At 41.8% G+C, this 72,089-nt stretch overlaps 4 protein-coding genes across 8 annotated transcripts; 1 reads left to right on the top strand and 3 right to left on the bottom strand.

Annotated features, from left to right (window-relative positions):
* Positions 1-13,795: 13,795 nt before the first annotated feature.
* LOC125301450 (protein FAM83D-like) lies at positions 13,796-19,627 on the bottom strand. Its single transcript, XM_048253854.1, has 4 exons — positions 18,924-19,627; positions 16,970-17,137; positions 16,678-16,802; positions 13,796-16,427 (listed from the first exon to the last, which is right to left on the bottom strand). Exons 1-4 carry the CDS (start codon positions 19,401-19,403, stop codon positions 15,674-15,676), a joined length of 1,527 nt encoding a protein of 508 aa, XP_048109811.1. The 5' UTR covers positions 19,404-19,627; the 3' UTR covers positions 13,796-15,673.
* A 6,186-nt stretch (positions 19,628-25,813) lies between these two features.
* Positions 25,814-30,930, bottom strand: fam83d (family with sequence similarity 83 member D). Its single transcript, XM_048255297.1, has 4 exons — positions 30,373-30,930; positions 28,256-28,423; positions 27,572-27,696; positions 25,814-27,134 (listed from the first exon to the last, which is right to left on the bottom strand). Exons 1-4 carry the CDS (start codon positions 30,853-30,855, stop codon positions 26,162-26,164), a joined length of 1,749 nt encoding a protein of 582 aa, XP_048111254.1. The 5' UTR covers positions 30,856-30,930; the 3' UTR covers positions 25,814-26,161.
* A 1,020-nt stretch (positions 30,931-31,950) lies between these two features.
* Positions 31,951-47,307, top strand: zhx3a (zinc fingers and homeoboxes 3a). Of its 5 annotated transcripts, none has more exons than XM_048254086.1 (3): positions 31,951-31,969; positions 40,792-44,405; positions 47,225-47,307. In XM_048254086.1, exons 2-3 carry the CDS (start codon positions 40,993-40,995, stop codon positions 47,256-47,258), a joined length of 3,447 nt encoding a protein of 1,148 aa, XP_048110043.1. In that variant the 5' UTR covers positions 31,951-31,969; positions 40,792-40,992; the 3' UTR covers positions 47,259-47,307. The 5 variants fall into 5 exon arrangements, with proteins under 5 accessions (XP_048110043.1, XP_048110041.1, XP_048110040.1 ...); XM_048254084.1 differs by lacking the exon at positions 31,951-31,969 and adding an exon at positions 33,090-33,142; XM_048254083.1 differs by lacking the exon at positions 31,951-31,969 and adding an exon at positions 34,147-34,353.
* A 3,776-nt stretch (positions 47,308-51,083) lies between these two features.
* Positions 51,084-70,329, bottom strand: top1a (DNA topoisomerase Ia). The gene is made up of 21 exons (XM_048254082.1): positions 70,167-70,329; positions 69,662-69,686; positions 65,488-65,584; positions 63,553-63,679; positions 61,439-61,482; positions 60,927-61,010; positions 60,384-60,468; positions 60,146-60,240; positions 59,676-59,791; positions 58,855-58,976; positions 58,601-58,723; positions 58,151-58,338; positions 57,321-57,465; positions 56,794-56,937; positions 55,288-55,473; positions 54,086-54,154; positions 53,811-53,925; positions 53,003-53,130; positions 52,738-52,832; positions 52,157-52,306; positions 51,084-51,402 (listed from the first exon to the last, which is right to left on the bottom strand). The coding sequence occupies exons 1-21, from the start codon at positions 70,197-70,199 to the stop codon at positions 51,300-51,302; spliced, it is 2,274 nt and encodes a 757-aa protein (XP_048110039.1). The 5' UTR covers positions 70,200-70,329; the 3' UTR covers positions 51,084-51,299.
* Positions 70,330-72,089: the final 1,760 nt, after the last annotated feature.

Genomic DNA, 72,089 nt, shown 5'->3' with positions numbered 1-72,089 from the left:
GAGAGAGAGAGAGAGAGATGGGTGTGAAAACACACAAGCACACAGTTGCTGCACAACACAATTACACCACCTGATTTATCAGCATGTCAATCTACAGGATTCTCTATGTGTGTGTGTGATACAGAAGGTGATTTAAATTAAAAATTAAAATTAAATAGGCTAATGTCACTGCTATTGTTTGCATACCATGATTCTTGTGCTCCTATAGATATTCAGATGCCCATTTGAATCTAGAAGGATTGAGTTACATCTTAGTTAAATAGTAACACACCTCTGGCCTTTGTGGATGAGTCATTTCATTTCATTGTGACAGATTGTTACAGAGCAAAGATTTACAACATGCCATGTGTATTTTTTATACTTCAAAGGGAAAAGATTATTGCTGTCAAGACACCCGCAACTGCTCAGGGGACTACTTCAGTTTTTACATGGGCACAAGTCAGAAAAGTTTACGTCAATACGTTACAGCACTTTCATGGGAAAGCATTGGTTGACACCAGCAGTGTTGGAAGCGACAAACCATTGCCATTTACACTGTGGCCAGTCAGTATAACCAAAGAATTCCATAGAGTTATTTGCAGTGATGTAGTCATGTTAGCAAACAGCCTTTCTGTGGAAAGAGAGAAAGACCGAGATAGCCCACAGAGAGAAAGAGAGAGAGAGAGAGATAGAGAGAGAGAGAGAGGAGCCCAGGCGACACCCAGCACATCAGATCACTGTTGTCCTCCTTGATTTGACAGGCAAATCCACTTGGTCTTGACTCCATGGTAATGGATGTGGGTGTGATCTGGGTGTAAGGCAGGACTGCTCGAGTGGAATGCAAACTCCATCCCAGCACCCCACCAAACCAGATCCTTTGTGGGAGAATACGAGTTATCTCTGCATCTCCCCCTAGGTGGGAGAGCTATGCTCTGTTCAGTTGACCCCTAAACCTTTTTATCTTATACCCTGAACCCATTGTTGACAAGTTGTGTTCTATCCAATTTTAACAACATGTAGTTGTCTAGATGTAATACACAAGACATTATACAATGAAATGGGATGAAATCCCTGTTATATAGCAAAACACTGTATTTTTGTGGATTTTTCATATGTACATTTACATTTATTCATTCAAATTATACAAAGTTCATGATGAACGCAAAAGACAGAAAGGCAGAAGGGGGAGAGAAAGGGACCACTGAATTAAGTTCACTTATGTGTGTAAGTGAAAAACAGGTATAGAGGAATCACATTGTAGACATGGTGTGTGTATGTGTGTGTTTGTGTGTAAGAGAGAAAGGCATCTCGTAGTTTTCACACTCATTTGCTGTGTTACTCCACTCCTATTCCTTCCCCCGCCATCTCACAGTCTCCTTTGAATTTATAGTGGCTGCCGCCTTACTCATCTTTAATAAAGGCCTCCCCGATCATTTCTCTCTGAAGGATGGCGAGAGCATGAAAAATGTGAGTATCAGCAAAATGGGTAGTAAGCTGGATAAATCCTCCAGCTCCACTGCTCTCTCTCTCTCTCCCTCCCTCCCTCTCTCTCTCTCCCTCCTTCTCTCTCTCTCTCTCTCTCTCTCTTTCTCTCTTGCTGGGGCAATGTGTGTAGCCTCAAATGCATTCATCTCAGACTCTGACCAAGATGTATAAAAAGAAGCACAGATAAAGAGAGACAGAGTGGGGGAGAGAGAGTGTATATGAACGAGGGATAGTTGGGTGAGGGCATCCTTGGAGAAAACCGTCTCCGTGGTGTATCACTGCCACACCCAGTTTTAAAAGCCAATACAAAAGATGAGATGGAAGACTTGCTTCATCTAAGAACCACTTCACCGCACATCACTAATTTTCCCTGTGTGAGAGCACAACGTCTTCCTTTCTCACAGCAATAAATCGCGCATGTGAACAGAAATGACAGAAGGCCTACTATAGCATTTGCAGCATATAGACTTACAGTATGCCGTCTAAATGAACGGTTTGTCATCTTCGTCAAAGCAGTGGTACCTTCCCTTTAACCATGCACTTGTGTTCCATCTAGTAATTATTCGTGGATAAATCCTAATTCTTTGTGGCAAATGTGTTATGGAGAGAAGGATTTCCTATATAGGCTATGTGCAGAACAGAGATAGATTGGGAGAAGAACCAAGGGCAGGCGGAGGGAGCGCAACATTATCATTCTTGCCGAGCAAAACACTACGCCGCCGTTAGATCCCAGTCTGCAGTCCCTTCAATCAATGCGAGCCAAGTTGTGCTGATGTTGCAGGAACCCTGTGCGCTGCTCGCGTACCCCTCCTCCAACGTTTCTAAACCTCCGAGCTCCTCTCCGACAGCCGTCCAAGCGCATTAGAGGCCAGTGCACGGCTCGACCACAATTAAGACTAGTTCCTCCTTATTAGATGTCAGTCCCATTCGTTTTCCCTTACCGAAAACCTTATTAACACAGAAGATACAACAGATACCACCATACCCTTCAACAGAAGTCAAGTTCACATGACGGAGGAGAGCGCTAGTGACAATATTGACTGGGCTCCGGGGAGACGAGTAGAAGCTTCAGACTACATCTAATTGTCGTATATTGTATTAACTTAGCAATTATTCCTACATGGCACGTCAAGAACTGCTGACTTGGTCAGGATGGCTACGTGTGAGTCGAGCTAGTAGTAAATAAATGACCGCTAAATGAATTCGGGGTCGTAATTGTCTAGGAAAGCTTTCAAGACGCACCGCGTTGACTTGTGTTTATTGAATGTGAAAATGACTACAACAGGAACTCCATAGTAAATGAATAAACTTTATTTGCATATTGACTTTGACTTTGCATTATATAATAGCTATTGTGTTGTGTCTGGTGCAGGACTCCAGTGCATCGTGCCGAGACCGACAAAAAACATAGGCTGCTGCTCCCCTGTGGTGCAAGAGTGTACTAGCAGCTAATGGAACAAGATGTTCGTTTTCAGAATTAGAGAATGACTGCAGTTCAAATGTGCACAGGCAAAACGTTTAGGCCTATGTTCATCTTTATACTAATTTTCAGCGAACAAATATTAAGTCAAGACTTGGTTTCAGCGTCACCACGCAGGGAACGCACAGGATCACACCATCAGCTGTTCCCAGCACGATTTATGTCCGTTTGTAATTCAAAGACAAATGTTTTGGCGACTCAGGTCATTGGCACAATTATCAGAGGTCTTCCTAGTTTAATTAAACCAGTAATTGACCCTCCTCGAACTGATGATGGTGATGCAATTACCCATGAATCCACTCAAACGGCTCAACCCTCCCCATAACCTAGAATAGATTGGATGACCCTTCAGGCAACCAGGGCCTTATCATACCTGCTCAGACCTGTGGGTATAGACTTTAATATCAAACTGTTGACAGAGAATATTCTTTTGTGGTTTAATGAGATTGAATAGTTACATTATTTTTATTCATTTAACATTTTGTCAATTTTCTGTCTTTCTTTAATTAAAAAAAAATAAAGGAGATTGCGATCAGGACTATTTTCTCTTCTTATTAAATGTCAGTGAGTGTCAGTCGTTTTTTGATATCATATTCATTTTGCCACTATTATGATTATATGCTCCGACTTGGACTAACCATCAAAAACAATTTGATTTTCTATCATAGCTCTGACTATGACACCCAACTTTATTAGCTCTATCGCCTAATGACTATGGTCCCCCTGAATCTCTTTGTCAGTGTATTGACAAGATCAACAACTGGATGTCTCAATTTTATTCAGTTGAACAATTCTCCTTGATATTAAAGTGCTTAAAGCAAAGGATACTGTTAAAAATCTTAATTGACAGTGATCTAAATCTAAACAGCCACATGAAAGCAATAACTTAATCAGCTTTTTACCACCTCAAAAACATTGCCAAACTTAGAGAGTCAATGTCAAAACATGATCTAGAAAAACTTATTAATGCATTCATCTCCAGTAAGATTGACTAATGCAATGGGCTTTTCACAGGCCTTCCTTAAAAAAACAGCTTCAGATGATACAAAATGCAGCAGCTAGGGTTCTCACGAAAACTTTATCCAATACTTAAGTTCCTGCATTGGCTTCCGGTAAGTTACAGAATTAACTTTAAAGTGCTTCTGCTTGTTTATAAATCACTAAATGGAAAGGGACCAAATTATCTAGCAGACATGCTTCAGTAGTACACACCTTCCAGACCTATCAGGTCTCAGGAGAAATACTTGTTAGTAAAACCTACTATTAACTAAACATGGTGAAGTAGCTTTTAGTTGCTATGCAGTTCAGCTGTGGAACCAACTTTCATATGAGATCAAAATTGCCCCAACTGTAGTCAGCTTCAAATCTAGACTTAAGACCAAACTTTTCTCGAATGCTTTTTGCTAACTGATCAAATGTTCATTGCCCAGTTCACAGAGCACTCTTTGGGTGAGTAGGCTAATTGTTCCTTGTAGTACTATTGTTGTCCTTAGTTGGGCAAAGGGGGATTCTGTGAAGTATGTTGTCCTGTCATTCTAACCGAACACATGTGTGCACGCACAGTTTGGGACTAGGCCTACTTCAAAAATCTCCATAGAGTGCTGATGTTCACTGGGTTTTGGGTCATTATCACTGAGTTAGACATTTCTGAAACTGGGAAAGTCTTTCAGCAAAAATTTTAATAGTTTCTGACTATTATCTGATTATTATTCATGGGTTATGTGTATTACGTCATCCTGTATGTGATGTACTGCTTTGTGATGTCTGGACCACCACTCTAATTCATCCAAAACAAACCAGAAAAGGGACTCAAAGTGCTATATACCGAAATTATCCTTTAAAGGCAATCTTTGTAACATGTCTGAATGCAGTTTGTGGTAAGGTCCTCATTATTCAGTTCACAGAGCACTCTTCGGGATTAGTGTGTGCTTCACCTCACTGTGTGTTCACTGTGTGCTGAGTGTGTTTCACTAATTCACAGATTGGGATAAATGCAGAGACCAAATTTCCCTCACGGGATCAAAAGAGTATACAGTATATACTTATACTTAGTCAGAGTGTAACAGCTTGTTCTTTACAGCTCGAGAGTTACAGCTCTGCCGGGTTTCTCTGAAACTCTTGAGTGTTAACTATTTGGGTACTCCACGAGAGGGACTATCGGACCCTGTGGTCAGGCATTTTGGCCTTGAAAGGAAATATGTGTGCGCGTACAGTTTGGGAGTACTTCAAGAATCTCCTTGGAGTGCTGCTGTTCACTGGGTGCTTGACTAGTATCATCATTCTATGTTGTTTTTTTATGTTTTAATTATTACTTCTTAAAAACTGTTAAACTATTGTCCTTTTATGCTTTCATGTACTGTTACCTTGTGTGTTTTATGTTTTCTTATTTTCTTCTTTTTTCTTTTTTTATTCTTTACTTTTTAAACTATTCTTTGACTATATTGCCCTTCTATGCTTTTATTAGCTATTCCTGTTTGTTTTGTTTAGTAAATTACATTGAATGACCTCTGTGTATGAAATGCGCTATATAAATAAAGTTGACTTGACTTGACTTGGCTCTCACACACACACACACACACACACACACACACACACACACACACACACACACACACACACACACACACACACACACACACACTTTTGCTCCTTACATTTCATCACAGCATAATCTAGCATAATCTAAGTGATCATTTGAAAGCCTTTCAGAAGACATGTGAGTAGCTAATGGATCACCCAGCAAATCAATAGCCAATCAATGAGAGGATAGAGCTGCCCTGAAACAGAAGCCAGTATGGCACTCATCAATGACCAGGAACACAGGGAATGAGTTGCCTGCTTGCTTGTGTAATGGTAACAACTGTTGGCTAAGAATTTGCCAGTAAGAAGCAAGGGTCATAAATCTGTCATAGAATTCTGGGGAGGAGTCTGTCACATACAGACACACACACACACACACACACACACACACACACACACACACACACACACAAAGATATCCATAAAGGCACACGCAGACAAACACCCACTTACGCAGCCTGACAAACTCACACATGCATAGAGACAAACTCACACACTTACACACCACAAACACACACGCATAGAGGCACACACACACACACACAAACTCACACAAACACACACACACACATACACACACACACACACACACACACACACACACACACACACACACACATTACACACGTAGAGGCACACACACACATGCATACACGCATGAACATGTACACACACACATGCACACACACACACACACACACACACACACACACACACACACACACACACACACACACACGTGCTTAAGTCTTTAAACTGATGAAGTGGTTGGAAAGGAGTGCAGGTAAACTCTCAGGGGCTCCTACTTGGGCTGCGCACCCAGCCTGGGCGTAACAGATTTGAGGTGCAACAGTGAGGGCTGTGCAGGGTTTCATGGTGGAGGTGTGAGATAAGGAGAAGATAGCAGAGAGGGGAAACGGGAAATGAGGTCGTGAAGAGGAGCTGAAAGACGCCTTATCTAAGCCCACAATGCACCCCCCCACACACACACACATACACACACATACACTCACACACATGCTTGTGCACCACACACGTTTTCGCCATGCGCTGTTTAAAAAAGCTTTATTTAACCTTACCAGGCTGGTGGGCACAGAGGGGGGCCCTCGACTCGGCTAAAATTCGGAGAAGTATCTGTCACCATGAATCACAGCCAAAAATGGGGAAGCAAAGAACAGGATAAGAAATGACAGTAAGTGCACCATGCTGCTTGCCACATCCCAAATTCCATTGTAATGCCCAGCGCTTCTTGTAACTGTCCTGCCTAACGAGTGTTTGAAGACAGATACAGAGATAGAAGCAGTTTATGACAGCTGGCAAGTCACAACATAAAAACTTAACTTATTTCACACTATGTTTTTGCACTGATTTGTTAGTAGCATAACTGGAAAATGCTAGTCTAGCCATGTATTCTCCACATGGCTGGATTTATAGAAAGATATTTAATTAGCATTACAGTAATTCATTCATTAATCATCAGTCAATCATAAAACTCAATATAATTGAACTGAATATAAAACTCGCTAAAAACTTTTGTTTTGGAAATTTTGATAACACTTCTTTCTACACTGCAATTGTGATTGTGTTATTGTGTTTTCATGTTTCACAAGTAACTAGCACCTAAAGTACAGTACAAGCGTCACCTTAAGTCATGATGCCATGACCATAGTAAACCATATTGGTAATATAATACATTTCATATTATTATATTGCCCCATTATAAAATGGAAATCACTGACCATCGTATAATTAACAATTTACAATCCCTGAATATTCTTCAAACTTCTTTCCTGCAAATAAGCTGATCTGAGGTTTTTTGTTATTTCTTTTTTCTTGTCTCTCAGATGTGAAGTGCACCAGCAGACCACACACACCAAGTCTGACCTACCTAACTCACCTCCCCACACACACACACACATCAACACCTGCTGCTGTGTCTTCCTTTCACACACCTGTTTTCAAACACACCTGTGGTTGCTTGCTGTCCCATCCACAGACCAGAACAGCCAGAGCGTGCACACACACACAAAGACACACACACACACACACACACACACACACACACACACACACACACTGTATGTTGAAGTTATATGTCGTATTTTATACTTTATTATAGCGCCTGTTCAAATGTGCAGCCTATAGAAAAATTTAGATAATGCAGACATAAAAACACACATACACTTATGCACACACAGACACACAGACACACACACAAAGAGGCTTCAAAAAACATACGACAAAAAATGCAGACGTATAAGCATGCCTTTGCACACACACACACACACACACACACACACACACACACACACACACACACATACATGCACGCACACACACACACAAACCATCAGGCCTCCCTATTAACCACTGTCTGCTAAGAATGAGGCCCTAACCACAGTGTTTTGTTTTGGAGTCACGTCAGACATGTCATCACATTATTTTCTCCTGACTGGCCTTTTTGATATCAGTGTTTTGTGTCCCGAGGCTACTACTCCCCTCTCCAAACTGAGCTCACCGCCTCTTCTCTCTGCTGTTTGGAAAAACTCAGCACATCTACGGGCAGTCATAGGACTGAAGCTGGCACACTGGTAACACAATAGGCATGCTTTATGCAAGCTCAACTTAAAAATAAACGTTTAAAAAAACGTTTAACAGGTAACTTACAGTAAGGTAACGACATATTTGAGCATGATTTTGCAGCATGTGTTACAGCAGCATTTTATGAGACAGTGAAGCAGTGCAGAATCCATGCCTGTCTGGAAAGCAAGGGGGATAAAATTTGCTAGAACACTGAATATGGCAGCTAATGAAATTATCATGACCATGCAGATCACTCAAATTTCCTCAAAGTGAAAGATATCTAGTGAAATGATGTCGGTTTGACATGAGCTTTATTACTGTGTGTGTTTCTGTGTGTCTGTGTGCGTGTACAGTAATGTGTGTGTGTGTGTGTGTGTGTGTCTGTGTGCATTCACTAGGCCTTCCCTGTGAGGTCCACCTCCCCGTCCACCTCTCGAACCGCCCCGTTAGCCTGTCACATCCTTCTCCTATTGACCCCTCCGCCAGAGACCGGTCAATACCAAGAGGCCAGGCAGCCTGCTGAGTGCCCGAGAGTTATTTATAATGCACAGCAAAAGTTACAGTCATTGACTGGCGTTAAGATCTATTGGCTGTGTGAGGACAATAAACAGCGGGTGCGCGTGTTCGGGTGACTTGCCTGCGAGACCAAAGAGGGGGAGGAGGTGAGCCTCTGGTGAAAGGGCCGAATTAAAGACTTGCGTGAGTTGGTTTCGACGGGTTTGTGTGCGTCTGTAATATGTTCACATCTGCTGTCTCTGGCCTCACCCACGCGTGGGGCCACTGGCTATGTAATTAAGCTGCGGTGATCACTTAGGACAGTGAATGGCGCCTGTGGGGATGGTCAGGGCTGTACAACTCTATTGCCTCCCAGAGTAATTAAGAACTCTGCGTGCCTCGCAAGCGCTGTGTTTGTCTAATCAAGTCGTTTGGGTTAAGCATCAGGGTGGAGGTTGTGTGGGGGGTCAGCGTCGGAGAGGGACGTAATTTACTGTGTAGGAGAGGGAAGGGGGAGAGAGTGGGAGAGTGGCCGCAGGAGCACAAGGATGATGTTATCACACCAGCTAGTGAGCGAGCATGAGGTTGAGGTTATCTGTGAGCGCCTTACAATGAATGTGGCATGTGGCAGAATGAACAGGAAAACCGACCTCCCGCAGACCCCAGGATATTTGCTTGTTAGCTTCCCAGGAAACGAATGTGATTGTCGGTGGAACGTGTCAGACGAGGCAACTGGTCAATATCTTGGCACACCGGCCCTGGGGGAGACTATATAAATCTCTAATGTGATGGATACATTTCCAATAATCAATGGAGCAGGACGAAAGGGTTATTGTCTGTCTCTCTGCCCTGTCTGCCGCTCACTCAAACGTGGATGCTGAAGAGCAGAGGAAGAGGAGGGAGGTCACCTCCAGGCCCTCCAGATCAACTTTATGCCTAATCTACTGAATATTTGCAAGAGTCATCCATTATCATAACTGCCATATCTTGCCATCGTCTTTACCATCAACCTCCAGTTGACAAAAAAAACTATGTGTATGACAATGGATTTACAGATTATGCAGCCAATATATTATTATTATTATTATTATTATTATTATTATTATTATTATTTTAAACCTGTCTCTAAACTGATAGCTTTAGAGCCCCCTGGCCTATCACAGGCTCTGCAATCAACAACATTTTCCATTTGTATCTGTAGTCACAGGTCAGCAGAACATCCAAAGAGACAGATGTCTGACCATTCTTTTTGCTTGCACACAGCACATTGAAAGGTGTGGGTGTGCTCTTACAGTTACTAAGTCAGACAGTACAATGCAAGAACTCATGACATTGAGCTTACTTCAGCTGTAGACATTCAAATCTTACTCGCTTCACACAGTTTTAGGTCATGATGAAGAAGTCATCGGAAGCTGAGGGTAGTAATGATAATGGATGGATGCATTTTCAGAAAAATGTTGATATGTTTACTGCTTGAACAAACAAACTTTCTGATGTGCCCTTGTGTGACCCAGCATTATGCAGGACACAAGAAACATGGACAGAAACTGTTTTTCAAAGGCCAAGGCCAGCGGACAAGTTAACATTAAAATATAGATCACATATTATGGGGGTGGTAAGGGGGGCGCATTAGAGTTATAGTATGATTATTTTGATTTAGAGTGGTAATTTTGTTTGTTTGCCTGCTTCTTGGTTGGTGGGTACAGCTAGAGATGAATGTGATCCACATGTCCAGGGGGACATGCTTAGCCTAGAAATCTAGACTCACCCTAGAGGCAGCCAGGGTAGTCTAGCAACTCTCCGTTGGTTTGCGAGCTGGAAAAATTAAACTTCTATCAGGCCAATCGCATCGTGTATAGAGTCGGCGACGATTTGGCGTGAATTTCCTGCAACAAAAGAAGATGGATGCTAGTGCTGGCGAACAGCGGTCTTTGAATCGCGACTCGAGTTAAGCTTTTTTTTAAATTGGCAAAAGTTCAACTAGCCAACTAGTTCCGCTGGTGGGAAAATGCATGGGACTCATGAGTTGTAGCGCTGCGCTATCCTATTGCATGCAGAGGAAATTTGAAAGACAACCATTTATCCTGCCCCTCGGATTGAGCAGTGCCTATGGTAAGTTCCCAGACCCTACTACATCTTGATGTGGGTCTGGCTCGTCAGGCTAGGACATGCTATCTTTTTAGCTGGGAAAGTTGACTTTTTCCACCTACATTTGTTCAAACAGCGCAAAGATGGGGAACACTACACCACACATTCTGAAGATACATAGGGTTACCACACGTTCTGGTTTTCCCGGGATTGTTCTCTTTTTTTAATGTCTGTCCCGGAAAATTGATAATCTTTCCCAGGACACCAAATGTCCTAGCCTGACGAGCCAGACCCACATTAAAATGTAGGGTCTGGGCACTCACCATTCGCAGTGCTCAGTCTGAGGGGCGAGATAATCGGTTGTCTTTCAAATTCCCTCTGCACGCAATAGGACAGTGCTGAGTCATGCGTTTTCCCACCAGCGGAGCTAGTTGGCAAGTTCAAACTTTTGCCAACTTAAAACAAGCTTAACTCGTGTCACACTGTTGGCCAACATCAGCAACATCCATCTTCTTTGTTTTCAAGTAGCAGGGAATTCAAGCCAAACCGTTGCAACTCTGCCATCAATCATTATGTTAAGCCCGCCTAACGACTCTATACACGATTTGATTGGCCTGATAGAAGTTTAATTTTTCGAGCTCACAAGCCAACGGAGAGTTGCTAGGCTAGCCCTGGAAGCAAATGTTATTTGCTGCCGCTAGGGTGCGTCTAGATTTCTAGGCTACAAATGTCCCGTTTTTTGGTGCAAAGGCACTTCTATTTTTTTTAAGTATTCCCTAGTTTCACTTTCAATAAAACCTATGTTTCGCTCCTGCAATCCTACTATTTTTCTTAACTTATCTTGATTGTATCCTGCTGTCGGAGGCAGGCATGCGCTTATTTGATGGGTTGTAATGCAGACCTGCGAAACGAAAGTTTACCTTAACCATCAGCATCACCTAACAACTACTGGCCGCGCGCAGCAATCATGTCCAAGAGAATGAGTGTGTGCGGGTAGGCAACAGATTGGAGAGGATAGCCTAGTAAAAAAAAACGAAATTTCGGTTCGATTTGGTTTGATAAAATGGGGCGCGAGACGGAGGAGGATATAGGCCTACAATCAAAGTCAGGGCCAGTGGCGAAGAAAAAGAGATACACAGTAGGCCTACACAACACCGACAGGGTGAAAATGGGTAACTTTTCGGAGTGGGTAGGCTAACAACTTAATATTATGCATAGCCTAGTAGTTGTTGTTAATGTTTTATGGATTAGCCTTATATCTTAAAAGAGCTGGTGAAAGGGCATTATAAGAACCGTTTATTATTTAAAACCAGTAATAGGCCTAGTATAATTAATTTATTATACTAGGCATTTAACATTAATCAAAATCATAACTTTTTTTTTTTTTTTTTGGGGGTATGAGGGGGTCGGAAATGAATGTCCCGGATTTTCACAAATCAAATGTGGCAACCCTAAACATACAGTATGGGATCATCCTTAAAATCACTATGAATTTATGGACTAGCACTGAAATGGAAGCAAATAAAAATTGATGGCTGACTGTTTAAACATTGAGGAAGTCTGAACTTAGCTCCTCCACTGGAAGGTATTTCTTAGGCCAAACTTTAATTTTTGTCATTTCATGCTTTATTGTTGTTTTTATACAGTAATTGGTGGGCTGCAAATAATTTAAACTGATTTTAACATTGCAGTAATAGCATGTTTTTGGTCATAGCAGTGCATCTGCTATGATAAGACATGTCTTTTTGTGTGTACATTACCAAGATACAGTTATTATGTTATGCACCTGAAACAAATTAACCCAAATTAGCCTCAACAAAAACAAATGTGGAAGTCTGATGAAGCAAAACATGACTGCTTATAGTATTCACAGATCCCTCAGTGTTATTTTACTGGTTTGCTGGTATTTTTTTGCAAATACTGGACCTCTGTTTAAACCATACCCACAAAGAGCAACCTGAGGAAAATATTAGGAGGTGGCGTCCTCTGCAGGTGATATACTGCCACTGCTCTATTATGGCTGAACATTTTGTTCTACTATTCTTCTATCTACTGAAATGAATTAAAGTAATGTCACTTCATGTTCTCACACATCAGGATAAGGAGAAAAGAATTGTATGAAGACAGACTGGGATAAAGCAAGTCAGTCAAAAAAAAAATCATTAAAATTCTTTGCAGGTCAACCCTTGTTCAATCACTTAACAGTAATGCAGAGTGAAATGTTTACTTTTAAACAGAAGCCAGATAAACCGTCACCACCAGATGGTATCTTTCCTGCCTTTCTTATCTGCTACCGATCTTGTATTGAAACAGAGCAATTAATCGGCTACCATTTTCTTCCCTATTTGGTAGTAGACTACAATTCCCATCAGCCATTTTGAGATGTTGATGGGAGCCCTGTCACAGATCAAATAGATTTATACTATAGGCCTATATCTGCTGGATAGTAAGATGCAGAGAGACAACGGACTTTTATATTTCCAGACATCTCCATGTAGGCTATTACCCACCAAATATCTCACAGTCATTTCAAAGCAAGACATATCATTTCAGTGTAGTGCTCTAGTTTAGGCTACTCATTTCTAATAAGTTGTCACTATTATTGTTGAGTGTTGAGTGTTGTTGCAATAGTGACTAAGAATGAATTAAAATCATACAATCTGTAATGATTACCTGATGGATTAGCCTAACATTTTTATTAAAACACGAGCAAGTAAACAGTCTGTCCAGGACTTTGCTATGCTTAAAAATGCATATCGATAAAACGTCTACAACTCTACATCACCCCTTTCCACCACACACACATTATCAAGGCCGATGCTGTCTTTCGTTGCATAATTTGAACTACACTTATTTATGAGAGCTTTATTCATCCATTTGCTTCCCAACAAGCAGTAAGACAGCACAAGTTCACAGGAATATTCCCTAAAGACTCTTGTTTTACATAATAGCAAGCAGCAGGTCCTGATGCAAAGTCCCATTAGAGCACAGAGAGGGGAGGAAAAGTGCTGATTATGTTTAGAGAAAATAGTTTCATTTTTAATCATGTACATGAAACACTTTTGTTAATGTGGCTGACACAAGAAATCCACTGGGTCTCTTTTATAAATTCAAAGATTTTTATTTGATCTCATTCTTTTATTATTATCATTGTCACATCATTCTTAAGACACATACAAACAATATATAAGACAAGATCATTATCATGATCTTAAACAGGCAACACATACTTTAAACATCATCACACCATCGGTGTGTCAATACAGTACAATACATTATACACAATACTCACAATTTGTATGTGATTATGCACATGTTAACTCTGTCCCAAACACTGTCATATTATTCGTACAGTGCAAAGTAAAAAAAATATTGAAAATATACACCAACATCCACAGTGATCCCCTGAATAACAGATACCATTTTACAAACAATAGGACCTACTCGGGGTAAAACACCTCTGTATCTTTCTCATAGAATACTTTGCCATTGGCTGACTGAACACAAAAGATTAGCCTATTAATCATTATGGAATTGGGTCATGACTTGCTACATGCCAGATGAAAACACTGTGCATTGCATCATATAAGCCAGTGTTCTGTACTTCCAGAATGCATTCATGAAGATATACTGTGTGTCTAAAATAATTAATTAATGTTTGTTTTCCCTCTGAAATCACACACAAACAAATATTATGGTCCAGCCACAAAACCTATTACCTATATAGAGGGATGTATTTAAAATATTAAAATAGAATAAAATAAAATAGGTAAACAACATAGCCCTTTTGACTAGTGCTGTTTGTACAATGTTTATATCCAAATACTTTCATTTCCTCATTGCTGTTAGTTTCGCTCGTGTAACAGAAATAACCCACACCCTGTAAACAAGGCAAATCATGTGAAAGAAAGTATTTTAAAACATATCTTTTTTTTTAATTTTAAAAAAATATTTTTTGGGCTTTTTTTTATGCCTTTAATGATAGGACAGTGGAGAGTGACAGGAAGCGAATGGGAGAGAGACCAGGGGTGGGATCCGGAAAGGACCGGGAATCGAACCCGGGTCGCCAGCGCACAGCGCAGGTGCCCCAGCCAGCCGCGCCACAGCTGGGGCCAAACCATATCTTTTTTAAACCTAAAACACATTTGTACACATGAGTATTTATCATATTTTGTGATGGCTTAGTTTAGGCGTGAGTGTTTGAATCAAGTACTTATTTGCATACACAATCTGACAAAACAGAAGAGGCAGGAAGTTGGGACATGCTTCAGACTCTTGGCACTATACGACTGCGACAGTACACAAATTATAGTGTACAACAGATTTCTTTGTTTGCCACCATCTCACCAGAAGTCTTCACCTCAATAGCTTGGAGCCTCTGGCATAGCCTCTTCTGATACAACACTGGCAGTAGTTTTATGCATCATAAAAACTTCCAAGGAAACCTCTCCTTTAAGTCACCAGAAGTCTTCACCACAGTAGCTTAGAGCCTCTGGCATAGCCTTTTCTGATACCTCGCTGGCAGTAGTTTTCTGCATGATAAAACGTTCCCAGCAAACCTCCTATAAGTAAGCTCTGAAGAAAAAGAATAAAAACCAGTCTGAAACCCTATTACCGTCCATATGTCTTTTCACATCAAGGAACCATTTCTATAGCCTGACGTTGTCATACTCAAATTCTATTCAGAATATGGGGCGGGACTAAGTTCGGAATGGCACCCAGGCTACCATTTCTAACTAACCTGTTCAAATTCACGACTGTTTTACATAGGAAAACACTACATTATGTGTATGGACTGGTCTTCTCTATCCACTCCATCTTTTAAGGGAAATTGTTCAGAGAAATCTTCAGTAAGATTAGCTGACCTAGGCTTTCCTCAGTGCAGTCAGCATTAAGTTGTACCCTTGTACTTTTTTTCCCTAAGCGTTGCAGCTACATTTCCATGTAGTTCCGTATCATTTCATATCTATGTTTATTATATCTTTACTGCAGAAACCTAGACCTCATTGTTGTATCCATTAACATGCTCCCCATTGTTAACCCACGGCCTGGCCTCATGTATTGCTGAATCTTACAGCCCCTGTCCACCCCAGACCTTAGAGAAGGACTAGAGCAGTCCAAGTGGTTTATCCTGTTATACTGGCTCATCTGGCTGAAGTTTGAGGGGGGGTGAGCATTGTGCTGACTATGCAGTGGATCTTTAGACAGGTCAGGACCTGATAACTTGAGGATGGAAGGTGTCGGAGTGGGGCACGGCTGAACTAACAGCGAGGTTTTCGCTAGCAGCAGTTGGCTGACTTCTGTGTGTGTGGAGCACGCAGACTCGGAGCCAGATGAGTCCTCCAATGAGGAGGAAGAGAGGAGGACGCATGGCCGATGGGACGAGATGTGGTCAGTCTGCGTGCCTTGGGTCACACTCTGGCTTAAGGTCTGGGTGGAAGTGCTGCAGGAGGTGGGCCGGGACACTGGGGGATTAGTGCCTGGTGGGGTAACATTCGCTGCTGGGGTGAGAGAGCTCAGGACGACCCCCAGGGCCTGGGCCCGGCTTGGTGCGACCTTTACACAGACTGGGCTGGGAGTGGATGCCTGGAGGACTGGGGGAGAGAGCACTGCCTTGGGGTTCACGACGAGGGATTTCTTGTAGAGTCGTTGGAACTCTACTTCATATTGCTCAACCACGTCACCTGTCAGCTCAATCAGGTTGCAGGTGTTGATTCTGCCATCTGTCCATCTAAACCTGTGGAAATAACAATAAGGGATTTTATGAATAAATTCCTTTACTCCTTATTATGTTTGTTCATATTTGCTCAACTTCTCTGTTTAAATCATGATCAAGCAGCTGTACACCAGATATCCAAACACATATCTAACACACAGCTGTTTAAATAATATTTTTTAAAAATATTTTTTCAAAGGACACAAAACAAACATCCTTTCAGAAATTCATGTGAGAGCACAATGGAGTTACAGTGCCACGGGATGTATACCTATAAGTTCCCATGGCAGCCTTGGTCCCATCTATCAACATGAACTGCTCATGAATCCTTCCAGTGATGCGTGCTCCAGAGCGTGTGAAATACCTGAAGCCTGCGACAGCCCGCACACGCATTTTCTGCAAACAACGAATCAATTGTGTCAGTGCCAAGACCTCCATCAAAACTGTCCAATGGTGTCAACATCTATGACACCAACCAAACATCTCCCTGGAGACAAATCAACAACCACAACAATGGCATCAACAAATACATCACTGTTTGAGTTCCAGTAGCCAAGATCTACCTGGAGTTCCGACAAGCGCACATTGAGATTGCTACACATCTGCAGGAAGGAAGGTACAGCTTCAATGTCCAGTAGGATGTACACAGGAACCCTGCGTCGCATACAAGCCTCCTGCAGGTCCCGGAAGATGTCCACATCTGTCAAGGCGTCTGTCACTATGGCGATTACCTACAATAGATAAATAGAAGAAAACACAGTCAGTGTCTCCTCAACATGGGATACTGTAGATTGTCAATACAGTTGTTTAGAACAAACTTGTTTCAAAGAATAGTAGGCTAACATTAAGTCTCATTCCAAGGCCGCAATAGATTTAATCTCTTTTCTGTTTTAAGACTCATATATCTATAAATGTATTAAAGGGGCTGACAACACCCTGTTATTGCGTAACTCCTCTAAGATTCCCCTACATTCCCATGCAAACACGTAACACAAGTTGGCAAGTTTTTGATGTTTTTGAACGCTATGGGGCTCTCCATATTGATTGATTTAATGAGAACTGACTTTCCGTGTTGTGTGAACTATCCTTGAGCTAGGGTGGGGCTTTTAAAGTGCTTCGACAAATTGATTGTGATTTGTGGTGAACATGAATTAAGCCTAGCTTAAATTACTGTTGTTTAATGAACCTCTTTCAAAAACATGGCTGAGAAATCTGTGCCTGTTTTCATGTTTTCCATTACATTACACTCATTATTGACTTGTTCTCTTCTTCTTTTATCTCACGTTTTTAATTTATGTTTTAATCTATAAACCAGGAAGAACATTATTTATGGTTTTTTTACCAAAAGAATAAACAAGAACCAAAATAGAATATGGGCTGTTAATAATATTGCCCAGGAGGATCCTGAGGACAACACTTAACTTCTTGACATCAGAACTTCTTTAGGAGTTCAAGAACACCTTAACATTAATGTGTTGGTTATGTATTTTCACTTTTTGCAAAATCAGCACAATTCTTGGTTCCTCATTGGTCCCTGTTGCACTCAGTATTATAGCTGATCTGTCAGTTAATTAATTAATTAATATGGATTGATATGCATGATTACGATTATTGATTATGAGGATTCCCAGTCGACTTAAGTCCTGCGGTCAGTATTTACAACTTTGGTGTGTAACTCCTCAATTTTGGTGATGACCAAAATGACTGAGTGTTCAGAGAACATCTTGTTCCAACCAATGCACTTTTCACTCACATTCACAACTCATGTTATGTCATCATCATATAAATCATGGCAATGTCAGTGTTCCTGCCGCATATAGGCTAGGCTACTTAGGCTAATTTATTTGATTGGACTTATCCGGGCAAACAATAAAATGCAACATGTTCTATACGTTCTATGTGAGCATTGTATTGTTTCCCTCGAGACAAAAGTTGTGGACCATAGGCTATGTCCGGTTGCTGTGATCCCTTACATTGCACACTGTTAGAATAATATGGTTTTAGATACGAACATTGATTATGGTAAATATGTCTAAGCCTTACTGAGTGGGCGGTCATGGTTTATGGCAAAAACAAGTCACATAGTGTCTTAAGCTGTATACTATTCTCTGAAGCAACATAATAAGCTGCCTATTTTTCATTTTTTTCCATTGCTGCTGTTAGGTTACAATTTTGCATCTTTAAGAATAAAATATCATACTGTAGGCTATTAGCTATAGAAAACTAACACCTGCGCGATTCCTCGCAAAACTGTCACATCCACAACTTAATACCATGGCATTGTGTTGGCGTTATGGATGTGACCGTTTTTTCAGAATTGCCCACCTGCAAAACACATACAGAAAAAGAAAAAGTCGTTGATAACAGCAAACACAGCTCCAATCAGGCTACACCTTTAGTTTCGCAGCAGGTCGCCTATCCCAGTTCTGCCATCAGTCCACACTTTATAGGCTACCATAAAAGCCAACATCAAAATATTAGGCTACTAACACATATAATTGTATAATTTAGGCCTACCTCTTTTGCGCCTTTTATCATCTTTCTCGCCGCCTCTTTGCAGCTGTAAATGCACTCAACAGGTATATTGGGTACAAAATAGTTCGGTTGAAAGTGTGCAGTGGCTGTGGTAACACCTCGGGACGAGCCAGGTGCGATAGCGGACCATCCGATATCTAGAGACGGGGCTACAATATCCGACACGTCAGGGAAATAGACAAGAGAGGTGGCATCGGGCACCACACAATTTCTGGCATCCCCTGGCTGTGGTGTACTTTCGGGAACAACGGCGGACTTCAAGATAAATTTGATCTCGTCATCTGAAAGAAAGTTTTGTACTCGCTCTTTCTTCAAGAATCCCATGTATGCGTCAACTCCGCCTGCTACCAAGTGCTCTACAGCAAGTCGGTGACTTTCACGGTACACCTCTTCAACGTTCAAATCACGGTGACGTCCCACCCTGGAAGACGAAGACCACCATGTCAATGGCTCATCATCCATGCTTAAGGATATCGACGGAATTGTGCTTATGTGCGTTCACGTCGTTCACTTGCATGGATTCAATTGTCAGGTTGCATGACTTCGTGCAAGTTTTGTAGCCTATTTCTCCCTTGAAACTTGGCCCATCCTACCTCTTCACACCATTGGTGGAGGCACAGCTGCCTGGTGACTTGCGTCATGGTTCCTTCTTGATTGTGCTTGGGATGTGGTTTAGCAACATGAAGTCATTGAAGACATAATTTTACATCGGATTGAATGCTTTGTTTGTGGTCTGATAGACAGTCTGTTTAAACTTTAACAGAATAAGAATAGTCTTCCGCTTCTGATGTTTGAATTAAAAATAAAGAATATAGTCTATGGCAGTGGTTCTCAACCTTTTTTCAGTGATGTACCCCCTGTGAAATATTTTTTTCAGCCAAGTACCCCCTAACCAGCGCAAAGCATTTTTAGTTGAGAAAAAAAGACTTAAAACAGAGCACTGTGCGCTGTGGTGGATTACTTTCTGATGTGGAGCATGAACAACCACCTCCTCTTTTAAATATGGACATGATAAAGTAGATGCTGCATGGTAGTGGACATAATGGAACTATAAGTTGATCACTGTTTCAAACCTGGGAGAAGATGTGGAGGTTGTGGAGAGATACAGACAGATTTGATTGGACCTGTACAGTGTTGGGAGTAACGAGGTACAAAAGTAATGTAATTACTGTAATATATTGCTTTTTTGCTGTAAGGCATTACAAAAAAATGGGTAATATTTTACTCGGTACAAACTTCAGTAACGCGCATTACAATGCATTTTAACCTGAAATTAAGTAGTGTTATGTTTTGATCACTTAATATTTCCAACCTCAAGTATGCAGCTAATAAGGAAATAGATTTGTTATTTAATTAAACAAGGTGAACTTGTCCCCACTGTAGAATGCCGAAAGGGATGCTACAAGGTAGGGAATTCAAACACACTCAACACCTTACCATCTATTGATGTCATTGTGATTCATTGAGATATCTGACATTTTTTCTGTTAAAGATTGGCATGGAGACAATAGGACATGGTTGCCTTTGTCGGTGTCCTTATGTACTTGCACAGGTAAACTTGCTCATCTTTACTTGCGTACGACTTCACACCAGTGCTTCAGACCAGAGCTGATGCTTCAACAATAGCCGTCACTGAAAAGCTGTGAGTGTCTTTGAACACAGCTGTTCTCACATTAGCTGATTGCGATAAAAATAAACCATTCCTAATTACAGCTCATGAAAATGCACTGTTCTGTTATCCGAAGTCTTCTTCTTCTTCTTCTTCTTCTTCCCACCAAAAAACAAGCTTATTTTCCCCCATAGACTTTATATTAGCAATATGACATCACAATGGACTAACTAGAAAATGTAATTTCGAGGAAATTACCAGTGCATGAAAATATGAACATACTGTATATTAACATAAAATGGCAAACAAACTTTTATTTGTGCATAGTGCTAATGCAAAGTCTATGGAGAAAAATAAGCTTGTTTTTTATTAATATCTCAAAAAGTATAAAGTTTACAAAAGTGAAAAATACATTCCCCACATGTCCTTTTCAAGACCTATGTTACAAAGTTTGAACGAAGTTTCTACGTTAAACGGTTAAAGCTGAATTAGACGCAGAAATTTGGTGGGAAGAAGAAGAAGAAGAAGAAGACATCGGATAACAGAACAGTGCATTTTCATGAGCTGTAATTAACTTGATTTGCACCTGTATCAACTTCCAGCTGCTCAACTAGGACCCATCAAAGGGCCAGTTAAACTGATTGCACCTGTATCAACTGCTTTCTGCTTCACTAGGCCAACTCTCTGTGTCTCTCCATTCTACAAGTATATATCAGGCACATTCCATCCAACTTTCTATCCATTCATCCTCTTCAAACCATTCACTCATCCACCCATTAAACTATCCATCAACATCCATTAAACAATCTGCCTAGCAACATCCATTCAACTTTCTGTCTATCAACATCCATTACACTATCTACATTCAACTTTTAAACTATATACTCTGTCTCAGGCTTTAAGCATACAATCTGGCTCTCTTAAGACTACTATTTCCTCTGCCCAACTGTTTCAAAATAAATGTCCTCACTACAATAATTCACTATTAAATAATTTAACTATTTAAACTACTCAACTATTTAACTGTTCAGCCATTTCAACTGTCAGTTGTTATCAACTATGACTCCTGCCAACTGTTTCCAAATAAAAGTTTGTTTGGCATTTTATGTTAATATACAGTATGTTTATATTTTCATGCACTGGTAATTTCCTCGAAATGATTGATACTATTTTGTATTTGAAATACAAATACATATTACATGTTTCAGAAATACCCATCCCTAGGAACAGGCAGATTACATCTTTATAGTTGGCCATATGATGACATACTTAGGTTAATTCTGTATTTCACCAGATAGGGCACCAAAATGGCCAACAGCGGCACTGTGTAGCCTATCTTGACAAGTTTTGGGTTACAATATACAGGTAGTGGGCTCTCTGTTGATTTTAATGAATAGGCCTAAGCCTAAAGTTACAGCATTTCTATCACAATTGACCAGACTTCGACCTTTTGTCTGCTTTTAAAGGGACACCAGGCAAGCCTGATGCTTTTTCTCTACGAAACTCCCCCTCGCTCGATCTGAAGCTCTTTTCCTTTTCTTTGTGTCTTCCGTCAAGGGTTTTCGCTGCTTCTTCGCCGGCTCTGCCAATATACACACGTTTGCAACAATCTCTAGCGTTTCGTTAGCCTGCCTCTGTGCTGTAAACTGATCCTGCTTTGGTCGGCGGGTAGGATACACCTAACTTGCAAGTGGGATATTCCTCCTACAGGCAGTAGGGGCGGGCGAGAGAGCCTTCATTCGCCCCGTAGTGAGTCATTTAACCATATACCGACTTACGAAGATGATTAATTAACACGAAAACGTTGCCTGGTGTCCCTTTAACAAAATTCTGGCTATGATTGTTCCTTGTATTGCATCATGAGCCATCACTGTGCCTATTGCATTCTACTGTTGTTAGCCTTAAGCCTAGCTCAGTCATTATGTTATACCACATCGCCCTCCATTAGAAGTGCAATGAGCTGCATTGAGCATGATAAACTGCATTTAGAATTCCAAATCCATATTTCTAGATATTTTGGTAAAAGTAACTTAAAAATAATACAATAGTAGTGTAATGCCTTATAATTCAGAGACAGTAATATAATAATGTGACAAATTACTTTGAAATGACAGTAATAAGTAATACATAATACAATACGATACGAGTAACTTGCCCAACACTGGACCTGTAACACTGAGTCTAAGGGACAGGTCAGGCTTTACTTCTTCAGGAAGCAGATCTTTTAATGTGAGCAGCAAGATGTTTTATTTATTGTTTTATTATTTTGATTAATTTACCAGTTTGTAGTTGTCAGTGAAATTGATTTTGCAGGGATCTTTTTGCAGCAGCCTTAGAGCCAGTGATACCAAGAGGCTGAATAAGCTGTTAAAGAAGGCTTGCTTTGTGCTGGGGATTGCTCTGGAACCCCTGTAGATTGTTAAAGAGAGAAGGATGTGGCACAAACTACTGAGCATCATTTATAGTACTACACATCCATTACGCAACCCGGACAGATTTTTTTTTCAGATAGAGACTTCATCAACAATGCTGTTAAAAGAACCACTACGTAAAGTTATTTCTGCTCATTGCAATTGAAATGTATTGTGACAATCCCCAGGGAAATCTATTTCTGAAAATAATCAATGGTAAATGTATTAAAAGTCAAGTCAAGCGTCTTGCCTCAAGTTTCTTTTAATTATAACACCTGAAACCCGATCACATTGTTTATTGGTCTTTATGGGAAAGTACTGACCCACTTATAACTCCCATGTTTATTATGTTATGTAACAAATGTATAGAACGTTTAGAACATGTACTCTGCCTAGGGCACTTTCTTTGTTATTAAGCACAATGTCTTCACTTGTCTTCCTCGTGAAACAGGAAAAAAATGACCTGACAGCCTGAACAGAATGTACAGGTTTGGTATGCCAAAGTACTTTCTGGAGGGAGGTGTCTAGTACAGGCCAACATCAGGTTCACTACAATTACTCAAGCAACAGTGAAACTCAGCCATAGGACCCATTCCCCTATCATTCCATCTCTAGGATTTTTGCCTAAGGTGCCTATATAGCTACTTATTTAAGTGAGGTTAAACCTAAATAAAGTGCATGCCTAAAATACTTTGCTCCAAAGACACCCTCTCAAATAAAGCAAAATAAATAATTGTAAAAAAAAGGTTATTTGGATATTCAAATAACAGAACTGCTAAATAATTGCTCTTATATCCATGACAGGCAGTACATAAGCCATAGAAAGGAACATACTTTTTGTCACTGTTAAACCACCATGTACAGTACAGGTCAAAAGTTTGGACACACCTTATCATTTCAATGCGTTTTCTTTATTTTCATGACTATTTACATTGTAGATTCTCACTGAAGGCATCAAAACTATGAATGAATGCAAAGTTATTTGGCCCACAGATGAATATTTGTCAAGTTCTGGCTTGCTGAATATGGTATTCAATATTTTTTTAAAAAATTGAAGAAACTAGAATATAAGAAATATTTTCAGTTATTTCACACCTTTTTGTTAAGTACATAATTCCACATGTGTTCATTAATAGTTTTGATGAATCTACAATGTAAATAGCCATGAAAATAAAGGAAACGCATTGAATAAGAAGGTGTGTCCAAATTTTTGGCCTGTATTGTACTCTATAATCACATTTAGTATTTTGTTGATCATACAGGCCTACATAGGTCTCAGCATAGAGGGTGTCGTTTTGAAAGTTTTGAAAGGACAGCACATCATACAAGGCTGGTAAGTGTCAAGTCTCAGTTGTCACTGTTTTTAAACTGTAAGGGTTGGGCACGTGGTGGCACTAGAGAGTGAGACAAAAAATCAGTGGCTCACAGCGCGCTTCAAAACTGAGGTTTCTAGTCTTTTATTCGCTGTCAAGGGAATATGCTGACTGAAGAAAACAGCAACAAATGAGTCTCTATCCTAGGCAGGCTACTCACTAAAAAGTTCTGTCCACTGGCCGCAATTCCTATAAATGGTGCGATGGGTGGGAGGGGAAGGAATTCCTTATGCACAGGTAAATATAATGTCATAATGTCAATAGATCTGTGCAAAGCTGGACAAATGCGCCCATTCATTACAGAACTGTTTTCTTGTGTAGGTCACTTGTCTTCTCAAAAGGCAATGAGTCAGACTGCCCCCTAGTGTAAAAGGCATTTAACACCAACAGCTACACACACACACCTGTCAATGTGCTACAGCAGTAGCTGCCTCTCGATATGACAGCAGATCAGCTTAAATTGGCTGATTACCAATGCCTGTAGTGCTGCATCAGCGTTGCTCTTCCCGCTTTGTTTCATGCGTGAACATGTGCGTTGAACTCACACCCGTAATGTGTGGTGAGGTGCATGAACAAATGGAACACATTGTTCTTAATTTAGTTTAGGTAAATATTTCAGATATTTAACTATTGTAGTTTATAAAAACACTGACACAACAAAGATCGTGGAACATATTTCCATGCAGTTCAAAGACGAGTACAATGATGTCTAACTATGCTAAAAGTGTTGCAAATTCAGAATATATTAACCAAATGTACACAAACAGTCATTGTTCCTGTCCTGCTCAGCTCAACAGTATGTTGCTCTGGCAGTGAATAAAATGTGAAGTAGAACTCTCACAGGGCAACTGTAGTTAACCATTACAAATCCCATGCCTGTGCCATACATTTATAACAGCCTGTGGTGTGTTTACAAAGAACCAAACCTCCATGCCAGGTTTCCACTTCCGTGAACCTTGTACCTTGATAAAATGTACATCACCAGCAAAACTCAAACTCCAAAGTGGCCAGCTGTGGTTAACTTCTTGACTACATTATTCAGCAAAAGATACATGGTTTAGAACAAGTTGGTGAATTTATTGGAACAAAATTATAGATATTGTATTTAACACATACACACACAGAATGATACAATACCCTAGAGACAGAATCTACAGGTTCTGTACCATGTAAAGTACCTTGCATAAGGTAGAAATGTTGCACATTACAGTAGTGTCTTGTCCTTAGATTGCACATATACAGCAGTTGGTTGTTATAGTGTTTTTGAATGTTCTATAATAAAAGTCCATGTATACATTCACATGTATACATTTAAGACATTTATCATGTGCTTTTTAAATTCTTTTCAGAGGTGCATTTAATTTTAACATTTGGAACTTTTGTATCAAATAACCTACTGTACTATCTATATATATATATATATATATATATATATATATATATATATATATATATATATATATATATATATATATGGGTGATTTATGTAGATTTAGTTTTATATCAGTAACACATGGCATATTTTACATAACATTTTCCCACTCAAGAACAGTTCCCTTTTACCCACAATATATTATACAGAACAAGCTGTAGATAAACAAGGAAGATGACAGAGAGCAGCTCTCTTTTTCAGCACAACCTTTCAATTTAGACCGTATAGGTTTTTGATCTCTGTGCCCTATAACTTTTCAGAAACGTCCTATAACTGGGTTATTATGCATATGCATAGTAGTATTGTCGAGTGTATCTTTATTTACTAACATTCATTGGTTTGATTGCAAATCAGCACACCTCTTCATGTTCGCCAATTTCCCCTGGCCTTGTTTTTCACTGTAAACCCCTTGACCGAGGCCAGGTCCCCATGAAGGTGGTCTCCATCATAACCCCCGCTGCCCGTCTGGACTGCTGGTGGGCATTGCGTCTCCGTAGGGCAGGACTCAGGGCCAGGTTGGTGAGGTCCACCAGCTCCCGCCGATGGGACAGCATGGCCACCATGTTGTCCAGCTTGGAGCGGATGGATGCGTAGTGGCCTTGTCGCTCTTTGGACAGCTTCCAAAAGCTCTCCTTCAGGTTGCAATTCTGAGGGGCAGGGCCACGTCTGATTGGAGGACGGAGACCCAATTTGACGTCCGGGTGGGTGGAGCTACAATCAGAGGAAGCGGAGAAGGAGGTCTCACAGTTGGTCAGGGTAGAGGAGGTGGAGGCCTGCTGGGGGAAGCCAGGCAATGGACGCCTAGTGCCTTGGTCAGTCTGCACGCCCTTGTCCACATTCTGGCTGCCCGTCTGTGTGGAGGTGTGGCAGGCGGAGGTGGGGGCAGCTACAAATGCTGGAACTGGGCAGCCATCCGCCCCAGGCAAAGGTTGAGCAGGTGCAGGAGGAGCAAGGGCAGGGGCGGAAGCAGGACCCCCAAACAGTGGTTCCTCCTGCAACAGGTCTTGCTCCATCCAGTCCCCCCCGAGGGTGGAGGCGTTGGAGGTGTGGCTGCTCCTGCGGCTCTTCTCTCCAACCCTTGGAGCTGACTGGAGGGCCTCCATCATCTGGGCCCGATTGGGCGTGCTGGTCATGCACACCTGGTCGGGCATGACCGCCTTGGGGACCTGGGACGGTGGGGTGGAGGGCAGCTTAAAGAGCAGGTGGTCGTATATGCCGCTGCCACGGGCACTCGGAGGACACTCCCTGGCATTTAGGGGCAGAGACTGGGCATACAGTATGCGAAACTCCTCGTCAAATTTCTCTGTTATTTGTCCGGTCAGTTCGATCAGATTGCTGCTGTTGAGCTTCCCATCTGTCCAGTTGAACCTGTTGGTGGAAGGAAATAGATTGTTCAATGTGACAATGACTACATGTGATTCAAAGTTTAAATATACAGTGTGAACAATGAACAAAGTTATAACTAGTTCAAGTTTAAAAGTATTGTTCACTGAACAACCTTTCCTCAGCAGTCTTAACATGACTTGAGAAAAAAGTCTCTGATAGTGTATATAAAACCACAAGTCCTTCATTTCACTGCAATTATAAAAATCAAAATTAGGAAAAATGAAACTGTCACATTCTAGACATCATGCCCTGCACCTGGATCACTGATAAAATATAGAAGTGTTCATACTAGTATAACAATAGCACACATTATAACTCACAAGATAATCTAAAATATATTATGTCATGGTTACTTTGACATTATTTTCTTCTTGTATGGTATGTAATGTTATGATAAGTAGTGAAAAGATGCTTTGTACCGATAAGAGCCTGTAGCTACTTTGTGCCCATCGATTAGCATGAAGCGCTCATGAACCTTCCCTGTGATCCTTGCTCCCGACCTCATGTAATATGTACATCCAGTAATGGTCCGAATCCGCATCAGCTGCAAGAGACAAGACAAATAGTCTCAAAATATAAAAAAGCCTCTGTGTCCCACAGACAGCTCAGTAATTGTCATGTTTGAAATCTAGAATTAAATATGCATTACACACGATAGCACACTTACCAGGGGGCCGACCCTTTCAGCAACATCAATTTACATGACCTATTCATGTTTATCTTCACAAATTATTTTGTTTTGTGTTATAATATAACAAATTTGCCAAATGTCACACACTGCCACAATGGTAAATTCAGATTTTTTTTTAATATATTGTTCAAAGACTCTGGGCAGATATTGGCGAAGACAGGCTGGTTTAGAGACAGTTTCTCTACAGAGCCACTGACAGACGACACTAACATTTTATGCAGCAGATGACTGATAATTCATGATGTATCCAGGACCTCTATTAAATTTCCATGACTTCAAAGTCCTTTCATTTTGTCTGTGTGAAATTAACAGACTCGCTCTCAATCAGTCCTATGCTAGATACGTTGATAAAACATACTCCTTGGTCTCCACAGGGTTATTTGGGCACTGCAAGTCGACAAAATGGCCTTACCCGTAGCTCCTCAAGACGCACATTCAGGTTGCTGCACATCTGCAGGAAGGAGGGAACAGACACTTGGTCCAGCAGGATGTACACAGGAACCCTGCGTCGGGTACAGGCCTCCTGCAGGTCCCGGAAGATGTCCAGGTCTGTCAAGGAGTCTGTCACTATGGCGATCAACTACAATACAGATTGGGGTTTGGGGTAATTGTCAATCATTAGTCATTTTAGTTGTTAAACAGTACAGACTTCTCAAGCATGGAAACACAATCCTCAGTGAGCACATATTCCATTGTAAACTATAGCGCAACTATTTTCTTTGTTTAGGTCACATGCTGAAACAAGAACACAAACACTAAAGGAAAAACAGTACACATACAGTACACGTCCCATTACTGCCACTTCCCTTATTACTCATACATTACACATACATCAAAACTGGGGACAAATTATTCAATAAAATTATAAACACTAACATATTTCTAAGATAGAGTTCTTGTGTGATAACTGTTTACACATATATCGGAGTGGTTAAAATACAGAGAATGTGAACCAGGTAGATTCTTTTCCCCAGGTCTTCATGAGTTAATAAACTCAGCCATTCATATCCAGATATGAAAAACCACAAAATACCTGGGGGGTGTACTGTTCTTTATCAGCACAGACTTGTTAGGGAACATGCTGAGACATAATCTAAACATTCCTTAAGGTGAGTTGTTTCATTTAACCACCTGCCCACGTTCTTCTCATTCTACCACCTAATTCACTCAGTCAGCGCGTGGCCCTCAATATGGCCGACACAAGACTCTATTTGACAACATCCCCACAATAAAAGAAAGTGAAACACTGAAAATGTGCTGAAAAGCTACAATATACACATGTGGGTATTTTGAAAAGAGCATAACTTTGCACTAAAAAGCCTGCTGCACTAGTGGACTGCTGGACAGGGTGCACTTATCACTAGGGACCCACAATAGTGGATTACATTTCCAGGAGGGATTACAGAGTTTAAGGGAGCATAGCAATACAAGATTGGTACTGATTTTAAAAGAAAGACCTTCAATGTTTATCTCCAAAACAACACAACCATAAGTTGGTAGAATGGTAGAGATAGATTTCAAAGCATAGCTAAATGATTCTGAGAGCATGACGTGCCAGCCCATTTCTATTACATACTGAATGTTTGCACTCAAATCCAATTCTCTCTGCTCGGATGTGATTATGATGTTTAGGTTGTGCATTGTTGGCCTGCCTAAGAAACATGTCCTCTGTGAAATGTCTAATCTTGCAACAACTCATGACATATAAAGATCTGCCAATAATGATCAATTGCAATTGTTATCTCTAAACATGATCCATGCCATCAAATATTCTAAAACACTGATTTATGTCACTGGCATTATCACTACATCAACTAAGTCAGTGTTTCTCAAAGTGTGGATCATAATATAGATGAGTTGTTTGCAATATTGACCCAACTTGTATGTAAATCCAAACAGTTCTGCAACACTGTCTATGTAAAATATGCCAGTTTAAATCTTATGAATCCTCTGACACAATAAGCAAAGTGCAAAGACATAAGGTGGTTCAGTGAGTAGACCTATTGTGTAGGCTAATATACTGTTGACGCAGGTCTAATCTTTTTTTTTACTTAGGTGGTCCGTGCGTTTCTGTTTTATTGGTTAAGTGGTCCTTCGTCTGAAAAAGTTTGATTAAACACTGAACTAAGTAGATGTGGTGTGTGCTGGAAGGAGGACATGTCCACCTAAACATGTCAACAAGCATACAGTGTGAGGACACATGCTCAAGCCTCAGTGTAGCAGTTTTAATGGGAATTGGAATAGTAGACTTTGCCTAACTGCATTTAGGTTTTGATTGATGTTTACAGTACAGGTGGAGGCTCCTCTTTTGGAAAACAAACTTGTTTTCTTTCAGACATGACTCATTCACCCACTGGTCAATGAACAGCATTTCTACTAACACTGTGTGTGTCTTCTTCTTTCTTTCTCTCTCTCTCTCTCTCTCACACACACACACACACACACACGCAAAACACATTTTTGCAGCTTCATAATCTTCAGGTGAACTTCAGAGGCAGTGTGAAAGTTGCATTTGCAAATGGAACTCACCTCTTTTGCTCCCTTGATCATTTTTCTCGCTGCTTCCTTGCAGCTGTAGATGCACTCCCCGTAGCTCGGCTGAAAGTGGGCCACTGCCCGGGTTACTCCACGAAATGACCCTGTCGTGAAAGCAGGCCAACCAAGCTCCAGAACAGGGGGCTCCACGTCGGAAACATCTGGGAAATATGTGACAGATGAACAGTCCATTGAAGTACTGACGGACTGTTCAAAAGGTGCATCGTCTCCAGCAAGCGAAAAGGCTTTGGGAACTACAGTAGAACGTGATATACGTCTGATTTCTTCATCGGACAGAAAGTTGGGTATTTTTTCTTTCTTCAGAAATCCCAAGTAAGAGTTAACTCCACCCGATAGCAGTTCCTCTAGAGCAAGTCGATGTCTCTCATTATAAAGTTCTTCTAAATGTCCATCTCGTTCTCCTTTTGAAAGTGGTTTCCAGCCAGGAGAATCCTCTAAGCATTGCGATAACGCCATTTAATAATCAAGTTGGTATTACTTCAAATTTACTATGGAAACAGTGACTTCCCCACGGCTCTTCTCTGCAAGGCAACTCAATGCAAATTCGTATTTCGTATTTCAAACTAGGCCCGACCCACCACCCATCGTCATTGGCTCACTAACGTTTGGTTGTCGATACGCATTACGCATCTGCCTCCGAAGACTGCCCGCTCCAGCTGTCAGTTGGTTCACAGTTACGTCTTGATTGGTTGACTATTTGAATTCAGAGGCAAATAAGTAGTCTCTACCTGGAAGCACGTTCACACAAGGCATACATAAGTACGTTATTTAAAGTAGGAGACACAAACCAGATTTAAAAAATGACGTGTTTCAGTAGTGGTGTCCAACGGCCACGCCAGTGCTGGGGAATTTATGTACATGTCGCATAGCCAAGCATTTACAAGTTCCCTAGGATAGGTCTTGTAAAGCTGATATAGATTTATATTCACTTGTGTAGGTCAAAGTTGGATCAATATTTGGTTATGAGTGATGCATGTGCTGCCAACAGTGAATAAAATTGATCATATAATTTCACATTCCAACTCAGTCTTCTTCACCATTAATGAAATGCTCAGAGCTTCAGTAAAGTCACAAGTTTACATGTATGATATGACTCGAAACAGAGCTATCTAATATGTCAGTACACTTTGTGGAACCAAATTGTGCCAAACCAAACCTCAACTTCAAGAATTTTAAGAGTGGGTGGCACTAAACCAGTATCATTATGCCTTTGTATTTTTTGGAAACACAGCATCCAGTCATCACAGCATGACTTTGGTTACATTTGTCTGACAAATGAGTATTTACATAATACATCAGGTAATTTAAATTTTATCAGCAAACATTTTGATACACTCACTGAATAGCTGTTGTGGGAGCACTATTATGTGCAAGTGTATAGTTTGCCAGGAGATAAAGGGTTAAAAATCAACTTAAGGACATGCCCTGCCCCTTCCCTTTCACACACAACAGTTGTTGGCTTCCTTTCCTGTGATGACAGTATATTATCTACATTTTTGTTTGGCTACTCATGATTACAAGGCAGGCCAGGGAGACTCCAGAGTTGCAGTCTGTACTCTTCTGAGCCAAGGTAGGTATCACTAAATATTGTTTTTAGAAAGGCCCAGAAGAACACAGAACAATTGCTAATAAATGTGTTGTATGTTTTATTTAATTTAATCCCTTTCTTTGTTGATATTTTTTGCTGTTAAAATCCATTATATTATATAATATGCACAAAAGTATTATATGATCATGTTCATCACCCTCCCAAAAATTCACTCAAGGAGATATTATAACAGTGTTGTACATTGATATACAATGGTAATGCCAGTCATGGTAGTTTCTATAGAGCTCAAATAGTTTTAAATGACCAGTTTTAAATCATCAACAGTGACATAGAACACAGACCCAGACAATGAAACAATATTACATTTGGGTTAATTAGGTTATATGCAGGAAAATCATGAATCATTATGTTGACCTCATGAGCATCATAGAATGTGTTGCTCTTTCACTATGTCAGCTTTTATCCTAAATTGGATTGAATTAAATCCCTGTGAAAATATTTAGAAAGACACATTCAATATGTGAAATCAAAAAAAGTATCAGAATATTTAGTTGTTGCTGCTGTGTATATGGTAGCTAATTGTTTATAAAGCACTACTTTCCTCAATATTCTTGTTAAGCTAAATGATTAACTCCCCTCACTGACAAAGAGAAAGCAGACAAAGCAGAAATGAAAATCCTTCACATGTCTAAATGACACAAGACAATATTTTGAGGACTGTTAGACACAAACACATCTGTGAGGATTGTTTTTGCATTTCCTCCACCATTCACCTGTCTTGATTTCAAAAGCATCACCACCAATAGGTCAACTCTGTCAACTGTCTAAGTCAGGTGTGTGATTGAAGCGGGAGGCTTTTCACTAACTGCCGTAGGCATCAGAAAAAGAAAGACTGAACAAAATGTTATTTTCCTTCATGATGCATATGGGGTTTAAAAATAAATCATCTGCTCAATAATATGAAAGAGTTGAGTATATAATTATGCAGAATATATATCTGAACTGTATTGTGAAAATTATGACAATGTTTTAACATGAATACAAATTCATGATTGGAATGATCTCTTTCTGATTAAATATAAGCTTTGCTATTCAGTGGTAACACCAGATTGCAAATGCCATTTCATTATTTAATCCTCAGGTAATCCTTAGGTTTTACCTGTACATATAATGGCTCCCAATGGATTATAACAGGTCAGTATACAGATGTGCTTGAGATATGACAATGATATTTGGGAGATATTTGTGACTAACCCACATTTTAGCATATTCCTGGTAGACGCCATATGTGGCCTAGTTTGTAGAATAGGCCTTGTCCCTGTATAGGGCTACATTATACATTCTGTGTATGATGGCAATTTTATAGATGATATGATGATATCACAGGATAATTCTGTATCATTTGTTTTGAAGTGATCATTCAGAGACATATGTAAATATAACGTGTATAGTGTTCAATTCATGTCAAAGAAAACTAAAATACCATATAAAAATCCATCCTTGTTACAATGTAGTTACATGGTTGCTATTGACATTTTGTTACACCTTTTACGCACGCCTTTTACGCATAAGATCGGCTATGATATGGAGATTTATGAAGGCCTGTGTGTTGGCATTATAGACTCTGGCAGTCGTTTTTTCTTCGGGGGAGATGTTTTGCTCTGAAAGCCCAGCCTACAGCTGGAGCCTATATTTCCATGTCTGAACATTCTGATTTCAGTGCCAACCTACAACTTAACCCTCCCTATTAGGACAACAGGCCTTGGTCTAACCAGTTAATGAAATATACTCTGGGCTAAGTTGTATAAATAAGACAAGTTCACACACGCCACGCAATATCAACATTTGAATAGATTTGAAATATATGAAACTTGTTGGTTCAGAAAGAAATGAGAGGGAACAATCAACCAATCTACTTATAGCAATAGTCGTCATTCAAACTATATTTCTCGATAAGTTCACTATCTGAACCGACACCTGACAGAATTGAGCTCCTCTGTTTGGACGACATGGGTATTTTTGGTAGCCTGAAACCTCAAACCTCCTCAAAATGCCGGCAAAAGTATGTCTAATGTGTCCATTGCGTTTAGGCTACGCTTAGGCAAGGGGAAAGGGTTTTTGGGTTTGGGTGACGCTCTGAATCACGTGCTCGTTTGGACCACACACTGTATATTTTTTCCGTTCCCATTTCACCGTCCGTGTCTCTCCGACATAAACAGTGTGCCATAGGGAGTTGATGTACCTTGCTGTGGTCACTGACGGGTTCACGTCAGTTCACCGGGTTCAGCTGAGGAGAGGTCTCGGCCCCTCCTCCTAGTCGGAGACACCGACCAGAGCTAATCTAATGTTATTCATTTCTGTATTAATAACGGATTTCCATTTCTTCTTACCGGACGAGCTATAAGGTAGGAAACTTTAACTTGTTACTTCAAGACGTTGCCTATGTATTCGGTTTAGCTTTGCCTTCCCAAAGTTGCTTTACTTAAAGCTGTCATTGCTAGCTATTCTACTCCTATGCGGAGCAGCAGTCAGGGCAGTTTACATGAAGTCGCCAATGTATAAAATGGCGACAGTAGATGGGGAGTGCTGACTTAAATTTTTGGGAATCGACAGTACCCATCTCGATAAGACTAACTATCCGGCATGCTCCGCTGCAAGCGTTTTCCGGATAGGTATTCTGGAGTGAAAGGGTTAACTCACCAGTTTGTTAGATTCTCGAGAATTTACTCAACATTCTATCTGGTTCTAATTTGCCTACTCGCACGCTACAACGTGTCTTTTCAGAGGTTAGAATATATCATAAATGCTGAGGGTTCATATGGCGAGTCGTTATTTCAAAGCACCATTGGTCGTTCTCCTTGGAAGGTAAGTGTTGAGTAACAACGTATCATTCAAGGAAGAGTACAGTAATGAAAGTGCAAAATGGCTTGTAGGTCCTTAATTATTTTAGGTGGTGCCAAATCGTATAGTCTATCGGTAGTCTAACTCACTATCTGTAGCGGGGTGTTATCATGAATCAGGTATTTGAGTGATACCTACAACTTTGGGACGTATTGTTATGATTTTTATTCGCAAGTACTCTTACAAACCTGCCTTGAACCCATAGGGTAAACACCGGTTTTTCGTAGCTTTCGCCTTTTAGAGTAATCTGTAGGTTTCTGAAACCAGGTCTGCATTGTCACGAGTTCCACCTCTGTTTCCGAGAAGAGGCACATTATTCCAAATATTCAGTCAGCCAATGAGATTTTCGGCAGGATAACTGTTCAGTTCACTTGCGTTTGGTAAGCAAGGGCATTTAGTCGTGAAAGGGGTCGCTTGGTTGATCCGCATTAATATACAGAATGTGGGCTAATTACAAAAAACTAGGCTCCCATAAAATTATAATATGCCTACATATCTCAAGACGCAGCAGCCTATATGGGGAGCATGTGGTAAACGTTACATGTGTTAAATGCCATGAACAATACTTGGCTAAATTACATAATGTATATCTGGCTGTTGGCATGACTATTGATGCTCTTCAATCCTCCAAAATAAACCCCATACTTTTAAGAGGCTGAGGTTGACAAATAGCCTGTGAATTTGTTCAGTGTTGTATCTGTTCGTGAATGTCAATTCCTATGATGGAAACATCAGAGAATGGACATCCTCCTGGCTCCTCTGAACTGTTTTAATCAGGCCAGCCATATTGCCTTTCATCGCAAATCTTTGCAATTAGGGACAGTGAACAGCTCTGGTCAGAGCTGAGGCCAATGAGTATCTGTATTCTTGCAAAACAAGACTGGACAGGAGGGTCTCTGTGCCAACAGTTGCCATTGGTAACATTTAGGGTAGTGGACATTTTTTCTGTTACAAAATACTGTAACAGTCCAATTTTGTGTTCAAGATCTTCTGTACTAGAATGCAATACTCTCTTTTTTTGCCAGTGGTCTGTTCATATGGTCATGATTTGGAGTTTGAGTATGTTACATTCCTTGCATTCAGAGAAGAGAAACAGGCTAATGCCAACCAGATCTATTTCAAAGCACTGCTCAACATTGCTATATAATTTTCCTCAGTCCTTTACAAAAATACAAATCATATTGTTGGGAGGTGGGTGGTGGTTCTGGTCTATTCTTCATCTTGGCCTCCCCCACCTCCCCATCGTCAGTGGTCACAACTGTGTTACTGAGTGCTATAAACATCCTGTTGTATCTGATTGCTTTGATTTACAGTTTTTGCCTCAGAGTTTGAGTTGAGTCTGTTGTCAAATCCTCAATGAAACCCTATGGCTGTCCTTTGCCAGGCATTTATAGTTAGCGGAGTTGAAATAGACATGTGATCTCAATTGGCAGGAGTGTCCCGTCGCAATGAAGGGTCTGGTCAAGTGAGAGGATGCTGGTATTCGCACCAAGCTGGCTGTTAGCATGAGGCATTGACATCAACCATTTTGACTTCGACTGGACAATGCATAGGACACTTGGATTTTTCAGCATTTTTCCCCCTTTAACAGGCTGTCAACAGCTTGCTGCTACTGCTTGTTAAACCAAATTTTTGTCCCTGTGTATGTGTTTTATACATACCACAAGAATATCTAATTTTACCCCAGATTTTTTTTATGGGTGGAGTAACGTGATTCCTACCACATAAGGAAATTGTCAATACATAAGTGGCCAGGCGGTCAAAAATGTCAGCGCTACATCGCCATCAGGCCCTTTTTATGCCTAATTCAATGTGCTCGTAGTCTTTCGGAAGACCCCATATGCCATTAAAAATTGCATGCATTTCTCGAACACTCCAATCAAAACGAAATAATGAAGGGAGTGAAATGGAGCGATGAAAAAGGGCATTTGGTACCGACTAGTCAGAATGAGGGTTTACACAAAGACTGCTCCACAAAACCCTGTGAAACTGTGTCTGCGGTAGGGCACAAGAGGTGTTCCCTTGGAGTATGTGTGTGTGTGTGTGTGTGTGTGTGTGTGTGTGTGTGTGTGTGTGTGTGTGTGTGAGAGAGTCAGTGAGAGAGCGCAAGTGAGTGTGAGTAAGAGAGGTGGGGGGCTGAGTGTGTGTGTATGTGTGTGTTATTGGGAGGGGTAGGGCATCTTGTCTTGAGTGTGTGTGTGTGTGTGTGTAGGCAAGGAGTAGGGGTTGCTATGGCAATCTTAACACATGAGTGGCATTGCTGACTGGTCTCCCTGCAGACCATGCGGTAGTCACAGAGGTAAGGGGGGGCAAAGAGGGGACAACCTACAGCTCATACACACACACACACACACACACACACACCCTCACCAACTGACACACTCACTCACTCACAAATATCCACATACAGGTTGACCAAGGACAGACAGCTGAAGGCGTTTCAAAGACCTGCTTTGTTAGCATTCTGCTAATGAGACATGTCCTTTAATGACGGTAAATGGTAGAAGGATGTCTCAATGTGGCTCACATCTTTTCATAATTAATGTGGACACACAAATATTTCTTGGATTACCCATGAGCACGCATATGCGCAGACAGACACATGATAGCAACGCATGTGTACGAATATTGCTCAAGTGTTTTCACAGAGAAAATTAAAACAAAACAAAGAACAAATGGGGAGCAAGGTAACAGCTAGCCCCTCAGTTGGCATTTTTGACACAGCGCTGCTATGCTGACAGAGGTGGTCACGGCAGGGAAGTTTTTGTCTGGGCCCTCTGTGACACTGTAGGCTCATTAAGGTGCTTGGTGCATCCAACTAAATATAAAGAATTCTCTTGAAAGCCTTTTTCCTAGACAATAATGGGGGAAATGATTATATGATTATATACCCCCCCTCTCTCTAAAACACACGCACACACATGCACACAAGGTAAGGCAAAAATAAAAACAGACAATGTGTGTGCGTGTATGTGTTGAGAAATATGGAATAGAGACAGTTATCAGCTGTGCTGTTTTTTGAAATATCCAGGGCCCTCAAATAACATTGAAACACTGGAATGCAATGCATAAATGTTAGACGTTTATTATTACCGTTTCCTGGAATGTTTTTCTCTTCCTAGTTTTCTGTTTAAACTGGCTGATAAATAAAATTATTTTAGTCACAGGGCCATTTTGTACAGAATTCAAAAAGGGCCAAGTTTATATTTGTGTGTACCTGTGGATATGTATTCCCATCTTTGGTTTGCAACATCCCAGTTTGTGAGAAGGTTAAAAGGGTTTCAGTTCTGCAATGAGGTGTGAGCTGTATCAGGACACATGGTGACTGGGGAAGGTTTTTTGTCGCGGATGACCCGGTCCACCCCACAGCTGAAACACGAGGCCATGCTTTTGAAAGCACCCTTTTCAGTGTCTCCCTGTCTGGAGAGCTTGTCTTGTGTCCTGTCCAATGGGCTGATAAAGCTTCCCATTCTTTGATGACTGACCTGCTTTTTATGTAACATTTTTAACTATCCTCCACTTGTCGAGTGGTGGATTCTATAACTGTGCAAAGAGTTGGATTCTTGGCAAGGACAGTCGCCAGGACAGCATATGTCTTTGTGGGTATTTCGGTGTTCATCTTCTTCTCTTGACTGCCAAAGCAGAGAGAGTCTTGCTTTTCGCTTGGTTCATAAATGCCAATGCCATTTCAATCATATCATGATATTGTTGATGTAATAGTATTGTATGGACAGTTTTGTAGTGAAATTCTACCTCTGGTCGCTCATCTCACTAGTTAGATTTTGAAATAACGACGGTCGAGCATTTGTTATCGCATGTGACATTTTTAAAGGTCGTGCTGCATAGAGACACTGTTGTTATGCCAGCCAGGGGTATTAATGGATGAAAAATTAACATCATACATCATTTTAGCGGCAAATGGCTAATCCCGGTTTGGTGGCAGTGAAGAGGCTTTTAAGGTCCCCATAAGGGGTTAACTGAGCTCTGATGAAATGCATCATGACCCCTCCACTGGCTGTACATTCAGCAAATGCCTGTGTCTGGATGCAGAGGGCCGGGATTACAGCCTAAGATGCTGGTGACCTAGATTTTTTTTTTGGTCTGTGTTTTTTTTTTTTTTTTTTTTTTTTGGCAGGAAGGCAGCCGTCATGAGAAAAAAAGAGACGTCACAGTCCGTCTGGGAGCACAGTGTACTCCAGGCCGTCACTTGGGGTTTTTAATTCTGGAATGGTTTCATCTTTTATTTACAATGCAGCAGACCACAGTGAGGGAAATACGTGGAGGCCACACTGTATATCTGATGAATTCTCTCCCGCACCTGAACTTCATGTATTGAAGCCTTTATTGAACAGCAGTACGTTTAACCAAGACTAACCTACGTCAATCAAGCTTGGGCGGTCAGTTGATCAGATAAGCTCAGACGTACAGTTAGCGCCATTGCCTTGCAGAACACATTCTTGCAGTCTAATATGATAACAGAGTGAAATTGTACTAGAGGGAGAGATGTTCAATCCAATAGGAATAGAAGGCAAGCCTTGCATTTAACACATAACCCCTCACTGTGACCACCGTAGAGTTTAGGCTCTCTGTAACTGTACGCATGTTGTCTAAAATAATATTGTGTTACTATAGGCTTTGCAAACAGACAGGAGATGCATTCACATGTGAATAATCATGCACTATGCATTATTGAGTTCATGTGAGGTATATTGGGGTAGGTTACTTCTGCCTCACTACAGAAGACAGACCCAACACATTGTTTTTGCCTGTCAACAAGCATGATGTTTTTATTTCACATTTTAAAAAAGCTTGACAGACCCAAAAGGAAAAGTCCCATCAATTATTAATTTTGAAATTCTGTAAATAATTAAGAAAATAATTCCATATATGCATTGTCTATATTGTTCTAATGTTGTTGCTGAGAGAAAGATTATGACACTTCTTAATTTAGATGATTCAGTGCGAGAGGGAAGACAGCTTTTTGCTCTGTCACAAACCACCACGTCATGACATTTCTGTGTTAGGAGATGGGTCGGGGGATGGGGGTTGGGGTGGGAGGTAAGAGGGTAAGGGAAGAGAAAGTAGGGAAAGAGAATCTCAGACATACTGTGCTTCCTTCACTTTCATATTTTATGCTCCTCTCATAATCTGGGCTGCATATGGTAAATTGCCCAGAGTAACAATCATTACAAGGTATTTACATAATTGTTAAAACAGAACAGGCGGAAAATTTTGAACTGCAGATGAACCTTATCCTGACAAGACCCAACTGCTTTACACTAAGGCAATAAAGTACAGTAAAATTTTGCATTTGGTGGCACAAGCAAGGTTGTCAGAGCTGTGGAAGACTTGCTGTGCACTATGCTTTGTTTGACTGTTTGAAGTAAATGAAGAAATAACTTTAAAATGTCTCACATTGAAATTATTGTTTGTCCAAATTGTGTATATGACAGTGCATCTGACATATTTTAAACTTAATGTTGCACACATGAGAAGGTGTGATATATAAGAAAGTGTTGCTAGTGTGATATATCATAAGCTGGAGGTTAATGTGAAACTAGAAAACAGGATATCTATTCCAAAAGATACATGTTATGCATTACTTCTGTAAGACACAATGCACACTTCACTCAGCACAAGCTCACTGTTGCTCCACAGCCTTTGGCTAGCTTATTGGAAATATTTTCTTAAATTGGTGAGACTTGTAGGATCTTCAGTTTGAATGTTAAATACCACTGTTGACAGATAATGACCTCCAGGTAGATTGTTTTATATTTACTAAGAAAAAATACAATGTTAAAAATGCTGAATTTTACTTAACAAGAAAAATTGCAAACAGCTTAGCAAAGTTGAACACTAATGCAAATATAATTATTATAATTCTGAAATATTTAAATAGAGTATGCAGAGTTATCATATAATGTAATGTTTTCATCACACAGGTTTCCAATGAGTGGCTGATCGTGTATCAGATGGAAGCAGTTCCAAAATTTTAAGATGAACGAGTAATAGCCACCATACCATGGCAGGCTCGTGAAACGGAAGTCCACTCACTCACTACAGTTATCCAAAACCGGTCATAAGTCCCAACAGTGAACCCATCTCCCATCAGCACAACCCCCTCTGGCCATCCATGTACAGCCATGGCCAGCAAAAGGAAGTCCACAATCCCTTGCATGATCCCATCCAAAAGCAAACACAGAGAGGAGATTATACTGGGCTGCCTGCCGGAGCTCCTACCCACAATTCCCGAAGACAGCATTCTCAGCATCTCTGGAGAGGAGGAGGAAATACATGCCCCTCCCAGAAAGCAGGGCAATGTCACCTGGAAGAACCCTGCCACCACAGAGGCAGCATACAGCTGCCCACCCTGTGGATTTGAGACCAGAGACCTGACGCCGTTCCTCGACCATCTGGACAGCCACCACATGGACTTCCGGGCACAGCCAAGCTTCCACTGCCAGAATTGTGGGGTCTCAGCATCATGCTTCGAGGCCCTAATCTTACATAATGCAAAGACACACCCTGGAACTGGTTTAGCCGGGAGCTCCTTGAGCACCTCCCTCCGAGTCTCAAAGAAAGGTGGGTTAACTGTTGTAGAACAGAACTTGCTTCTGGGGGCAAAAGAAAACCCTGGTGACTGTGGGATTTCCATCACCACCAAGACATCTTCCATGAAGATGACCAAGACAATGGAGGAGCACATGAAGATTAAGGTTTCCCACTCTGGGGAGGTGTACAGGGTTAACCCAAACAGTGACCAAGTTGTGGAGATCAGAGACCCCACTGTGTTGGCACATATACAGACCACAGCACTTAATGGATCCCTTGGGAGGCCCCCTATCTCATCTGCCATGCAAATTGTCAGTGGAGCAGGTGCACTTCCTAGTCTGAAATTGCAGAACAGAGGTCCCATACGACCATCATTTACCACTCCAGTCAATCCTCCAAATTCGTCTCTCCCACTCAACGCCTTTCCTCCCTCTGATCCAAACAACAACCTCCCCAAGGTAATGATTCCTCTAAGCAGTATCCCTGCCTATGATGCTGCCATGGACTGCAGCAGCTTCCTGAAGACATCCTTCAGCAAGTTTCCCTACCCTACCAAAGCTGAGCTCTGTTACCTGACCGTGGTGTCCGATTTCCCTGAGGAACAAATCAAGCTGTGGTTCACTGCTCAGCGTCTAAAGCAAGGTATTAGCTGGTCCCCAGAGGAGATTGAAGACACCCGGAGAAGGATGTTTAACACAGTTTTCCAGGCAACATCTGAAGGTTCACAGAAACAGCAGCCCCACTACAGCATCCCCCAACACAGAACGGCCACCCAGTCAGCCGCTGTGGGGCCAAACTGCCGTGCCCCCCTGGCACCACAAGGTGTCATTGGAAGGTGGAAGCCAGGGGTCATAGTCACTCAGTCCAATGTGATCCCACGGCCTCCAGCAAAGCCCCAGTCAGTGGTCAGAACAACAGCACATCTACAGCCCAGAGCTGCCACCAGTGCAATACTTGAAGCTGTGAGCAGCAATTTTTCAAGTAGCGGCCGGAGCAGCAGCATCATCAGCAGCAACATCAGTCACGCATCTGCTCACCGACAGGCTGGATATTCAAACACCAAGCTGCCTGAGAGTGAGGCTGGAGTTAGCAGCTTAAGCAAAGACAATATTAGCAGCTTAGCTGTTGTTTGTAGTGTCAATGATTATCACAAACCAACAATCAGTAACAGCTCAAGTCTAAGCATCACTTCCAGCAATGGCAGTACCAGTGCCTTGAACAGCATTTATAGCAACTTTGTCAGCAACACCTTTTGTATCCAAAACACTAGCCCCACCAGCAAAGCTACAAGCTGCAACCCTAACGCTAATGGAGGCATCGGTAGCCAAAGCAAGAGCCCCGGCCACACCAACGAAAACAGCAATGCCAGCATATCTAACAGTGATAGCAACACTAGCACCAGCCCATTGAGAACTAGCAATACTGAAGATAGTGATATCTCAAACCACACCAGCAAGTTCAGCTCTGAGAACACAAACACTTCCCCCCTCACCAGCAATGAAAGTGGAATGGTAGAGACACCACCAGTTCTGTTGCACTTCCCCACCCAACCTTGTAGCTCCCTTGACTCCTCTCTTGGTAAAGCTAAGAAGTCCCAGGAACAGCTGGAAGCACTGAAAAAGAGCTATGCCAACTGCCAGTTCCCGGACCAGAACGAGGTGGAAAAACTCATGGCTGCCACTGGGCTAACAATGAGAGAGGTTCGCAAGTGGTTCAGTGACAGGCGTTACCATGACCGCAACATGAAAGGATCACACTCTTCTCTGGAGATGCCTTTTGATGATGTTCCACTGCCAAGTTCTGCCATTCTCCCACTGGACCTTGCAGATAACCCAGTGTTGAGAAACGGCCCAAACAGCCAGCCCACCTTGAGCCCCTCTCCTCCTACACTGCTGAAGCAACAAGATCCTGTATCGGCTACTCCACATAAAGTGCCCCGACTACCTTCCCCAGATTTCACTGCTGTTAGCTACAAAGAGCGTGACCCACTGCAGCTGATTGCCTTAGAGGAGAGTTTCTGTCAGGATCCTCAGCCAAATGAGGCTGAAGTGGACAGACTTCGAGCAGAGACCAAGATGACCCGTCGAGAGATCCACAGCTGGTTCTCTGAGAGGCGAAAGAGGGAGGCTTGTCAGAGACAAGATGAGAAGAACAAGAAAGACGAGGGTGACAGGGCTCTCCACTCTCCACCCACTTTAACCAAGGAGGATGGTCAGTTCAAATCACAGGTCACAAGCCAGAGACTATCAATGAAGGAACTGTACACAATGGATGAGGAACAATCAGAGTGCAAAAGTGGAAGCCCTGAGCCAAAAGTCAACCCCATCAAGATTAACCTAAAGATGCTCAAGGTAGCCGATCCAGAGGCCAAACATGGGCTGACGGTCATGTCACCTGAGCAGGAATCGGACATTTCGAAAATGATGTCATCACCATCCTCCTCCCTTCTTTCTGACAGGATAACCCCTGATCAAATGCACCTTCTTCGAAGGACCTTTGCCAGCACCCCATGGCCAAACAACCAGCAGTTGGATGAGCTGGTCATGGTCACAGGACTCCATAAGTCAGAGGTAGTGCGCTGGTTCAGTGACAGTCGTCGAATCCACAAGAATGGACAACTACCATGGCTTGACACTTACCAGAGCACAGTGGCGGAGGCTAGAGTGTGGTTCACAGAGGAGGAGAGAAACAACATGAAAGGTCACACAGGGACTCCTAGGGATGACCAGACCAGTTTCATGGTGCAGGATCTGTCCAGGAGTTTGGCCGGATGCGATAGTCTCGAACGGGAGCAAGCTTGTGCGCTGGAGGGCCCACAGAGGTACTTGTCCTCCCTACTGAAGTCTGGAGATCCAGAAGGCCTAGATGGGAGGGATGAGGCTTATGACGTGACAAGAGTGGCCACACCAATGCAGGATACATGGGCGATCAAGGGGGAAGAGCACCAGCAGCCTATCGACAGTCAGAGTTTTAGGGAGCACCAGGCCCAAGACAAACAGTCTAGGTGAGTCCCACAAGTGTGTTCCCAACAAAATAAAGCTTTAGCAGTAGATAACTATGATAATGTGCGATTAAATCGCTGGTGCAAACTTACCTCCTAGGCACTACAGCTAATGAATTAGCACATTTTTGGGTTCACACATTTTTTTCTCTTTCACTCTTCAAAATGGGTTGTTGTTTGTGCATCAGAAGTAGAGCTGTCACTTTACGTTCGAAAATCGATTGCACAATCGATTGGACCAACCAACACAAGTTTCGAAAACTAAAATAGGGAATCGATTTTAACCAAATATGTACACTATTAATTTTAAACGAATTAAACAAATGAAAAAGATAGATGTAACAAAACTCAGGAACAAGCAGAAAAATAACAAAGAATTCGAGTGCAGTAAGCATTGCGAAAGCTAAAAAGAAAATTCCCACCAATTTTACGCACCGGAAACAGCTTTTTCAATCGGCTGCTGTGCTGCTGGTGTTTTACCAAATAATTGAGGACAACGCGATCAACCTGTGCTACATGAGAGATACGAGTGATAGGCCCTAATAACTTGAGGAGTTCTATATGGAAGCACTTCGGGGTTTGGGTATATCAAACTATGGAGAAGGACAAAGCGGTATGCAAACTGTGCAGTCGTGAATTCTCGAGGCTTAAATTTGTTTGACATTTCTAATTGTAAACGCAGCCACGCGTTGAAGCCTGCAGTAATGTTTTCATGTTATGGCAGTCCACTCTGCTTATTGTTTTTCGAGAATGTTGCACTCCTGTTTGTCATTGTGCCGCGAAACTTCACGCCATTTTGCGCCTTCAAAGCGCCCCTTTACGTTAGGCCCTAATGCCTGTTAGTTGTTCGTGGATTGTCCTATATTTGGCGTTGAACAGGATTTTTTTCACAAAAGTGACAGCCCTAATCAGAAGTGCCAATCAAGTTAACTTCTTTGTCTTTCTTGTGTGTTTTTAACAATTCAAAGAGGTACCAGCCCTGTAATAAGAACAACAAAAATAGAAACTTGGCAACAAAAAATGTGACACAATAGACATGCTTATTCATGTGAAACAATTGGGGCCCATAAAATGTTTCATCGTCACAGCAGTAGAAACAACAAATAAACTTAAATCTATTATGCTGAGTTTTTTCTAGCAGGAACTAGAACTGAAATAAGGGTAAAGTAGGATATCTATATTCTATTGTATTATCATTATCAGTCTACCAGATATCAGTTTTCTGTTTGTGCTATAAAGGTTGGTCGAGGTTGGGTTTCTACCAGACACTGGCACCAGTGTCTAACTTCCCTGTTGCTGGACAATACCAAGAGATACAGTCAGGGCACCTGTGCATTGTTTATTTCAGTTCAAGGTATCTAATAAAAGTACCACCTGTAAATAATATCTTCAAGTAGAGAAGTCATGGATTGTACATGCTTTGAGGATTTAGCCTACTTGTTCTTACTGTTGGTCTATCCAGAACTGTTATGTTACCGTATATCTTAAAATCAGAAGCTGAGGCCTCAGACAAAAACAGAGGATCAGTTTGTTTTTAACTTAAAATACATATGAGGAAGTATATAAATGTTATATAATTATATGTTTGATAGTTATTTTTTATAGTAGTAGCGATAGCAGTATTTCAACAAATACAGCTGAATGCAAGATACAACTTTCTGATTTGGGATATGTTTAATTTTATGGCCTTCTCCACAACATAATCTAAATAGATGTGGCTTATTTTGAATGTTTCATTGGTTTCTGGGGTCACATGAAAAAAAAAATGTGTTTGTTTCTGAGCGTGAGGAAGATGTGTCCTCAGAGCCAGATTCTTTTTTCTGCTCAGAACATAAAACAGTCGAAAGTGTCAGAGATGAACCGTGATTAATGCAGCCAAGAGTCCTCCTCCTGGTGATGCTTGGATGAATAGCAGATAGACTGAAGTAAACATTCCAATGTTTCTCCCCAAGAATATTCTCTGTCTTTTGATGATGTCATATTATCATTATAAGTTATAAGTGTTTTTTTCTTTTTCTTTTTGATACCAAACCGCAAGTTCTCTCATACTTACTTGGCACCATGGCGTGTGTTTGTCTGCCAGCAATGGACTATTCCACTGGCCTTAGATTGTAAACATTCCATAAACAAGTATGACACTACTACAGTTACAGTCAGATTCAGATAACAAATCAGTCAAAGCCCAAACACAGGCCTCTGTAAAACCCATGTGCTGAAACCCCACTGGTAGCACACCATTAGCCTATTTTAGTTTGAAATGGTCCTTATGATTCGTTTGACCAGCATTTAACAAAATAATAAGAGGGCTTCTGTTTTTCCTCTTCACCACTTTCTATTTATCTTAGATCACACACTTGTCTTCAACTTTTTTTCTTCTTCAGAGAGTCAAAGAACTGTGATAGAATAAAACACGCAAATAAAATGTCAACTAGTCTCTATGGCAGGTAATATCTTGTGATCTGTCAAAAATAGAGCACAGCAGAAAGGGAGAGGAGAACAAAATACTTGTATAGCATTGCATGCTCAGACAATCAGAGGTCTGTGTTAAGGAGCTATATTTAGCTCTGATGGGGCTCGGGCCGTTGAATTATAGATTCAGAGCGCGTGATAATATATGTGAATAAATCATGAAAATTGTTTATGGTGAAAATGTCATGGCTCCAGGGGATTATATTTAAAATTGTGCAAATGAGGAGGCAACCAACTGTTTGAGGCCTTGCAGAGATGTTTCACTTGGCATTTAGGGTTTTATACTTTGTGTGTGTTTTTTTTATATATATATCAATGAGGTCTGATGGCCGTTTGTGTTTGTTTGTGCCCAGGGACAGTCTGAGGAGGGAACTGCTGAAGGTGTGATGACTGCAGGCAGCGGAAGCTGAACAGGAGCCTGGGGGTGGGAGGGGTGCAAAGGGGAGTGGGAGGGAGAAGGGGACGGGGGGTTTACTGTTAACCATTGTGGGTTCGTTTTTCGTTATGACAGCACACGTGATTGTAATTAGTCTGTGAAGGCAGTATGAGACCCCCCCGCCGGATGGGAGGGATACGTAGAAGAAGAATGTACGAGAGAAAGAGAGCACGTGCACGCGTGCGCAAGAGAGAGAAAGAGAGAGAAGCCCACAGAAGGACCAGAAGGATGGATGGAGGGAGGGAGGAATATGGAAAGATAAACCCACCTCTTTGGGGGGACTGTGGTGAACCATGTCTGAAACTGCACTATTGATAAGGGTTGTTTTGTTGTTGTTTTTTTTTAATGACTGGACAAGAAGGTGTCGTTGTGACATTGTGATATTTCTTACCTTTTATTTTTTAGTTATCAGTACTTCAGCACTGCCTTGAATTGTACTATATCCGTAAAGGATTTTTAAATGTATTTCTCCTGTTATCACTGTAATTCCAGATAAGAGTGAGTCTGTATTTTATGTTAAGCTCTATAATTGTTAGTGAAAAAAAAATAAAAATCTCACAGCGGCTAAAAAAAAAAAAAAAAAAAAAAACTTTTTTTAAACTAGAGGTAAAACGTAAAAAAAGAGGCTTAAGTCATATTTGACTGCTTTAGTGGTGTCTGCTGCACACTTCTGAGTTGTTTCACATGTAAACGTTGCCTTAATACTCTGCCCACCCATTCCCTGTTTTACAGTGACTGACTCCACAGCAACTGTGCTGCAAAGACCCTATAAGGTGTCTATAAATTAATGGCTAGAAATCCCTGCCGGGGAGTCTGCTGCTGTATTTTTCAGAAAGGTACTAAAAACTTCTGTATTAAAAAAAAAACAGTTGAAATGTTGAATATGTTTAATCTAATTAAAAGAGAAAGAAAGACTAATATGATGCAGAACTTGAAATGGTGGACTTGGAAAAAAAAAGAAAGAAATCCTAGCTAGACAGCCAAATGAAGAGCTCTGCTGAATGGACTTCTGTGTTTGCTGACAATTCGATGTTGATTTAAACAATGTGAATGCAACTATCCTGCATCTCTAAACAAGCTGCTATGTGTTAAGAAAGGTGCTAAACCATCCCAAAGAGAGAGTGGACACATCCCTTTCTGGTGTATGCATTAGTATTGAATGTGGTCAAGTCTGGTCTCTCTGAACAATAGCAAAGATTAATCTGGGCTTACAGTATTATCCTGATCACTTTTGACTGAGAACTCACATACTACAATCACAGTTGTATTACCCTTTCTACACATTCAAGATCTTTACAGAATAAATGGAATACAGCAAACTTGGGCTGAATTTCTTTGACACGCACACACCACCAGTACATAATGTGTATTCATCTCCAAGTGTACTTTTAAGTAAATGCAAATAATTCAGTTTTTTATTAACATTTGTCATTCAGATAGAGTTACACTAACCCTTAAGATCTTATTTTGAACACCGACAAGCAAAATGTTCAAAACCTGGGGAACAAATAAAAGCATAAAACAAGTTCCAACTCACGAGATGGATGCTGTTTTAACAGTCTGTCTACTTCATGGACCACAGCTTTTTTTTATTGAGATGCAGATATTGGGATGTAAATTATGGTGAACATAAACAAACCAAACATTCACAAGGAATATCTGGGGAAGGGGGATAAACGTCAACACTCTGGGAGAAAACCTATACAACACTGTGCCTGATGTTGCCATGGAGGAAATTATAATTTAGTCAGGCTTGTCCTTGTTAACCTCCTTAAGGCACCACTTTCTCTACAGAACTTGCAGAAATTTCCTCTGTTCCATCTTCTCAAGGGGGGGATAGCGGACGACGTGTGTGGGATTCAGTAACCCCCCCCACCCCAAATAACTTTTTGTCTGTACATCACATCTCTCCCTGCACTTAATGGTCAACCCATCTGAATGGCAATATAGTGCTGTCAGGGTTGGTTAAGTGGGCTCACCCACTCCCCTTCCTAAAGACCACAAATAAGAGGGGGGGAAAAAAAGTGCAAGGATGAACTCTAGCCCAAGGCATTAGCCAGCGATCGCTACATGTACTCTGGCCCCCTCTTTCCAAGACAAACAGTGTGGGTCTTTTCTTCCCTGGCGATTCTTCCTGCGGGGCCCTGTTCAGAGCAGCACAGACTTGCTGCTCCCCTCGCTGGGTTCCTGGAACACAGGAAGTCTTTCATCCAGCCACTGCCAAGCGGCTCACGAAGACCGACGGACACAAAATGTCTTCCCTTATGCATACCTTTTAATTTTCCCCAAAGAGTTGGAGATAGTGGCACTCCCCCAGAAGGAAACACTAGTTCCACAAGTACTGTAAAAATGTATACCCAACATAGGCACACAATGACAACAGGAAATGGGCCAGAGAGGAATGAATTGTAGGGTTTTTATTCTTAAATAACCTACAAATGAGGAAAATAAAACAAAAACAAATTAAATGAAACATGATTGGAGATTATGAAAAAGATCTGATACACGGGCAAAAAGAGGGAGAATAAGAAACTGCCTGTGTTAACACTCTTCTCAATCACTTTCGCACCCTCGCTGCATCCAAAACAAAAACAATGGAATAAAACATCATGGAGAATTCACATTACAATTCATGTTAAAATATGTTATTTTCTCATTCTTTACACAATTAAAAATAAAACTGCCTACAACTGTAACTCAGACTATTTTTTGGCAAAGTTGATATCCCTCACATACCATTTTGGAAAAGAAACCAAAAATAAAAACAAGAATCTTCCATTGAGCTACCGCCCCCCCCCCCTCCCAAAAAAACAAATACAATAAAATAAGTGATTTCAAGTAACAGATAAGGGAGTTTTCTTAAATTCCTCTTGGAAACAGTCATCAAAAAGGATTTAAGTTAAAAACCCACTGAAGACTCAAGAGCAATGCAGAAATAACCATAGGTTTTTGTGGCAATGCATAGGGAAATATATTGGTTCACATTTACATTGAAAACAAGTCCCTGATAGAAACTGTAAAATGTTAACAAAAAAAAAAAAAAAGAAAAGGGAAAAAAAAAAAAAAAAGATTTCACATTCTGCCTGCATATGTAAATATTGTCTTAAGTGTAGCATTTCCCCAGTTGCTCTAGCAAGCCTCCAAGTTTAGTTTGGGTCTGACTGTCCGGTCCAGTTCATCTAACTCATGTTTCACTTCATTCCTCCATCAGAAAACCGACACACACACACACACACCACAGAGACAAACAAACAAACACACACGCACACACACACATTGTTAAGGTAGCCTATTTTTTTTTATGCCCCACGCCACCATTGTCATCAAACATCATAAAAACTCATGTGGAGTACACATTTCATTTCCTAAGAAAAGGCCATGGGTCCACTTAGGGAAATTTTTTGATTCATCTTTTTTTTTCTATTAAAATATAGAATTAATTAATTGTACAGGAGGGCTAAAAATACAGACAAACATTTGTTTTTTTCTTTCCCCAAAGATACACAACGCAGTTGGATATTGACTACAGTAGCTAGAGGACCAGTGGCGTTGAGTGCTTACACACTCCATCACAGGCCCATGGTAGGGTTAAAGAGGAGTGAGGGCCAGACAGGATGTACACCTGGACTCTAGACCTTACCACCTGGAAACAGGTGGAGCTAGAGAGGAGAGTACAGGTAGGATCTGTCCCACAGACCCTACACAGAGCCCCCTATCCAGTCAACAGACTAAGTACTCTGGTCAAACAGAGTCCTCGAGCCCTGGACGGACCCCCCTCCCCCACACACACAGTGGCCTTCCTCTATATTCACTTTTCTTTTTTCATATTTTAACGTTTCAACAAGTCATCTAATCACACTCAATACTCTTTTCTGCAACAGGTATGGGCACCTGTTGAAATCACTTCAGCTAGAAAGGCATTTTAAAAACAAAAAAAAGGGAGGAAATAATACACATGAAACCATAAAAAATTAAACCGCAAAGCAGGCTTTTTAAAACTCATAGTCCTCCTCAGCCATGTCGATAGCCCAGGCAAACTTCTCTCGTTGAGTTTTGTTGTAGATCTTTTCAACAGGAATGCCCCATTTCTTGCACCTGTAAATGAAAAACACCACATTAATTTACCATATATTAGATCAATGTGCAATATACATATACAGAAATGACCTCCAGAATGCAAGTGAATAAGTGCATTTGAGCGAGAGAAAAATAAAACAAGGTGAGTGAGGGCATATTTTTTGCAAGATGCCCTTCCTGATTATTAACCATTATTATTCATTCTTTACCATATCTTAAGTATAAGTATGTATAAGTATAAGTATAAGTATATATACACTTTTTTGATCCTGTGAGGGAAATTTGGTCTCTGCATTTAACCCAATCGGTGAATTAGTGAAACACAAACAGCACACAGTGAACACACAGAGAGGTGAAGCACACACTAATCCCGGCGCAGGGAGCTGCCTGCTTCAACGGTGGCACTCGGGGAGCAGTGAGGGGTTAGGTGCCTTGCTCAAGGGCACTTCAGCCGCGGCCCACTGGTCGGGGCTCGAACCGGCAACCATCCGGTTACAAGTCCCGAGTGCTAACCAGTGAGCCACGGCTGCCCACGGCTTGCCAGGCTTACAGGTCAAAATGGTAATTTTCAAAGGATTTATTTGCAAATAAATGTATTATTCATAATTTAGACATTCAGGTTTGGAAATATTTCCTGAATTTCTATTCTTTTGCCAGCTTTCACATTCTAACACCCTCCAAATTATTCCCAGCTTTGTCATGAGTTCTGAGCGCACACAACCTCCACATGAGTGGTGTAAGCGGGCGATGGAGATCAAGTCTATGGGCTTACCAGGCGATGGAGATGCGTGGGTCAAGATAGTTGAGCTTGGAGGTGCCGAGGGCGATCTGCTTGTTCTCCTCGCGGTCGGTGGCCTGCACCTCCAGCTTCATCAGCTGCTCCTCTATCCTCTGCACCGCCTTCTTCTTGGTCTCCACAGCCCTGGGGACGAGAGAGAGAGAGAGAGAGAGAGAGAGAGAGAGAGAGAGAGAGAGAGAGAGAGAGAGAGAGAGAGAGAGAGAGAGAGAGAGAGAGAGAGAGAGAGAGAGAGAGAGAGAGAGAGAGAGAGAGAGAGAGAGAGAGAGACCACACACACAGACAGACAGACACCACACTTTTGTAATTTTCTGTTTAATCTCCTTTAAATCTTTCATGTCTTCACAAAGGGGCCTCAGCCACCACCCGAGAGAATTGGCAAATTCCTTTCACATCCAAATCAGCCAGCTGTGTGGCTCCACTGAAAAGCGACACATTCAGGCCCCGTTGGGCTCTGTCGCCTCATTTGGCCTCCCAAAACGCATTGAGTGAAATCAAGATAAGCATCAAAAAAAAAAAAGAAATTCTTGGCTTTAGAAATCAAGGCTGCTACATACTTCTTGGCCTTCTCGTCCCTCCGTACTTTGGCGTCCGCCTTGGCACTCTTCAGCTCTCGCTTCGCGTCGGCAAGCTGGTCCTTCTTAGCATCGATCTGTTTACAGTGGACACAGAGACAACAGAGAGAACAAAAACATGATTACGGCATAATTAAACCCCTCCTGACAAAAGCAGATCACGGCCTCCACAGACTGCACGGCTGCCCCGAGGCACACAGGCGGCTCCTTTTCGAAGGGTCACGCTCTGCTGGCTTCGGCTTCTCACCTTGGTCTGCAGGTTCTGCATGGACTTCTCAAAGGTTTTTGGAGGCGCCCTCTGGTGGTTGCACAGGATGGCTACAGCCCGGTTGGCGCGATTGTAGGAGAGGATCTTGGCAGGGACGTTCTCGTCGGCTAAATAAAGAATGAGCGGATAGTAACAGTTACAAGCAAGACACTGGCACCTCGTCCTACGGTACGCCAAGCCATTACGGCAGCAAGAGCGTGCAGTTTCCTCTGGAAGCTTCCAATGTGGCAAAGTGCTTCCAAAAAGCCAGACGTGCACCCCAACCCACTCACTCATTTTTGGCAAGGAGGTATGAAGTGAGCTGTGAAGACAAAAGGGACACACCAGGCCAAACATCTGGAGCTGGCTGAGGCAGCAGGGCTCGGAACTGCACGCAGCCACAGAGTGAAGCGCTCCACACAAACACAGTGGTGCTGCGAAAACTCCTTTCTTCACCAACTCATTCACACATCTGACAAGGTTTTTTTTATTTATTTCACCATAGGTCAGTTTAAAGTCAGCTTTTTTTGTTGTTTAAACAGGAAGGACCTTTGGTTGGAGTCTGGGGCAAAGCAAAGACTGCGTCTTATGGTGTACAGAAATGTTCAACCCCCCCGCCCCCTTTATTTATACTGGCATGTATTAACTGCTTGGCGGCCATTTTGCAGGATGAGCCAGTTGGCACTCTGGGAAAGTATATTAGAACTCTCTAGGAAAGACGGTTAGATCCAGATTGGGGGGTGTGGTAATGCAAGGGGAAAGTGGCACGCAGGATCAACGGTCACATGTAGGGTCACGCAGCACTTACGAGTCGTCAGCTCTTTGAGCTGCTGCTGGAGGGTGATGGAGGCGTTGTAGGTACGGAACACTTTTGCCGTCAGGCCGTCCATTAGCTCCTGGAGGTGCTTGTTCAAAATGGAGGTCTAGAGCGTGAACCAGGGAATAACAGACCATGAGGAAGGAGGAGAAACAAAGCACCAGTTCACAATATTTTCTCTGGAAATGGTCTTGAAATCACACAAATCCACACGATTGTTTTTGTGGAAAGCGATTATTTTATAAATATGTCCATCTGTTGCTTACGTTAAGGCGGTCAAACAGGTCATCTTCTGGCTGCTTGTTCTCCATAAACAGCTGAAGGTTCTTGAAAACCTGGCAAAGAACACAGACGTGTCAGAGACATGGGAACACAAAGCCAAACACATACAGCACACCCACTCATTTTCTGTGCCTTCACGCAGCCTCACATGCCAGTTATTGCCGTTGGAGGGGAAAGAAAAACCATAGGGCAGTGATGGTGTAGTGGGTAAGGAGACGGGCTAGCATACAGTAGCCAGAAAAAGGGTTTGATTCCTGGCCGTCACCATTGTGCCCTTGAGCAAGGCACTTTACCCCAGTTGTTCCAGGGAGACTGACCCCTTGAAATAATTGATATATCCAAGTCGCTTTGGATAAAAGCATGAGCCAAGTAAATAAATAACTAAAAAATATTGTTCGGCATATCTGAAATTATAATACCAGATGAGCAAGCACTGATTATGAACTTCATGCTTAATCCAGTCAAGGACATCACTCTAACAGACATGCCAAGGACAGCAGCAAGTGCATCCATTATAACGGGTTGGTTTTGAGCGACAACCTAGGGGATCCTTTATTTACCAGAAATTCACCAATTATTGCAATATCCCCGTCCTCAGCAATGTGGTCAAACTACGCTCAGACCTTGGTTACGGTCATTTTAAGGCACTCCTATGAGCATGGGGGAATGGCAAGCAGCTGGATTAGTAAAAACAAGATGGCAGCCATTCTACCTTCTTCCCAGTTTACACCCATTTGGTGCATCACATGTGAGACTTGTGCAACACTATTAACGACACAGAGCAGAGCTGTGGAATTGGAGAGAAACCTTTCCGTACCAAAACCACACATACTCAGCACACAGATAGATGCTGCTGCACCTCCTCATTGAATGTGAAGAGGAGTGAGAAGACCATGGTTGGATTCAGATTTTCTGTCCCATTGTTTTTTTACAATCCACTTTTCCTTGACCTCACGCTGTCTGGTTAATTACCAGGTGCAAGGAATTGTGGGACTTAACAGTCTTTTGTCTCTTAGACCTTTCAGTATAAATAGGTGTACCCTATATTAGAGGACCTTGGAAAAGAAGCATTAAAGCACCTTTCCTAAGCATTGAGAAGTGTTGATTCTCATCTTAATTCTCATCACTGAATACGTGTGATTCTTTTCACTGCATTCAGGGGAGTGGGGGGTGGGGTGGCTCTTACCCGCTTCTCCACAGGAACCTTGTTGTAGTAGCGGATGGAATCTTTTCCCAGGAAGTCGAACTCCACCACGAACTCCTGGCCATCCTTCTCGGGGTAGAGGTTGATGTGCTCCACCCGGAGCGAGCAGCAGCCCACAGTGTCAGCAGTCTCTCCCTCCTCCTTCTCGTTACCAGCTCTCAGAGCCAACTAGAATGGACACACACACAGACACACACAAATAGGGACAAGGAGTCGGATAACAGGCCTCTGATGCATATCAATTAAACGAAACTCAATTGTAACTGTATAGGGCTATTCAGCAAGAGACCAGACAGACGGTCACAAAGCAACTACACACTGAAGCAAGGCCGGCGGCCCACAGACAGTGCAAGGGCCGGCGGGGCGGGGAGAAGACTAGATGGCCAGGCAGAACCGGCTCCTAACAAGAGACCACCTTGAAAAGGCCAAACTATATAAAGGGCAGCCGCTACGCTTTTGGACTGTCTGGGAGAAGGATGAGGGAAAATGGTGAGGAGCAAAAAAAACAAAAAAAAAAAAACAAACACACCACACATTTGTGTTTTCATTTCAATTAATTTTCATTTGTGAAGTTTAATTTGTGAGGTATAGTTCAGAGAAAAAAGGAAACTGAACCATTTGAGTTTAAGATTCAGATAGTGTATGATGTATATGTATAAAAAAAAAAAAAAGGAACACAGACAGGAGTCACATAAACATGTTTGTGTGCACGGACAAACACACCCGTACACAGTATTAAGGATACAATTGTCTTTTGTAAATAAAATATTGGAGGCACAGAGACATTCACACATCTCCAACTGTCCACGGATCAGGGGTGTGTTTCCCAAAAGCATAGTTGCTAACCTGTTAGCAAATAGCAAAAAACTGTTTTGCAACCAACACAGTTGCTAACTTAGTTAGCAACTATGGTTTTGGGAAAGGCTCCCCAGAGGTCCAAGGTCCATGCTTTTCAAGTAAGCTATTCAAAAATGAACATTGTTCAATTGGACAAAAGTAAAAATGAAAACAGGATGCATATGCTCATCTCAGAGCGACTTTTTAAACTAAGGATCCTATGAATGTAGCTGATCAAAGTAGTGTTCCCTCAGCAATGCACCCTTGGCAACTCTGCTTCAAAGACATCAGTGTTGAAACGTCTACGCAGCAATCGGAGACCTGAATTCAAGAGAGGGTTTTTTTCCCCATCTAGAGTGATGTGAAGGTAAATAAATTAATTAAATCTCTCCACTGTGCAAACACACTGAAGTCATGAAGGCGGTGTGGGGGGTTGGGAGTACGGCAATGCAACAGGGCGAACAAGTTTGCCTCAACATGAACAACACTGCATCTGGCGGCTTTGTCGTCCTTCCAAATACCTCCCTCAGAGAAGACGGATCATTACTCCAAAACACAAAGAAAACCATTGACATTTTTTAGTGCTCTGGCCGCTTTGCATGCCTGAGACAAGTGGTGTCAGGGAAAGGAAAGCGGAGGATCATGGGATACCTTGTCGATGAAGTAGAGTGCTACAGCTCGCTGCCGAATCCTCATCTCTTTGGACTTCCAGTCCTCCCGGTACTGGGCCCGGAGCCGGTCCACACACTTTTTTAACCGCCGGGCCGTCTCGTACTTCTGCCAATCTTTCTCGCCCTGAACAGACCAAATCACACATACACCAATCAGTGCACTCACGCTCAGGCTACGCTACACTACACAGAGTGCATGCTGGGTAGTTAGCTGAACTAAAGGGAAAGCATTAGAGACTATTTTTAAAGCAAAGCGGTAGGAGAAAGAGGAAGGAACAAACCAAATCTCTACAGAGCAAACAAAGCCGCAAGACGCAGACATACAAACAGAAGCAAAAGCGAGCAATGGGTAAGGATGCAGAGTTCTAAAATGTGAACAAACAACTCCTAATGGTCTCCAATTGATCACCCTTAACGTCTCAAGAATAAATCACATAAACACACAATTAGAAACTCGTATCTAAACCCTGGACCCAAATTATAACGGATGATGGTTGTGTCTGGTACCTTGATTCTCGAGCTGGGATTGAGCATGATGTACTTGATGGACCCCTGGATGTTCTCAGTCCACGACACGAGCCAGGTCACTTTGTTGTCGTGGCGAAGCTCCTTCCACTTGGTGCCAGGGGGCGGCTTGGGGTGCTTGGAATCTCTGAAGATAGAAGGGGCGAAAATAATAGTTTATTTTCACCTGATGGCATGTTCTTTGCACTGCTGTTGAGCATCAGGCCTCAATGTTATCCTAGTAGGAAAACCACTAGCACATGCCTTCACAGGGAACCTAAAAATTAAATTCCAGTCATTTTTTTTTTTTATACATAGATCTGTTTCGAGGTCACCGTCGGTATGGAAAAAAAATAAAAAGATGGGCTACCTTCATTTGCTACCTTCGACTTGATGCAGCCAACAGCTAGAGCTGCCAGCCAGGCATGATTATGACTATGCCTCATGAAACAGATCCATGTGCAAAATGGCAGAATTTCTCCTTTAAAACATTTGTAGTGCATTTTGCTCCAAATAACTTTCATTTCCATTCACAGACCAATTTGGTTCATTCCACCCTATACACGTACAACCAGAGAAACATTCCAGGCGTTAAAAGATGACATCCAACAATTCTACTAGGTTTGGGGCTGAGGCTGCCATATCCCAAGCTCTGATTCAAATTATTCTTTTACGGAGTGCCTCATGACTCAGCCAAATTTCATTGAAATTCACATCACCAACAGAGACCTTGAGCGAGCGCACAATGTTCACCCCACGGTCAGTTTGTGCTTTTCCTTTTCTCCCCAATTATGTCTCGGCACTCTTAGCATGGCACAGGACCCTTGTCTTACTTGCTGCAGTTGATTATGATATCCTCAGGCCGGATACGGCGCTTCAGCATGCCCATCTTGGGGTGGTCGCCACGACCGCGGAAGAGTCCCGGTGGCTCGATGCGGAAGTTGGCGATGCGCTCCCGGTGGTTGTCCATGATGCAGAAGCCGTACTCCTGCAGGAGGCGCTCGTTCTCCTCTTTGATTTTCTACAGAGAAGGAGGACCTGAACGTGAGTACTAAATGTGTTGGCAAATGGGGGAGCAATTTTAGAGGCCTGTGTATGGTACTGGTTCAGCAGGCACACAACCCAAAAATACAGGAAGAGAGAGAATGTCAAAGGGACTGAAAGACCGAAAGCATGCACATGCACACTTGACCTTTTAACTTTTCCCTTTATCTAACCAAAAAAAAAAAAAAAAAAATCTAATTTAGGCCAGGAAAGAGCGGACCGAAAAAAACAAGACTGACCTGTTTCTCCTCTTTAGTCATTTGCTTTCTGGCTTCCGACTGAGCCTTGAAGTACTCATTCAATTCTGTGAAGTTGCACTTGTTCAGATCTGAGATCTTGGCCTTCTCCTCTGATGTCATTTCCTGTGAGAGGTGAATCCAAGACCAACAATATAGCAAGGCACTATGATTACATAGGCAGAGCTGTTTTCTGACAATTGCTTTGGGATTTTTGTTTTGTTTGTTTTTGGGATTGACTGGTATTTTTGAGGCACCTTTCTCCAGTCTTTGAAAAAGTTTTTCCGGAAGATGTCCTTGGTGGTGTAATCGTGTTCCAGCATTTTAGCAAAGAAGGTGGCCACTTCCTCGGCGCCAGGACTGAGCTTCATAGTTTTGCCTAAGAGAAAAAAAGGGGGGCACAAAAAATAAAAAGTCATCCATAGCCAAGCCTCTATTGATGTCTCTGTGGCACATCTGAACACAGGGGTCTACACAGGAGTCTAGCACAGGTGCAGAACGGTTCAATCTTTCCAACATCATCAGGGAAAAAAGCTTAGATGGACAGACACATGAATCCCTTGCTTGAAGGATTTGACTAAACTAGCGGACAAGCCTGGGGAAAAAAAAAAATCCTACTCTGAATAGGATTTCAATTAATCATGCTAGAGGAATAGGGGTAAATCATAGAATGCCCCTGGTCTGAATGTGGGTACACGGAGGATGTCCACACAGAGAAAAGCAAAGTTATCAGTTCATTAGTCTTAAGCAAAGCTTAAACACATAAATATAAGCACGGAAAGGGACTAACATTAAGGCTCATGTCCAACTCAGCTTAAATTTTAGGCTTTAACAGTGAATAATTAAAGACTTCAGATCGTTTAAAAAACAGAAGGTTCCCACATGGCAATGCACGATTTCAAATGCAACAAAACCTTCCTTCTCTCCCCTTCAACTTTACTAATCCACAGTATTGAATACTGGCCCGAAACGGGACAAACTGGACCCCTCGAAGAACGCTGAGGCGTTGCACAGTGGGTGAGTTCCACCTGCCCTGAGCCTCAGAACTGCACGCTGGCGCGGTACAGCTGCCACTTACCATCATAATAGAACTTGACGTTGCTGGGGAGAGGCTCGTAAGGAGGCGCAAACACCGGCCCTTTGTGTTCCAGAAACTTCCACTTGGAGCCATCTGTGTACCTCTCCTCCTCCCACCTAAAGATTCAAATCAAAAGAATGAATTAAACACAGTGAAGGGAGGAGAGGGAAGGGGGGGGTTAAAATAAAATAAAAGAGAGGAAACAGAAGAAGGAAAAATGAGAGCCAGACTTGGTATGCGAGTGAATGAGCCAGACGTTGCGACCCAGAACTGAAAACATCATCCATATTTTAGGATTTGCCAGAGGGCTGTAGTCATTACACAACCCCGTCCCCATTTGCCAGGAGTGCAGAGGATAGGAGCCGTATACACTCCCTCTTTTGCAAGGCGACACAAGGCGTCTTCAGAGGGACGAGAAGACAGAAGAAACACTAAAGGGAAGAAAAAAAAAAAAAAAAAAAAAAAAGTACCATTTCCACTTCTCCTCCGGTTCTTTCTTCCCTTTCTTCTTCCCATCGGCAACAACTCCCTTCTTGTCTTTGGTCTTCTTTTTGGGCTTGATGTCCTACAAAGAGGGAGGAGCGTACACACACACACACACAAAGAACTAAGTTGCCTGGCTCTGCACCCCCAGAATGAATTACTAGCTAGTGAAGTGCCAACGACACAAAACCCGTGGGAGACAGATGGACAAACGGCGCCACTTGCCTCGTCGTCCCCTTGTTTCCTCTTCTTTGCCTTTTTGTCCTCGCGATCATTCTCTACTTTGATTTTTTTGGGCTTGTATTCAGAGCTAGGATGAGGAATACAGAGGGGAAAAGAGCAGAAAGGGGTTTCATCAATACACCCCCCCTCGTGCTAGGCAAAAAATAAATCAATATCGTCCAAGTCTACATAGCCACTCACGCCTTAAACATTGGCATCTTTTCATTGAAAACGTTTAGATTTGTCTAAACACCTTACAGTTGTCTAAAGGCCTTGATCACTAGTTATGAAATGCCTTGCCAAAATAAACAGACTGCATGCACATTGATGGCAGTAGCATTTACAGGTTACACAAAGCAAAGCCTCAACTTCAAAGAAGTTCCTGTGCAGTCATCTTGCATCTTCACTTTGCATAATGTGGCCAAGTATTGAAATGAGCACATCACTGTGATGCATTATTTGCATAGAATATATCAATCTACAGAGCAGAAGGAAAGTGAAAGGTCACATGAATGAACTAGTGTGAGTGTGTGTCCGTGTACTCACTCATCTTCGTCACGTTCACGCTTCAGGGACTTGGGAGAGTGGTAGAAGTCCTCACCGTCTGGTTCGGATTTTATACGTGGAGGACTGGGGGTGGGGGGTTGTGGAAAAAAGGAGTTGATGTCAGTCAACTACAGGTTATAGCTTAAGTGGTCACTCAGCCACATCCAGAGTGACACTTGATAACATCACTGCAAGCCAAGCACTGTATTGGACATCGGCCTTCAACAAAAACTGTTCCTTTCTGCTTGTTGGATCCTCTGGCACTCAAGTTTTCTACAGTGTTATGATGTCCAATGTATAGTGGGACTACTTCAAATATAACCTCTTGCCAACATCTTCTAAAATCAATTTTGTAAGTCTTCAAGGGTCTTCATGGACCTGCCCATCTTACCGACATCCCTGTTAGGTATTATCCATCTACATCTCTTCTAATTTCCTATTACACATAACTAAATTATACCAGAGAGACATGTCCGATTTCACTTATCAAAAGGTGTAAACTACACACTCACCTGGCAAAGCCATTTTCCTTCTTGATTTTGCCTTCCAAGGACTTCTACAAAAAACAAAGGAGAGGTTCAATTAAAACAAAGCCAAACAATCGGTCATCCAGACCATAGTGTTGCCATAGTGACCTGTTCACACTAGACACATCATGTTGAAGTTGGACCCAAATAAAGGAGAGGGGAGGTAAGGGTGTATGTTTGTGCAATTACATCTGCCAATTTCTTCAATCACATAATAACTCAAAATTAGTTCAGGCTACTCACAATAGCTAATAATCTAGGATTCCAGGGTAGCCAGCAGGATCAACCCATTGAAAACACAGCAAGTGTGTTTCACGGAGAAGCCTACATGGGGTTAGCTTGACGCATGCTAAATGACTTCATATTGTCCACCCCTAGCTGACTAACTTTCCTAAACAAAACACTTTCCCTGACCAGCTGTGGTAATCACATATGTTTCAAGGGCAGCCGTGGCCCACTGGTTAGCACTCTGGACTTATAACTGGAGGGTTGGCGGTTCGAGCCCCGACCAGTGGGCCGCGGCTGAAGTGCCCTTGAGCAAGGCACCTAACCCCTCACTGCTCCCCGAGCGCCGCCGTTGAAGTAGGCAGCTCACTGCACTGGGATTAGTGTGTGCGCTTCACCTCACTGTGTGCCGTTTGTGTTTCACTAATTCACCGATTGGGTTAAATGCAGAGACCAAATTTCCCCTCACGGGATCAAAAATAAATAAATAAATAAATAAATAAATAAATAAATAAAATGGAAAACCACACAGTAGCTCCGAGAGGGTTTTTATATCAACCCCACAGTACACTTGTAATTTGAACCACGCAGCCCAATTCCGCCCGCCCTCACTTAGATTGCACAATTACATGTTGCTGAGGGCACCCCAAAACAAAGAAGTTGACAAATTGCCCTTCCCTACATACTTCCACTTTTCATTTACACAATCACATACGCACACGTACATCCAAGGTTGCTTCGGATTCATCTGCCCTACTAAGGTACATGGCCATCCCACCATCTAAACCAATGCAATCTAGACCACTTCGTGCTGGTGATGGTCATACTTACATTCCATCAATTGGCATACTTTTGTCATTACACATTAATGCAGTGTGCTGTGTGCTTACTCCCATAGTGCATGAATTTCAAGTGTAGTCTCACATCGAACACCAAGTCTGTACACTTCACGGTCATGACCATCGCAACATTTAAATATAATGTTAATGGAGTCCTTTACTTAACAGTGACACGGTCATACTTTGTCAAAACATAAACAGTTTGTTACAAAGACCCTGTACATCTGTAAAGTTTGTTTTCCACTGTCCTGCTCCAGCTTCCTCCCTCCCCTTTCCGCTATGTAGCCAACCCGTTGAGAGCAAAAAGTCTTGCTCCACACACACACAATTTTTTGACCGTTATGCGTGCACCATCCGGGCACTTGCAGTGTCAGAATTATCAGTGTAAAGGCACTCATGCACTCGCATTGAGTATTCCAAGTACAGAAGCATGCAATTTGGGACAACGTTAGTCCCTATGACCATTTCAGCTCTGAACTGTGTTCCATTTTGGCCTGTTCGTCGTCATTTCTGGAATGCATCAATTTATATTGGGAGTTGTACACATTTTAACAACCCTGTAGTTGTTATCATTTCAAATAATGGTGATATCCCCAACACTCAAGTCTGGCATTAAGCTTTATTTACTTTTTTCTCCAGTATGACTAGATAATGAAATAAGTGAGTCCACTAGTCCACTACCTGAAGCACTTGACAGTCTAAACAGATTTTCTGTTATGCATGTGATCTTGCAGGAAAGAAGATTTAGAGGGGACGTAGTTTAAAATCTATTCAGGAAATAAACAATTTCACTTAATTGTTTTTAAGAGGGGGGAAGGGGTTGACCCACTTACTTTTAGTCATTGAAATGGAATCAATTCTGACATATTTACTTGCTGACTAACTGAAAGGGCTCCTTTTTAAACTACGAAGGTGAGATCCGGAAGGTCAGAGATTCAAAATAAAAAGATGAAAAAAATAAACAAACACGGGCGCGCACACACAAATAAACAAATGCGGGGGCGCACACACACAAATGAAAATGTGAGGGCTCACCTTCTCCTCCTTCCTCTTTTCTTTGTCCTTGTATTTGTCTTTGTCTCGCGGTTTGTCGGAGGAGCCATCTTTGTGCTTCAGCTTGTCTTTGTCTCTGTGTTTCTTGTCTGAGAAGTCCTTATGCTCGCTGCACAGTCCCCAAGGAGTTTGGAGGGGAAGGGAAGGAAAAAAAAATTAAAAAAAGAGCGAGCATTACAGCAGGATTGACAAGAGACATGGTTGTTCTACCCGGCAACAACATGGAAACGTCAAAACGCTAGAGACACCATGTTTGAGGAGCTAAAACATTGCCATAAAATCAACGCATGCATGCATGCATGCATGCATACACACACAGACACATCCATCTTATCTAGGGAGGGGGCTTAACCACTGAGATGTGAGAACTTGCACATCTGTGCAGTGGTTAAGTGCGGGTGGCCTGTTTACATTCGTATCAACCACAGCCACACCTGCGCCCCGATCTCATCGGGGGAGAGTTCACAAGAAGGAAAACAGGAAAGCGGTTACAAAAGGGAAGGTGTGTGAAGTGTATAGACCGAGAGCAGAGACAGACAGACAGGCACAGAACATGCAAGAGAAAGACAAAGTTCTTTGATGGGGAACGGTGAAGGACGGCAAGCAAAGACATAAAAGAGGAACGGGACTCGTGAAGAGCACATATGAGCTGGGGTCAGGCAGGCGGAGGCGGCACGAGCCTGAGGCCTGTGTGGTTGACGTCACTCTATACTGCTGACTCACCGGACTGCTGCATATGGGCCAATCCAAAAACCATAAACTTGGGCTTTCATGACATCTAAATATTTTAACTACAGCCTGCCAAGCACTGATGTACAGATTAGAGGGGGGTGGGGGGGCTTGAATCAACATAACAGGCGCTGTTTAATTCAACAGGGTCAGTCTTCTTATACCAATCTCTTACACCACAAAGGGTTGGCTGATGCATTATGCAAAAGCACAAAGCCAAAAATCACAGTTACATGATAATATCACTAGCAAGCATGGGGTCAGTTAAACCATTATACAATCTTTCTGGCACAGCACTGGGCAGCCATGTCTCCTTTAAGCACCAATCTGAGCAAATGGGGTCGTGTGAAGGCAGTGGCAATGGTACATGTTTTCAGTAACGTAATCATAAGCCTGGAATGGCATTAAAAACCAGGTGCACACCTACTAAGCAGATGTCAGCAGAAACAAAAATGCAAACCTTCATTAGGAGCTGCTGACTGGCCTGTTTGCAGTCTGATTAAGAACACTAAATGGCTGGTTAGGAGTTTGGTAATGCGATCCCAACAGGGAGTCCAGCTGAAAGACGATGAGCAGAGAGAAACACTCACTGCTCACCCTCTGCCGAGAAATGTGTGAGCGCACACGATGCGCTTTGGCCTCCTGCAGTGGAGCACTGCACACACACCTTTATTGTCCAGTCCATGGCTTGCTCATTAGGCTAGGAGATATGACATAGCTGTGGCAGAGTTTCAGCCTCATTCTGATAAGGACCGAGCAACGTTTCAGTCCTCACCTTCCTGGACCGATATTTAAACTATGCCTTCCCGCACACAGCAATAAAAGGTGAACATAAGACAAGTGGAGCTGGGGTCATTTCAAGCGTCATCCTGCCAATTGACACCTTTACTGTTTTTAAAAAAAATCGAATGGAAGACAAGACCATCTAAAAGCTGCTTCTGTGTCTAAGCCTATTCACAGGTCCACATTTTTGTCTCACAAATTCCCACCTGGAGGGAACAAAAAAGAATGAGAGGCTTGCTGTAAGTACGATAAGGTTTAGACTGACAGAGAGAAGAGGAGACACAAGAATATGTCAGAGAGAAAGACAGGAGAAAAGAGGGGAAGAGAGAGGGGGAAGAAAAGCAGGCACACAGAAAGGGGGGAGGAAGAGGAAGCCACTAACAGGAAAAGGGCAGGCAGCCATACCTGTTGCTGTGCTTTGATTTCTCACGCTCCTTGTCCTTCTTATGGTCCTTGTGTTTGTGTTCTTTGTCCTTATACTTATCTTTGTGTTTGTGAGAATCTGTCAAATAGAGATATGATAACACATCACATTACACCGAGCAAGTCCCAACTCCACCCCAAACACCCAAATCAGTCTGCCAACACCCACCATTCAACAGACACCAGGAAAAACTTTTGAAGCACAAGCAACAAGCTGCGCACCCAATCTTGTGAAGAAAACCACTCTTCACTGCAGCCAAGTTTAAGACTACACTGTTGACAATGGTGGCATGAAACAATTCTCTTCTCCATTATGACCCTGGGTTCTACTGAGGAACATCACTGATGTCTTTTGAACCAGTTCCATTCACTTATTTGAAGCTGGAGTTCATATTTCTGCTGAATGCAACCCTCCTTTACCTGCAGCCAGAGCGACTTCTCATTCTTTAAGTGTTAAATGTGGATTGAACACTGCACTAAATTGTCACACAAAACCCTCTACTTCCACTGAAAAATGTATGGTGGAAAAATGTGAAACTCAATGAGGACTGGCTTTAAGCAGGACCAGAGAAGATGAGCTGAGTGGTGAGCTCATGACTTCCCTGTAAAGCTCGGCAACCATGTGTGCCTGCTATTGTTTTCGTCTGACTGGCCTACTTTCAACTAACAGACCTCTAGCGCCCTCATGCAAGACAAAGCAGTGGTGAAGGCCCCAAGCCCAAAGTATGCATGTAGATAGTCTACGGGTGTATCTACAGTAGCACACAGAAGAAAGTCTAGGGGGTTACTACAGAGGCCAAAGCAAAAAACCAAACAAACAAAAAAAGTCTGCCCTGTGGCTGTAGGAAGTAACAGAGTGCTGTACATCTCTCACACCTGGGTGCCAAAGTCGCTCTCAGACCTCTGAGCAAGACACGCAGTCCATCTTTATCAGGACATCTTTATACTGTATGTTGTTGGGTTTTTAATCTTATATTTGATATGGCTGGTTCTTCCTTATGGCAAACAATAAAAAAAAAACATTTGAATTATTTATGATGGTGTCATTGACTCACTCAATATTATCTGCTATGCCTAGTCCAGTCACTCAAAACTACTCCAAATAACATCGTTTTGGTTGCCATCATAAGTTTACACTAGTCATCCAAAAATAGCTTAGACCATCAGTCGCTGGTGAACATTATTAGCTTCTGTAGAGTAATGGAATAGTGTTAATGTACCCTAACAAAAAAATAAATATCCTCTACACGTCAAGTTGGCAATGTAGGTAGGAGTTTCTAGATTGTGGCAAAGCGCATTTAATTATTCATGCGGGTGCCTCATAAGTATGAGGGGAGGCTTGATATCTGTTAAAATGGGCTATTTTATTACCTAGCTTGATTATAGGGTTGGAAATGGGCTTGTAAAATGTGTAAAAAAAAAATACAAAAAAAAAAAATACAAGACAGACATGGCATTAAAATTAGAGAACAGTGTAAAATACAGCGTTCAACCATTCCATGTCATCTTTACAGTACCACATTACTTTTGATGTGGCGATCTTGCACCCAAAATAATCACTACATGCCATTTTGTTTTTATGGTTTTACACAAAACTACTTAGACTAACACAGTTTTGGTCCCCAACAGAAATGTTTATTAATTTTTTATCATCCAAAACTAAGCCGTTGGTTGTTCTTAGAGCAGAGTCCTTTAAGTTCAAGCTTGTGTTTCTCCTGAGGAGCACTGTGCTTTAAGACGGACGTTTGAACACACTAGATTGGGTTACGGAGTGGCCAGGGTGCCGCTGAAACTGAATAGGCCTGCAGGGGCTGTTCACAGGGTGAAGGGGCCGACATGAGGGAGGAGGAAAAAGGCAGAGGAGTGCCCCACAGATCCCTGGGAGAAAAAAAAAAAAAGGAAACTTTGCCAGGAGCAAACAGAAGCAAAAACAGTTCAACTGTGGCTTCTCAGTACTGACGACCTAGTCACAAGACAAATGAAAAAGCTGATAGCATCTCATCTGAGATTATATGGGAGGTAACTATTGTTCTGAATGAGTTTCAAATGTTCGATGGGCATAAGCTCAGCTGTTTGAACTAGCAAGTCTGAACCATTAGTGAACCTGCAGGAGTTAAATACCTGCCAACATAACACCCTAGACCACAGAATGAGAAGATCTGTAAAAACGCAACATGCCTCCATCCTGTCAATCACCTAGAACGGCTACTTATTCGCTGTTCACTTTCTATCTACAAATTGCAAGGTGACCAGCCACTCTCAATTCTCCTGAGCAAGATAAAATTGTCACTCTTCAAGTTGACTGAGGAGAGAACATTCGAATAATATGTAACTTGCGTTTGTGGACAGCACCCTCTAGTGGCTATATGCACAGCACACTTAGTCACTCCTAACAAGGGGACATTTAGGAGATTCTGTTGCACTGCACACTGAAAAAGCATCAGGTGCCCCTGCACTCCTTCTCCACTCCGGCCATTAGAAAGAAAGGCCCAAGCCAGGTCAAAAAGAGGCAGGTATGTGGAATGTACCGGCAAGCCTGCCAGGCCGATAAGTACGACACACCTGCTGATAGACCAGCCATTTAGCACAGCATGGCCTGCACATAGCATCACACAAGCTGGGTGGCTCGCATGGAGTGCTTGGAGAGGGGAGACGTTTATTTGTGCCAAGTCATAGTGAGGGAAGTGGGCAACTCAGGAAGTGCCTCATTGGCCCATTAGGGGAGTAGTTTAAAACAATGCCCAGACATTCACTTTAGAGTATCTTCATACTGAATATGAGAGTCTATATCAAAACATTTGAAAGCAAACAGCCCAACACATTAGCCCAAGAGTAAAATAAGATCATTTAACATTTAGCTAACTAAAATGAGGACTAGCATCACAGAGTGACACAATTTGCTGAGATATTTTCAAAAATTGTGGGATTAAAATGCAAAAGAAAAAAGCTTTCAACATCACATCTGCTGAAAGGATACAGCACTACAACTGACAAGCAAAGCCTGCAGGTCTCTCAACCATGCAAATCAGAGATACTTCAAATCCTCCAGTAGAAGTTCATGACTCAGTTCATCCTCTCAGTCTCTATCCCACTGCATGTGCTTTTGTGACTCAGCTAACAACTTGATGTTGAGAAGAGTACAATGTTTTTTAACTGCACGAGCTGCAATATTGAAGGGACATATTTACTGTAAAAAAACAAAAAGCAACAACAACAACAACTGTATAACCAAGTATAGAGCCCCAAAAACAGAAAAAAACAAAGAAAACATTTTCTTGGAATTCTTGCAGTGGCATGTCAATTCACTTAAAAGTAGTAAGGCTACATCACCTTGAATTTACCCTTGGGGATCAATAAAGTATCTATCTATCTATCCATCATTGTGCTGACCTTTAATAGGGCCTGGCAGCATGAGGGGTAGCCCGTTGAGATGCACTTTGTTAAAAAATAATGGTATTCCATTCTCAAAAGAAGAATGGACAAAGCATTTTAAGTATGCCATTTACATCTTCTTGATAAGCCAATTAAGAATTCTCACTTATCATTTTTCTAATGGCAGTGTGCATCCACATAAGAATATCTATCAGCTTTCAAAAGTCGTCCAGAACTAGGATACTCATTTTAATGTATGGGATCTAATAAATAACATAAGAGTAATGTGAGGTCTTAGTCCCAGGGCCGAAGATATACCATTTGAGATGGTGCCACACGCTAGTCCATGCTTCGCCTCCATATCACGTCGATCTGCACTTAATGTGCTCTACGTTCAGACCGCTAGTCAGGGAAAAAGAAAATGGCGCAGAGACTAAGTCCTCAACCCCCAAACCTCTACTTTCAATAGCAGAATAAGACCACTGATAGCGACCATTGGTCTAATCTAAAGCACTTTTCGTAAAAATAATCTCTGGTTCTGTGTGATTTTGTATAAACTTTGAAGTGAAATGCGGTTTAAATTAGCTTTTAAAGGCTTCAATTTGAACAATAGGCGCTTGTCAGTGAGCGAGAGGGGACTTAGTCTCTGAGACGCCATTTCTGTCCTTACAACTCAAGCTAGATGGCTAGGTTAGCTGACTGTTAGCTAAAGAACGGATACTCAACATGTCACCTTATAAACAGTTATTAGTGAAGACATGATTGTTGTTAGATTCATACTTACCATTATACCTAGATCCAGAATCGATCTGAAACAGAGATATTTGGTGGTTTTAGTTGGGTCATGTCAGTGGGTTGCTAACTTTGAACTTGCTATCATGCTAGCATACCAGCTAATGTTGGATAGCTAGCCATCCACCTTACAGGGGTGCAAATGGCTGATAAAATGGCTTTCAAATGGCTAAAGCTACTTAGCTACAACTCCTCAAAAAGTTGTCTGTACAACACTTCTAAAACAAGATATTTCTCACTGAATAAATAGCAAGTTCAGTGACCAATGAATACTTTAAAGTCGATTTACTACCAACGATTAGTTGTCAAGTAAATGAATAAAAAGAAAGCCAAGCTAAATAGATATGTAGCTAACTGACTTATTGGACAAACGCTAGCTCGCTCGCTCGCTTTGCCAGCTTGCAAGCTATAGCTTGCGGAGGCAATTAAAACAGAGCTAGCCACAATTACTACATTCACAATAGCACAATGACATGACAAATTATGATAAATGTTACCTGGGAATCGTTGTGGGCATTGTCCCCACTCATTTCCAACGATCCTACTTTTTAAAAACAAAGTTAAAATTGTGTTAGAGTAAAACGCCGGCGAAGAGTTGTAGCCAGAATGAAGAAAGATGCAGTTGTGTAACAAACCAAGTCCGAAAAATTAAACAGTGCGCATGCTCGTTGGCTTTTAAAAAGGGTGAAAAAACGAACAGGACGCGAAACTCCTCCCATCGCAGCATGCCCACACTTGATTGTCCTGCCCACGTTTCGAGCATAGTACTTCACTAGCCATGTGGCAACAATGGATGACGGCGCCAGAGATGTATGGTTCTAATTTATTATGAGTGCATGCGCTGAAATAACCAATGTTGATATTTTAATGTAGGCTAGTTCTACGCTTAAGTGAAGATTCATTATAACCATTATGCTCAGCCAACCACCAGCCTACAAAACTTATTTTGATTGTCTTTCAAAAGCAATTTATAGGCTACAATATCATTGAGATTAATCATCTAGGCTATTACATGTGTATATTCATTATACAATATATTTTATTTTCTAAAATAAATTGGCTTGATGAACGAGTGCTGTAAATTTGCTATTGGGTCGAGACTGAGTTGGTATTCAAATTTGGGTCACAGGGGAAAAAAGGTTGAGAACCACTGATCTAGTCTAGTAGGCTAGGCTTAATGAAGTAGCCATACAAAACTGTGAAGATAACATATTTTTGATATATCTATTTTACTAGTTTCACGACAGGCCTACTTCAGCATTGAATTAGAGTAAACTAATTAATCCAGAAACAGTCTGTATTTATTTTAGAATTTCATAAGACATATTAGGCCTACTTTGTCTCTTTAAACAGTTCACCTAGGCTACATCTTTTTAGACTCTGCATTCTTTTTAAAATTCTGTTGTCCACAGCAGAAAAGCCGGCCTAGGCCTACTTTTTTGCACATGTCATGCTGTGACCCATATGACCTAAAGATATATAAGGGATAATATAAGGGTTGATGTGGGTTAATGAGCAGTGTCTGTTGTCTTATGGCGTTCTTGTAAATGAGAAGCCAAAATGTAATAGGCCTAAATTATGAGTTGTAATGGATGTATTTTCCCGACACTGTGTTTGTGAAGGCCCATAGATTGTGTCTGTTGTTTACAACTATGGTTATAAAAACAATACCATTGTAATCTTTCTTTATCTGATGTAAATCACATTTATTGTAGGAAAAAGGAACCTCTTAACTTCCTTCAGAATTTTCTTTGACCTCGGGCCTTCTCAGACCAATCAACCACTTCACTTAAAGACATAGGGCTCTATCGTGCATCCGGCGCAACGTGGCGCAAAGCACAACACAAAGCTTATTCTTATCTTACACCTAGTCAGTGGCGGGGGGTGGCAGAAGGTGTGGTCTGACGATGATCCAGAAATCGCTATCTTACACTAATAATCATTACGCCACTGACCAAGAGAAACCTGGTCAGAAATCTGTGGCGAGTTGTTTATATGCTATTTTAAAAGTGTGTAACAATCAGCCCTTTACGTCCCAAGGGAACTAGCTTTATACAAGGATACAAGGATACAAGGAAGTTTATTGTCACATGCATATAGTTACTGGAAGTAAGAAATGCAGTGAAATTATGTCTGGTGTCAGTAGAAGAGGGGTTTAGTAGATTAAGTGGCAAGGGCTGCATAAAAAAGGTGGGGGAGGATTGGGATTGGGTGGGGGGCACCAACAAGGAGCACCCAAGAGCAACAGGGGCAAGGAAAAACTCCCTTACCAAGGAAGAAACCTTGGGCAGATCCACGGCTCAAGGGGCTAACCCAACTGCCAGGGGTCTTGGTGTGTGTGTTGGGGGGATGACAGGGGAGATGGGATAGTGTGCTGTGTATGTGGGGAGAGGGCAGTGTGCAATATGTGTCTTTATATC

This window comes from Alosa alosa, chromosome 10, assembly GCF_017589495.1.
Source record: "Alosa alosa isolate M-15738 ecotype Scorff River chromosome 10, AALO_Geno_1.1, whole genome shotgun sequence".
Lineage (NCBI taxonomy): Eukaryota > Metazoa > Chordata > Actinopteri > Clupeiformes > Clupeidae > Alosa > Alosa alosa.
The sequence above is the reverse complement of the archived record's forward strand: the minus strand, read 5'-3'. Positions and strand labels throughout refer to the sequence as shown.

Excerpts from the sequence above, each read along its gene's own strand:
- zhx3a (XM_048254086.1), top strand. The coding sequence starts at position 40,993 with ATGGCCAGCAAAAGGAAGTCCACAATCCCTTGCATGATCCCATCCAAA. Across the intron at positions 44,406-47,224 it reads GCCCAAGACAAACAGTCTAG|GGACAGTCTGAGGAGGGAAC; the intron begins GTGAGTCCCACA and ends GTTTGTGCCCAG.
- top1a (XM_048254082.1), bottom strand. The coding sequence starts at position 70,199 with ATGAGTGGGGACAATGCCCACAACGATTCCCAG. Across the intron at positions 60,241-60,383 it reads GGAAACAAGGGGACGACGAG|GACATCAAGCCCAAAAAGAA; the intron begins GCAAGTGGCGCC and ends CCCTCTTTGTAG. Across the intron at positions 54,155-55,287 it reads AGGTTCCTGTGGAGAAGCGG|GTTTTCAAGAACCTTCAGCT; the intron begins GTAAGAGCCACC and ends GTTCTTTGCCAG.
- LOC125301450 (XM_048253854.1), bottom strand. The coding sequence starts at position 19,403 with ATGGATGATGAGCCATTGACATGGTGGTCTTCGTCTTCCAGGGTGGGA. Across the intron at positions 17,138-18,923 it reads TGATAAAAGGCGCAAAAGAG|GTAATCGCCATAGTGACAGA; the intron begins GTAGGCCTAAAT and ends TATCTATTGTAG. Across the intron at positions 16,428-16,677 it reads GCTGCCATGGGAACTTATAG|GTTTAGATGGACAGATGGCA; the intron begins GTATACATCCCG and ends TTATTTCCACAG.
- fam83d (XM_048255297.1), bottom strand. The coding sequence starts at position 30,855 with ATGGCGTTATCGCAATGCTTAGAGGATTCTCCTGGCTGGAAACCACTT. Across the intron at positions 27,697-28,255 it reads TGCGTCTTGAGGAGCTACGG|CTGATGCGGATTCGGACCAT; the intron begins GTAAGGCCATTT and ends TGTCTCTTGCAG. Across the intron at positions 27,135-27,571 it reads GTAGCTACAGGCTCTTATCG|GTTCAACTGGACAGATGGGA; the intron begins GTACAAAGCATC and ends TTCCACCAACAG.